Consider the following 65,239-nt stretch of genomic DNA (forward strand, 5'->3'; position numbering starts at 1 on the left):
TTTTATTCGACAAGCTTCCAACATACAACAATATACAATAATAACAGATCAGAAATAAGTCAGCTTGAACAGGATAATTTAACCCACGAAAGCTTGAGAGCTTATTTCCCTTACAGACATGTATAACATAAATAAGTAAATATAGTAATATTTACAGAAAGATAAGAAAATTAAAAGAACTACTTATTAAAGATAATAGTAATAATAACAACATTAAACTGATGATAGAAATGATATTAAGTACAAGAAGAAAAAGAAGAAGGAGAAGAAGAAAAAGAGGAGAAGGAAGAAGAGGAAAATAATGATGAATTTGTAGAATTTCTATAACGTACGAAAACATAAGTATATACAACATGAAAAAGTATGAACCGACAAAAGAATAACAATTTCAATCATATTAAGAGACGATGTGAATTACTTTTTTAAAATTCTGAGTCTTTAGTAAAAAGGGGCGATAGAGGGTACCCCCACCTTTCCCGGGTATATGAACATGTCCGTGCAGAAATGCCATATCCCTTGATTTCGCCCCTTCTTTACTTTATGTCTGACTACACGCATCTGCATTGTCCTGAAAATAAATAAATGGAATAACAGCTAATAGACCCCAATGGCAAAGCATGCATTTTAACTGCATTATTTAAAAACTGTAAAAGTTTGTTGCAATTCTTCCCCCTAACATTCCTAACTTGACTAACAATATTACGAATACGAATGACAGGTGTTAATTTGAATAATAAAAATTACGCTTAGACAAGTGAATATTAATTTGAATGCTAGTTGAGCAGTTTCTAAATTGAATGACAGATCTATGAAACCCTTCGACCAAAATCCTAAATTAAATACAAAAACTGGAAAATTGAATGATGATTGGCATGGCAAAGCCGATCTGCGCTAACTTAAATGCAAAGTAAATGAATTCGAATGACAAACACGCGAATTTGACCGGGAAATCCTATAATAAGAACAGTACAGACTACGTCCAACTTTCTATCTCCCCCCCCCCTCTCTCTCTCTCTTTCTGTCCGTCTGTCTCTCTGTCTATGTCGTTTTCCATCTTCATCTTTCATAATGTTGTCTATTCCGCCATTTGTTTGTATGCCGACACCATCCCTTCCTTGAGATTAATTATTATAACATAAACTTGACGTTATACTTTAGCAAAAAGATATAATCAAACAAAAAAGAGACAAACTAAAGAAAGAATCAGAGCTGGGGGGGGGGGGGGATACTATCTTACATAGATAAAGAGCAGTTATAAGCAAAGAATTGAGAACTAATTAGTGCAACCAACTATCATGAAAATCAAAAAGCTGTACTCAATAGTAAAACTCCGACACTTTATAGCACGATAAGTAAATAAATTTAAAGCCGACAATCTTGAATTGAAACAATGGGGTGGACTATATCGAGACTAGCTAATCTCCTCAATAATAGGCCGACCTGGTACCCTGTATACGTACGCATGAGTGACCTGAGCTGAGAGCGCTAGGTCGAGCGAGACTGTACTATATACTATATAAGCTTTTCAATAATAGGCCCGTTCCATGAATAGGCGTCAATGACCATATAAGGTCATGGCTCATGCATCGTACGGTGTACCCGCGCGTGCCATGTACAAAGGTTTTAAATGAGATAACGATTCGACGTACTCCTAAATAAAAATAAAAATCTCTGTTGCATCAAAATAAAATTATACGTACAATGTATGTTATTGACAGAAGTAATATACATCGGACATGATACCAAAGCACAAAAGGGTTATCTATAGAAGAAGGTGGACAACATTATAAGGGAAAGAATAACGATTTCTCTTTTATTTATACAAAAATTAACAGCATAAATACTCTTACAAAAACAGAAGAAATCTTGAAGAGAGAGAGACAAGAAAAATGTGAAAAGGACCCAACAAATAAAAAATAAATAAATAATAGGATTCTAGAGCGGAAGATGATAGGGAAAACGTAATAGTTTGGTAGTATTGGCAAATTTTGACAATAATAGTTTGTAAGTAAATTGACAAAGTATATACAAACAAAAACGACACAAAATATTTGAAAGCATTTTAGAACTACCGGTATATAGAATGATTATACGAAAAGAGTTATGTCTGAGGCCTATCTACATCTATGTTACGTAAGAGGAACAATGAACGTGGCCAAAGGTAGAGTTCGTTGTCATGGTTATAAACTCGAACAATAGAAGGGCGGATTATGAGGTACTAGGGTGCCTGCCGTCATGAGATTTTTTCAGGGCGAGCGCGGATTACGCTGCTCCCAACGAAGTACCAGCAGTATCAGAATTTCATGTGAAAGAAAAATGGACATGCTTATGAAGAAAAAAAAAACGATTATAATGAATAATATGAAAGTACAACAAACAGGAGCAATTGAGAATGTTAGTTTATATTTTGCACGATTGGAGAAATAAAGTATCATAAGCCGTAATCTTGAATCTTGTGCAAGAGTATTGATTTATCTTGATTTTTTTTGTGATGTGAGCAAAATAAACGCAAATTTCTAAACGAATGTCAATCAATGATTTGTTACCTTCCTTCCATTACCCCCACCTAACAAACAAAAAAAACGCAGGAGACACATTAGTATACTTGGGGGAGGGAGGAAGACAAAAAATGTATAATGAGTGCAGTTTTCACATTTTAATGAGATTTATTGAATGGAAGAGTAAAATCAACCCAAATTTTTAAACGATTATAAACGAATTTTTATAATTATTAATTGCTTTCCTTTCATTATTCATCACCCTCCCCATCTAAATAATGATAATGATAATAATATGATGATGATTATAATGATAATAATAAGCCGGAGAAACACTATAGTACGGGGGGAGGGGGGGGGGGGGCACGGGGCAGAATGCGGATAGGGAGCCAGACTGCACCCATAATGGGTGGCCAGTGAAGAAACAAAAGAGAGAGTGGGGAGAAAAGAGGGAGGAAAAGAGATGAACAGGAACAAGAGAAAATATTTTCTTTGGAGAGGGCTTTATACCAAGTTCAAAGATAAAAATAATATTTAAAAACTTTCGTAAAATGTGTTTTGCCTCTATGAGTTACATGACAATGGAATAGCATAGTCTCCAAAGAAGAATTCATGAATCAACACTTGGCTTTATGGCGAGCACGCAATTGTTTAAACCGGCGAGAGAGAAAAAAACAACACTAGTCTTTATTTCCATTAAATGCTGGAGAATTAATTTTGAATGGGGCTCCCATAATGTGTTTAGATTGACACCTCCAAGTTACCTCCCCGAAAAAAATCTACTTTTTAAAAATTCATTCGGTTATATATACACAGATAAAACGTAATTGTTTAAAATGCTAACAGTTCATTACCATACAACAGCTTGTTGAATTTTTAAACAGGTCTTATTACTTGTAAACAACCCTTTTAAACGGTGTTTACCGTGTTTTTATTGTGCATAATGATCCATTCCAAACATATAGGCCCGAATTCACAAAGCAAGGTTTGAGCTCAGACCAAGGTTTGAGCTAAAACCTCCTTTTGTTTCGCCAAACCTCCCTTTGTTATTTACAAACCTGGTTTGTAAATAACAAAGGGAGGTTTGGCGAAACAAAAGGAGGTTTGAGCTCAAACCTTGGTCTGAGCTCAAACCTTGCTTTGTGAATTCGGGCCACAGAGTACAGTGCTAATTGGACACGAACTCAAGCTAAGCTAAATAACTTAGTTTAGCCGCAGAGGGAGCTAAACAAGTATGACGAATCTTTCAATGGGTTGAAAATTAATCGTGGTTTTTCTGGCTTGAAAAAGACGTCACGGTCTTCGCACACACACAATGCGGCTTTTCGTGGGCAAATCGTGCATCCGGGATGCGTTATTTTTTTATGCGGCACAGATTGGGGCTTTTTTTTAAAAGGGGTCTTGATTTACAGACTAATAGTGGTCGTGTGCGTACTAGTTGTAGAGGTCTGTTTTTAATAGTGTTACATGTAATCCACTACCGTATGGAAAATCATTACATCAACAATTAAAATGCAATTGAAAATCTGAAGAGGAGGCAGCACGTCAACAAGGAGAACATCACAATAATTAGTCAATAAAACTTAATTAACTTAAACGAAGAGGAATGTTATCTAAACACATAGTTCGCGATGGATATTCAAACTTCTTCGCAGCGCTAATGCGCTACCGAACATGCCTAGTCTCACGTACGTGCAGACATTATTCAGAAGGGAAAGAACGTACTTCCCATAGGCTCAACACGTACCATGCCCCAATCTGTGCCGCATAAAAAAATAACGCATCCGGGATTAACTCCGACAGCTTTGATGCATGCGCTCTCAGGTTAATAAGCCGCGTGTTTACTGCCACTCGAATTAATCCAAGGCGCCTAACATGTCATTAACTTCTCTTCTCTGACTGTCAAGTATTAGGTATTCCTTTAATTTCCTCTTAATGATCATTGTTTCCTATTTCTTTTACACCATTGGGAAGGGAATTCCAATGTTTTATGGCATTGTAAAAAAACGAATTTCCAATACTACCTACTCTTTCTGGTAAGTTAAAGTTGAATCGGCTATTTCTTGTATTATAATCATGTACGTCAGTAACAAGATCGAAGTTGGATCGAATATAATGATTCGACCTAGTATGATATATTTTATGCACGTGATGCAATACGTGTTATTTTGATCTTTGGTCGACTTCAAGAAAACCAGCTTTAGAAAGTTCGCTGTAGCCAACATGAGTTCTTGGACCAGAACAGTTGATAAATCTCACCATTTTGTTCTGTATAATCTTCAACTTCTTTTGATCTGACTTGTTTATGTTACTATACCATGCAGGGTTAGCATAGTCAAATAAACATTGAATAAGAGCAAAACAGAGTGTACGTCTTGCTTTTAAATCCATACAACTTTGATATCTGTACACAAGTTTCAGACGAGAATTTGCTTTTTTTACAACTGATTCTACTAAAGATGAAAATGAAATTGCGCTAGCCAACTAAATGCCTAAATACTTCACAGACTCTTTTCTCTTGATTGCTTGATTATTGTGTGTCACTTTGAATTCAAATGACTTTTTAGAACTACTTTTAGAACAAAATAAAATGCTTTCTGTTTTTCCCAAGTGTAAAGAAAGCTTATTATCAATCATCAAATCGACACACGTAGACAGCTGTTCACTGAGCTTTTCCTCAATATATTTAGGATCAGGATTTGAATAGAGTAGTACGCTGTCATCTGCGTACAATAATAGTTTGAAGTCTTTTATACAAATACACATATCATTTATATAACTTGAAAATAGAATTGGGCCTAAAATGCTTCCCTGAGGAACACGGTACACCGCATGTTATAGGCATTAGTTTGGAACGAATATCATGAATGGCCACTACTAATAGGTGTCGATTAGATAAGTAGGATCTGAACCAATCTAAACTTGCCTTATCAAAACCCATTCTTCTTCAATAAGACGCAATGATTAACTGTATTAAAAGCTTTTTGCAGATCAAGGAGCACCATACCAACAAAGCGCCCTTGGAAAGTTTCTCTCCTCAAATAATCAGTCAAATGTATTAGACATGTTTCAGTCGGATAATCATGTCGAAAACCAGATTGAAATTCATAAATTATGATTTGTTTTACCAGTAATGGATGAGACCGCGTTGTCTCCGTAACATATTATGTCATCCTACATTCTAGCTCAGTTTATAATTGTATTATTCAGACTTATACTTAATTTGGAGATGTACTTTCTTATTAGAAAATGCCAATTTCAGGTTCAATTCAAACACATTATCAGATGTGTGAAATGCAAGCCATTTCTACGCAACTTTCATGATTTTTATGTTTGAATATGGAATCAAAAAAAAAAAAGAAAAAAAAAGAACATTTGTATTAAACAAAAATAGAAGTTTGGTTCAATGCAAATTGCAATGAAATTGCTCATGCAGAGGGAGGGGGGGGGGGGGTACTCCTCTGTACAAGAAGATTACATACTTGCCACCATAACTGGAAAACTTTTAGGGTTATTAATTCATAGAGGAATAAACACAATGATAACATGCCACTGCATGGCTTCCTATGATGACAAGTATTAACATGTCATAAAATGGATGATTATGACTTGCATTGCTAGTTATTCTTAAAGGTAATACAAAGTTTTGGGAAATTTTGAAAATTGGGTAGATAGTGAATCTTTACAATTTTGATATATTTGGATGCCCCTGTGGATATATTTTAAGCACTAAAAAAATTAGCCCCTAAACACTTCTGTTTTCGAGAAAAATTGAATATAAAAATTTACCGGTGCTCCCGGTAAATTTTGATAAATTTCAAATAGCGCCTATGGCCGTACAATGGTAGCTGCGACCATGAAAATCTCAGAATATTTAGTTGTAATATAAAATTTCCAAACGGGAATAGCTAATCGGTCGATTTTAGTCAAGAAACATTGTTTCAAAGCTAAATTAACATCTTGACCTTGAGAGGGAGCTATACAACATAAAGAGTTTATTATTTATAATTTCATAACTTCAGACTCGATTTCAACCGCGACAACGATCAATGAATATTATAGGAACGCATATGCTTCCAATATTTTAATTTGAACCGAATTCATGACCCCATACCAAAACTTTGTAATACCTTTAAGGAAATCATAAAGTTGCACAAATCAGTATTATATAAGTACTATATGAAGGGAAACATAAATGTAGGTTAATGATGTGCAACGGTCATGTAAGGTTAATACCTTGACTTATAATCAGCACTTATCCCTTTTTTATTTGCTTTTTTTCCCTTCTCCTTGTCTTCTCCCTCTAGCTATAGTGTTTCTTATTCCGCCTCTCTGTCTTCCCCCTTCTATTCTTGCATGTCTCCTTCCCCTTTTATTCCCCTTTCTCCCACTTCCCCTTCACCTCCTTCCTTTATATCGAGTATGCAGTTCACATTTTTTACATGCGAAATTTCCTGGAAAATTATGAAAAAAGGCACTTCGAATTTTGATATATGGGTAATAACCTTTTTGAATAGAATGCAATTTGGGGAAGAAAAAAAAATCACCCCAAAATCATGTTCTTTTACTTAAAATTGCGTTGTTAATTAATTTCAATTCCGTTGAGATTGGTATAAAAATGTAGATAATTTGATCTACTTTAATATGACACGAAACTCATGGTGGTTCAAGGTTCCCTTAAAATATTATTAACAAAATACGATTTTTCGTCAAAAGGGCAAATAAAAAATTTAAAAATCTGAAATATTGTGTGATATGATAAAATCTTTCTAATAAATAACTTGTGCTTAGTTTGATAGTGGCAGGCATCTCAAAAACTAAGCATGGACCTATATAAGCATCATATTTGACTTTGACCCTCTGTATTTTAAGGTACCAAAACTATATCAGCGTGTTGAAGGCCTAGTCTATCGTCATAAACGCATGCTGATAATTCACAAAAAGAGTGGAAATATTGATTTGATATCTAAACAAAATATTTTTAAAATGACAACAATAATGCACAATTATTATTTAAAGTTATATATTTTCCAATATTTATCAATTTCCAGTGCACGTCTTTAAAAATGACGCTTATAGCTTTGTAATAGGGTCTTGCAAATAGACAACGTTGAATCCTGCCGAACGCTAAATGAAAGCGTTTCGTGCAGCAAAGTATAGTTAGCTAGGAATCTGTGCATAAGGCAGGGGAGTTCGAAATGTCACATAGCACACATAGGCCAGGAAAGATATCACATTTTTTAGGTAAACCTCAAACAAATTGCAATAAAATATTTTTCGCTGCAATGCATTTTAGTAAGGTCCCCCAAATGACATACTAAAAGTCCGAAAAAATCCGTGTAGTGGAAGTGACCCTCATTTGCATAAATCCAATATGGCCGCTATTTCGAGGATTTTCACATAGATTTGTCATATTGTTCAACTTGTATGGGCTGTTGTGGCATTAAACAAATTGCAAAAAAATATTTTTTACTGCAATGCATTCTAGTAAGGTCCCCCAAATGACATACTAAAAGTCTAACAAGATCTGTGTAGTGGAAGTGACCCTAATTTGCATAAATCCAATATTCCCGCTATTTCGAGGATTTTCACATAGATTTGTCATATTGTTCAACTTGTATGGGCTGTTGTGGCAATAAACAAATTGCAAACAAATATTTTTTTACTGCAATGCATTCTAGTAAGGTCCCCCAAATGACATACTAAAAGTCCGACAAAATCCGTGTAGTGGAAGTGTCCCTAATTTGCATAAATCGAATATGGCCGCTATTTCAAGGATTTTCACATAGATTTTGTCGTATTGTTCAACTTGTATAGGCTGTTGTGGCACTAAAGGTGTTGGAGAAGTGATCTGCTGTACATTTTTTTTATCAACTAAAATACCCATATACTACAGGTATATCACACACCTGAAACAATTCCCCCCTTCCGCACACCCACACCCACACCCAAACAATCCAACATGTAATTTATGCTCAATTTATCACCTTTAATTGCAGATGATGTTATTTCATTATGCACTAGACAAATATATTGTAATACGCAACACAAAAATCATGTCATTTTAGTTTGAAAAAACTCAAACAAAAGTCTTCAGAAAAACTGGCCCTTATGAGTATCCGTACAAACACAAGAGCTGCTGGTACGTTATAGGGTTATGTAGGGGTACAGCCTGTACATTACATTATCCTCATGGTCATTGGATTGGTTAAAAGTTGTTCTCATTGCATCAGTTTACTTTAGAGAGGTGACAAACAGAAGCATACATTGCATACTTATGGCTCATCACAATACAAGAATATTACTGCGGTATTGCGCTCCCTAATCACTATTTTTGTCAAATATTCAACTAAGTTAGACCTAAAAGCGTTTATTAATTGTGTGATATCCATTGATAAAGCTTAATGCCTCATTCATAGTCATTCATTGTAGAACTTTAAAGTTGAACACCCAATAACAGTTTAATTATATTATCGATGGAAAGCTTATAATGTGCAGAATACAATATATGTTTTTAATTATTAAAAAAAATGACCCCACATAGGCACAATGACTAATCAAAGTTTGTCACTCCACCCCACTTCATCTAAGGTAATTCAGATGTCAAATTAAGCCTGTAATTCATGACGTCACAGAATGTACACCTTTCTATGCAGTGCTACAAAGACAAGCCTACACATTAGCCTACATCAATAGGAGGGGGTTTTAGTTGCTGGTGTGGTACTGGTACTGGTTGTCCGATTACTGTAGTTGTATAGTAGGAATATGCATGAAAATAAATAATACTTGGTCCTAAAATGTGTCTAGAAGACTTGCATCTGTCAACGATCTTCCCGCAGTTGATGCTGTATACCATAAACAATGCATAGTGAACTTTAAAACTGAAAAACAAATAACAATGTTATACTCTGTGAGCACAAGCACACAGGCTAAAACTGGCCGACCTAAGGATGAGGTGAAATTGACTGCATTCTTAAAGTATTTAAGTTCCTGGAGGAAAATTATGAGGAACAAACATCAGTAGTTGATCACTGAAATGCAAGAGTATTTACTGGATACAGATCATGGGGCCTACAGTGGGGTATACATGAAAAAGAACATACAGTGGCACTTTGGTGAGAGGGTTGTTATAACTGAACTGAACGGAAAGAACAACAAACCAAAGCAGGAGAAAATGAGGATCATAAGGACTGCTGCCTCACCGTATATAGAATGACGTCAAGCTAAAGAATGACGTCAAGCTAAAGAAAATTGCAAGTGACGCGTTTACCCAACCCCTGCTGAAATGTCGTACCACTGCTATACTTTCATTTCTCACATATTCACTGCAAGCGCTATAGAGGAACATGTTTGTTGGCAAAAAGGTAGATGTGATGCTGGCATCTATTGGGCAAGCCATATGAATGCACGCAAAACGTCCAAGAGTTCTCCTTGCTCCTCTTCAGCTTGGTCTTGGATTACAAATACATCATCAATTCTCATCTCGCTTTCTGATCGACACACTGCATGCGGCACTTTCTCAAGAGAGCATTCGGTATATTACAGACAATGCCGACCATAATATCGACACTCCTGAGGTACTTTCCACAGATGGGCACCATAGCCACCAAAACCCCAGTGATAAAGTACTGTAAGCCTATACCTAGATAAACGGTATCCGCTGAGGACATTGCTACTGTTGGACGTATCAACATTGAATACTTCAATGCATCTACACCTGTACAACCTCTGGTTTACCAGCCGATTGGAAATCGGGGAACAGAAGATCCAACATTTAACCTTGATATGTTGTTGAAGACATCTATACTACTGCGGTTCCCAAGGCCCGGAACGATTCAGATGGTAAACAACGGTAAACAACTTCCCTGGACTGTCATCTTGTTTGCTTCTCCCCATGATTGACACGAATCCTAGTGATCAATCCTGTGTTTACTCTACTCAGCGTTTTGTTTGTGCCCGTGCTAAATAGTATAATATAATTATACAATACACCTGTTCTGACTTTTGATCAGCCGCTATGGTGGAAGGCACTCACAATAATCAGGAGCCAGCCAAGTGTGATCGTTCTGCAGGGCATTTGAAGACGGGCTCAGGACTCATGGAACTTCTTGAAGTAGTGTATGCCATAATTATGCTGGGTGGAAAGGCGATCTCTAGAGTTGTGCGGGGACATTTCCTCGTTGATGCTGCTCTAAATACCATGCTGATAGCATACTTGTATAACATACATCTCCCACGATCGAGTACAAACAACCTTCGGAAGTTCCTATAGTGATCACTATAGGAACTTCCAGAGGTTGTTCAGCACCCAGGTGTTCCATGTGGAGCAGATTCCTGGAATTAATTGTGATACAGCAGAATTTTAAAGCCACAGTTCTTGTCGGTGATGACACAAACCTTCTCATCTTGCTAACCTTCTACGTTGATCTGAATGCGAAGGACATTTTGTTTGCACCTGATCAGCCCAAGGCAAACTCCAAGTAGAACCGAAGATGTAATATGAAACAGCTGAAGGAAACTCTAGGAAGGTAGTGTGTGGGACTACTTTCTCTTTGTCCATGTGCTTCTGTGCTGCCAGACAACGTCTCGCATATTTGGACTAGGGAAAGGCCTGCAGCACTGAAGAAAATCATGAAGAATGACGACTTTTGTGAGCTTGCCATGGTACGTCAGCCAGCATCAGACCTGAAGGAGACCATTATTACAGCTGGATAGAAGACACTCGTATGCCTGAATGGAGGTGACTCAACAGAAGTATTGCGTAAAGGTATCATTAATCTTGTCTGCCATATTTTTTTAAGCAAAAACTTTGCCACCAACTTCAGCAGCAGCAAAGTTCCACAGTCTGGGTGTGTACTATCAAATATCAGAATAGACAGGAATGGCAGACAACCTGACATCGGGAAACTGAGTTGGCAGGTCATGGATGGGAAATATCTTCCAATAAAAACTGATAAAACACCAGCACCCGCATCATCACTCCTTAAGGTCATCAGATGTGGATGCAAGAAAGACTGTGCAGCCAAGAAATACATGTGACGGAAGTATGGCCTCCAATGTTCAACAGCCTGCATTGATTGTCGATCGCGGCACTAGCTAGTTGCACTAACTCACCATCATTAGACCTACATGTAGAACTTGATGCTACTACTAATCAGCATGCCACATAAATGTATGTTTGTTGGAGACTACCAATTACTCTAATCAACTTAAAATATGTATACCAAACTGTAGGCCTCATGATCTGCATCCTGTAATAAAAACTGAACTGGGATTGTAAACCAACATACACATATTATTGCTGCTCTGAAATGCACTATAAATTGAGAATCAACACAAAATTTATGCAAATTAACCCATTAAAAAAAAAATGTATGTGCATGCAAATTAAAGAACCAAATTATGATACATTCGAAACATACAAATATTTTACAACATGAATAAGCGTTGTCGCAATTATTCTGAATATATCATAGGACAAGAAATATAAGTATAATCAATTCTCTACAAAAATGCTTAATTTGGCAGCCATTTTGAATTCAAGCAGATTGAAACACTCATGCAACTGGGTATATGAAACCTTGAGCAAACAAAATCATTCCAGGAAATAACATTTTAGACTTTCAAAGTACACCCAAAGTATGCTAAAAGATATGTATGGTGAATAATTTGACCAAATCTAGGAAAATTAAACCCTAGAATTGGTGGCCATTTTGGATTTATGTAAATTTGACACACTTCCACCACACGGATTTTGTCGGACTTTTAGTATGTCACTTTGGGGACTTTACTAGAATGCATTGCAGTAAAAAAAAATGTTTTTGCAATTTGTTAAGTGCCACAACAGCCCATACAAGTTGAACAATATGACAAAATCTATGTGAAAATCCTCGAAATAGCGGCCATATTGGATTTATGCAAATTAGGGACACTTTCACTACACGGATTTTGTCGGACTTTAAGTATGTCATTTTGGGGACATAACTAGAATGTATTGCAGTGAAAAATATTGTATTGCAATTTGTTAAGTGCCACAACAGCCCATACAAGTTGAACAATATGACAAAATCTATGTGAAAATCCTCGAAATAGCGGCCATATTGGATTTATGCAAATTAGGGACACTTTCACTACACGGATTTTGTCGGACTTTAAGTATGTCATTTTGGGGACATAACTAGAATGTATTGCAGTGAAAAATATTGTATTGCAATTTGTTTAGTGCCACAACAGCCCATACAAGTTGAACGATATGACAAAATCGATGTGAAAATCCTCGAAATAGCGGCCATATTGGATTTATGCAAATTAGGGACACTTCGATCCACTACACGGATTTCGTCGGACTTTTAGTATATCATTTGGGGGACCTTACTAAAATGCATTGTGTTAAAAAATATTTTATTGCGATTTGTTTGACCTCAAACTACAATTTTCCTAGCTTAACAGCAATATGTGTATGAATATGCTATTGGGCGCTATCACTCAATTACGTAATAAGGCTTGATCTTTTGACCCTGACGCAAGGTCGCTAGATTTTTGTCTGGACTAGGATCCCACGTGTAAAACGTAAAACATCGCGAGCGAAGTTTGATTGACGGCGACTTCATGAATATTCATGTGTGTGAACTTTTGACCCTTGACGTCACTTGTAGCAATTGATTTAGACCCTATTCTCGCCAGGTTCTCGGGGATATCGCAGTTCTCGGGGATATCGCAGCCAATAAGGATCGCGCCATCAATCGGCTTAACGTTTATAGTCGGCGAATAACAAACATATATATAGGGTCCAGAACTAGACTACGGCAAATACGGTACGCAAACTAGCTACGTTTGTGCTGGCGAAAATGAGACAGCCGGAGCAATATGTACTTACTAGTACCTATAGACATACTACTAATACTACTAATATATAAACTCCTCCTACTACTTCTACTGCAACTGCTAATACTAACTACTATACTACTTTCTACTACCACTTCAACTAAAATGGAAAACTACAGAAACTACCATTAATACTCCTACTACTTATACTACTACTACTACTACTACTACTACTACTACTGCTACCACTACTATTACTACTACTACTACTACAACTACTTATACTACTTATACTACTACTACTACTACAACAACAACTACTACTACTACTACTACTACTTAGCTACTACTACAACTACTTATACTACTACTACTACAACTACTGCTACTACTACTACATCTACTACTCTTAATTATTATACTACTAGTATTACTATGCCTATCATATAGCTCCGTTTAGTCTCATTTGAGAACGCCCCCCTTATCAGCAGCCTAACATGTACCTTAGCCTATGGGCTTTTACCCCCCAAAAAAATCATTACAAATTCAATTTTAGTTTAAAAACGAAAAGCACATCCACCCCGACGTACGTTATCACCAGCTCTTTCATTGGAACCCTCGTGTCCAATTGACTTTTGAAAGTTCACCCACCGTAATTTGATCAAAATAGGTCGCAAGCTCGCCATTGCCTAGATAACACATGTACAACAAGTCGAACTTTGGACTCAATACTGCTACTACTACTACCACTCATACTAGTAATAATAGACCTACTACTACTAGTACCTTTAAAAATACTACTTATACTACTTCTACTATTACATAAACTCCTACTACTTCTACTACACCTTTACTACTACCACTACTATTATTAACACCACTATTACTACTGCCCAATAAACAAAATCACGTGAAAATCACGTCAATATCGATTATCAAGGTATCGACTTGAGGAGATCGAGAGTTACGTTCTTCAAACACTTGACATTTACGTAAATGTGTTAATACGTTTATTGCACTAGGTCACTTAAAACACACGTACACTAAATCACGCAATTGTCACTGCAATATCATCATTATAATAACGTGATTATCCCTACCTTGGAGACCATGGTTTGTAAACCTAATACTCCCGTTTTTGTTTGGTTATGAAATTACATCTTCATAAACGAAATTATCGCGTCACAGAAACACATGAAGCGTTAGTGATAGTTTTAGTCAAAATATCTGCGTGAAATTCACGTAAATATTACGAGGCTGACTTGAGATGAATCATGTTCTTCATTCACGTGAAATTTACGTCGAAGAGGAAATATGTTACTGTAACCCACGTTCAACCCAATAATTACGCAAATGTTACACAATAAATGAACCAAAATAATGACGTTCTCATACCGTTTTTGAACATCGTGTTTTGGATCTTCCGTAATTACGTCCAGGCGCGCCTAAAGCGGTTTGGGATTAGAGGGGGGGGGGGGGGGGTGCAAACATCTCAGAAGAGAAAGCTAGTTGCAACTGGTCCAGTTGATGAACCAGTTGATGAACCAGTTAATGCCAACTGGTAACCCTAGAAATCGAAATGGGCTAAATGATCCAGTTGATCCATGCCAGTTAGAATTCAACCGGTCTATAGCTGAGCCATTAGAACCATTTGGTAAAACTTCCAACCAGTTGAACGGCAACAACACTTCAATACTGGTAGGTCTGTATTTCCAATGTAAAGGCATTGGTAATAAGTAGACTTACATAATTTAATTAATCGAAAAAAAATCATATACTTGTATTTTATTGAAATTATTTTAGTTCATAGTTAATGTTTCCCTTATTCATGTTTAATACAATGTAATTTATACGAAGTAGCAAAATGTCCTATTAACTGGTACCGGTTATTGCAATGACGATCTTCGTCATTGCCTTGTTTTCGTTCACGTTCTTCCAAATTAATATTCTTCTTCTTCTTCCCAGGAAATCGCATTCGTTTTGCACGTAGTGTTTGTTATTCCTAGTTAAGTGCTTTCCTCATGTCCCTCATGTTCCTCATTTCCGTTCAAATTTCATAGGCATAGTCTCTAGCATCTCATCAAGGTCACCTATATTTTCGATCTTCGAAATCACTCATGCATAACCATCCAGGCGCCATTTTGTCCGTTTCTGGTCCATTTTTAGGTCTTTCTTTCTTCCTTCCTATCTCCACTATCCTAGATCCTACAAACTTCTAATAAATTCCTCTAGATAGTCTAAGAGATGTTCTTTCATCTGCGACGCATAACTTGACCTTCAAAATGCCATCTTCGTACTCAAAATTCAAATCCGAAACCGACTCCATCAAAAATCTCTCAAATTCTTGAAAAATTGACCCGTATAAATCTAAAAACTGCCATAACTTTCTTATATAAATTTCGTTTTGTATTTAAGTCTCACAGTATCCTTATCCCATAATTGCACATAGCCATGCCAAATTTCATGCTCCAATAGCTATGCAAAACATAAATAGCGCCCTCTAAAGTTCTGGGAATTGGCTTTCTTTCTGTGGCCGTATCTTTATTATGGCTTGGCAGACCCGTACCCTTTTTTTGGATTTAGATACTTGAACATATGCCCTTTTCAGCCATATACAAAATTATATACCCTAACAATGACAACATTTGAGAAAATTGCCCTCCAAATTCGCCATTTTCAAGAAAATTGCGAAATAACTTCAACTTGTTCTAAAATTGCGATCATTATACCTACAACAATGAAACTTAGCAGACACATGTATCAATATACGTGACAACTGTCCATAAAGTTGTGTAAATTTTAATGACGTCAGCGCAAAGTTATCGCTAAAAATGATGAATTTACTATGCATTACGTAATAGCGTGTTAAATGCGTGCAATACATTGCGCGCCAATGACAATGGTGTCAACCTGACTGCAATGAAGTGCCCTTTCGATTGATATCAAGTATGGTATATGTTCATACAGAAAATTTAGAGTAAATCGCATTTGAACAAGGGTCACTATACGAATTCCGTCGAGTTTCCGCCCAATTATAACATGTATCGGCTGTGACGTCATTTTTCAGACTGATTTTCGCCCCCTAAACGTTCTTTCTTTTCCTTAAAAATTTACAGTGACATTCCGAGTTGCAATACGCAGGGCACCTCAAAGCCGGATTTTTAAAATTGGTCAAGGGGGTCATTTAAGACGCCATTTTGTCCTATAAATCTTTTTTGCATCTTTTTTTTGCATCACGTGTTTCGATAGGATTATCATAGCAAAAAATTAAATGGTTTACAATAACCACCATGAAATTCTCTTTACAATAATTCCAAATACGTTCCATAAAAAGACATAAAGAGAGAGAGAACAAAACAATTTAAATCCGGTCATAATACATATCCTGTACGTTTTCCGCCCATGCATTACACGCATTGTTTATGGGGCAAATCGGGTTCACGCTTTTGGCCCCCAGAACGATCTATGTGAGTTAATCGCATTTTAGACACCATATTATACTGTTTATAATTATGTTAGTATATACGACCGTTAGTGCCAAATCGCCCGTCATTGCACGCATATCGTTGTGCCACGATTGCAGGTCTAGTTTATATTTGTAGTATTTTTGAAATGAATTGCATATAACTAAATCATCAGTAATTAAGAAATATGCTGTAAATTCAGATAAATTGTTTAAAAAAACAGATTTGCACACACCCCATATTCAATATGCAAATTAATTGGTGTCAGCTGGTTCAACTGGAACTATGCCAACAGTCAGTCATCAACTGGTGCAACTGGAAATATGCACACAGACCAGTTATCAACTGGTGCAATGAAAATATGCCAACAGTCACGGGATTATCACCACGGAACTTAAATGGTAACTGTGAAACCATCAAGACACCCAAGAATAACTGATCTCTCACATCTGGAAATCACGGAATGCCCAGCTTATATTAATAATCCGTTTGAGTCATGAGATCATCACCGCGGAACTGCTGGCAACTTTGACTACCATTTAAATAGGTGTTTTAAGACACCTAATAATGACTAAGTTTTCAAACCTAAAAATCACGGATGCTCAGCTTAGATTAATAATCCGTTTGAGTCACGAGATCATCACCGCGGAACTGCTGACAACTTTGACTACCATTTAAATAGGTGTTTTAAGACACCTAATATTGACTAATTCTTCACACCTAAATATCACAGATTCACAGCTTAGATTAGTAATCAGTTTTAGCCACGTGATCATCACCAAGAAAGTTATGGTAACTTTGAAACCATTTAAAAAGGTGTTTTAAGACACCTGTGGCGTAACCGGGCTCTGCCGGGGTAGCGTTCTGCCTTGCAGTCTCTCAAAACCAGGTCCACGCTCTCGACAATCATTCATCAACTTTATATCTCAGTGGGCTCTTACAAAAGTATATGGTGTAAGAATAAACGTGGACTAGCTCTCAATCTCATTCACTTACTCCCGCAATCACTTAATGTCTGACAGTAACTCAAGAAACAACACTTGCACAGTATCTGCAGTTCAAGTAACTTTACTCGTTCCTGGTAACGGACCTGTCGCAACGACAGCCCGACGCTGACTGACTGACACGACAGCTCAACGCCGACTGACTGACATCTCACGATGTACATGTATATATTTGACAAATAACTATAACGCCCTCTACGTCTTACTAAATTACAGGGCTAGTTATGCTACACACCTAATAATTACAAATTTTTCACACCTAAAAATCACGGATGCCCAGCTTAGATTAATAATCCGTTTGAGTCACAAGATCATCACCGCGGATCTCATGGCAACTTTGAACCATTTAAAGAGGTGTGTAAGACACCTCAGAATTACTAATTTAATATAACCAGAAATTCACGGACAGAACAATAAGACGATTAGCCGGTGTAAGTAAAGTGATTATTACCATCAACCTTGGATAACCTGTGAAACCAATCGATAAAGGTGCTTAAAAGTGCTTGGTAAAGTGGTTATATGGTCATAAACACTTGATTTACAGAGGTGAGTGGAATCACGTTACTCCAGTCGCGTGATAAATTGGTGGTTTTTAGGTTAGATGAATTTGTAAACAGGAGTACCTTTTTTGTTTAAATGAAGGCACGTGTCGATAACGTTTAAATCTAGTTCAAAAGGCACCATACTTTAAAATCACTTAAAATACTCTCCCAAAAGAGGTTACTTTTTAGTGTTCTGTATTGGGTAGGCCTACTACTACTACTACTACTACTACTGGTACTAATACTACCGTTACTACTACTACTAGTAACACTAAATCTACTCCTACTTCTACATCAACTCCTCCTGCTCTTTGTATTACTACTACTACTACTACTACTACTACTACTACTACTACTACTACTGCTACCACGACTATTACTAGCACCACTATTACTAAAACCACTATTACTGCTTGGCCTACTACTACAACTGGGTCTACGACTTTAAGTACTCCTACAAATACCTCTACTACTACCACTTCTATTACTACTAGCATCACTAGTATTACTAGGCATTCTACTACTACTACTACTACTACCACCATCACTACTATTACTACTAGCACCACTAGTACTACTAGGTCTAGGCCTTATACTACTACTACTACTACTACTACTACTAATATCCTCATCTGTAACAATTGTTTGAGTTGCTTCTCCCCTTCATTTTATTCTTGGACCCCTATGGAAACCAGTTTTTTTTTTTTTACTGCAAAAGTGTTTCAACCTATTGTACAAGAAATAAAAGAATATATTTTGAATCTCCTACAGGTAAATATCTACCCAACCAGCAGGACTCACACTACCACAAGAAGACTCCAGTGCAGACTAGCCCAGGTATTATTGTAATATAAGGTCATATTTATTTTAATTTATTATTTGCATTTGGTGTGCTCCTTATTACTTTCTTCTGGATAAGCGTAAAGAGTAAAAGTCGAACCTTGATTAACACTTTGGTTGCCTTCTCTGCCTCTCTGAACACCATACAACAAATAGGTAGCCTCCTAGAAAAAAAATCCTTATAATTTATAAAGCAAGCCAATTTCAAGGATCTCGTCTATACTATTCTAGAATTCAGGATGACCAGAATTGTAATGTTGAAATACCGGAATTCTCTACGCCCTGACTTCACTTACCAGGGCAAAGTATCAGTTTGAAAGCCAACAGCTAATAACAAACAAACAAGGCAACCTATCAAAGTTGTGAAGAATTTATTGTAGTAGCGTACGTGGTACATTTTTGCAATGGGGCTTTAATACGCCTCTTTCCAAAAACATGTTTCTAAATTTGTTCGCGCGCACGAACAACCACTTTGATTATTTTAAGTATTGTATTACGTTATAAAAATACACTGGATTATCTTGCTTCTAAGTTAAGAGCGAGCAAAACGAGCATGATAAAACACTTAATTAAGGTAAAAATGTCAATTAAACGTCAATAGTTCCTAAATAGAAAAATTATGACAATTTTATATCCAGGTATCTTGTTGCTTAATGATATTCGGGCACCTTGTTTCCCAAAATTACCATGTTTCAATCGGGAGCAAAATGAGTAGATCAATAGTTTAAGAGGGTTCACGTTTGAGCGTGAAAAGAGCATATATATATTAAGTTACCATGGCTTAATATCCATAGAAGGGGCACTTTATGTACATCATTGAAAACAAGCACGATCGTATTGTTAAATAAGACGCAATTCATTCCTATGAAATTTTGGGCATTGTGGCCCCCTGCCCCCACTATAAACAGGTAGGATACCTGTTACTACACATAGCTGTTCCGATTGCTTGAAGCTAGGCGTGGGTCTTTAAATGAATGCAAACGGGCTAATTTTGAAGCGACAATAGGCATATATACACGAAGGGCACCTATCAGGGGGGCAATATTAGAAGGGAAAAGGGGCTATTATCAAAAGCAGCAGAGGAACCTATCATATTTAAAAGGGAGACTATTAGATTTGGAAAGGGTCATCCATTCAAGGTGAACGGGGACTTTATTAAAAAGGAAGAAAGGGGCACTTGTCAGAAACTGAAAGGGCGCTTACATGTATAAGAAAGATATGGGGGAATATGTCAAGGTAGGAATATGTCAAGGTAAATAGGGCACTTATCAAAAACGAAAAGCGTCAATTATTACTCTTCAAAAGGGGCACTCATCAGAGGTGAAAAAAGTTCACTGAAAGATTCTAATAAGAGGGATAGGGGGTACTTGCTAGAGAGGAAAGGGGGCACTCATCAGAGTTAAAAAGAGACACTTAAAAGAAGGCTATGGGGCACATACTAGAAATGGAAAGGGGCACCAATCAGAATTATTACAAAGAAAATGGGTCACTTTTCAAAGTAAAAGAGGCACTTATCACAAATAAAAGGGGTCCTCCGTAAGAAGTGGTACTTTACAGGTACTGACAATTAAAGTGCATGCAGTATGACAACGCCCCCCCCCCCCTGGGAGCACTGCCCCGGACAATGCATCACGAAAATAAAAACGGCATTGCGTAAAAGACAACAACTGTGTTTATAGGCCATTGCCCGGACCGTATTCTTGAAATGTCTTGTTTTCTGCGGTTTTCTTCTTTTCTTTGTTATTTTACTTTTTTTAAATATATGGTTTCAAATTACCTATACTTCCATCGTTTTCTTTCACCCCGTACCAGTCAGACCGCAGCCGGTGCGAAAACCCTCTATTTTATTCAGCACGTATGCAAGAATTTACGTGTCTCGCATACGTAATGAGTAGTGCAGACGGTCTTCCCGATCGGCAGTTTTTGCCTTTATAATTGTTCATTTCTCATGAAATGGGTCTTATTTTAAAGATAAGAAGTTGCACTCTCTATATACTTATATGACAATCATGTTAGATATATTTTGGAAACAGATATTTCGCCTTGAAAATGGGGTTTTTCGACGATAAATCTATCTAAAGAGTAGGGCTAATTTTCACATAGAAATCATTCTTGCGTCAAGAAGATGTTATAATCAGCATAAAGCATAAATATTTTTCTTTACAATGATATCAAAATTATTATATTTTACGCTGTCCCAAAGTCAGGAACCAAAAAAGATCACGCTCATGTCCATGAATAATTAAAAAAAGTAGTAAATTTTGCCGATGTGATAATAGAGAGTTCTGATTGGTCAACTACGTCAACTACGTCACATATGTTTCGCTTTGGTTTATTAACATTCTGAATACCACATCTCGGTAACCATGCGTTGTGGCGTGCGCCTGTAATGCACGTGCGCGTAAGCCGTCTTGACAACAATCTAAGGACTCGAGATCAAATACCTCACATGCCATGTAGATGTTTCTTTTCTACTGCATTTCTTTTTTAATCATTTTTCTAAAAAATTTTCGGCTAGTCGATGGCGCGGCGGAGCTCCCTGGAGTTTAATAATCAGTTATGCATTGCCATTGCTCAGACGGCGAGCGTGCACGAGTATGAAATCACACAATTTCGCGCTATCATAAAAAGAACAAATTGGTAATTTCCGGGTTTTTAGGGTCTTAATTACTATGATTATAAAAAGAACATGATTTTGCGTCAATTAGGTTTTGACATATTTTTGATCAGTGACTTTTCATCTTTCGAACGAATCTCAAAGTGGACAAATTTATTTTGTCCCAAAGTCAGGAACCAAAAGTGAAATTCCCGGGTCAAAACAGCAGTTGAAATGTTACAAAAATAGCGTCAATAAAAGTTGTGAAAATTATTGTTTACAAATTGCGAAATATGGCAAATTACATATCAAACTGATGCTGAAAATCTCGAGAGTGACTTTCCGTTGCATGCTGCCATGTTGAATGAAGTTAACGACCAAAAACGCAGCTACATGTACACCCCTACAAATCTCACTGAAAAGCGCATGGAAATTCAGCAGACGTAAATGTTATGTGATCGCCAGATATCGCTGAATAAAAATCAGCTTTCAGCCTCATTAACGCGCGCGCTGCGGTCTGACTGGTACCTCTGATCTGCCCCTCAAATTAATGTTTGAAACAAAGTTCTTTGATGAAAACGAGAAAATATACCCGGGATGTGTAATATCGATTTGGAGAGAAAGTTTTCCTGACTGATCTATACAGTCTAATCAAAGATAACAGCAGCGTTAAGTGCGTTTCTAGGCATTTACTTCACAGCAAAGAGGCTAATGGTCGGAATTCATGTATTTCAACGAGAATTAAAATTAGATTACCCAATAACCTTGCGAAGGGGTTGGTAGATCATGGGAATATAATGAGACATTTAGTGTTATATATGCTTATATCATTCCACTGATTCCAGGTATCTACAGTAAGAAGATCTCGGCATCATTGACTGTTCAGCGATGTCGCGAAAAGTTAGAGAATAAGTACCTTAATCAATTGTGCAAAATTCAAATGAAACCATGGGATCAAAGTGATTATGCGGAGTTTGAAGACATGCACACGGTTGTCACAATGTCGAAGAAGGACGCTCGTGGACAAAACACGAAAACGAAGGAAATACTCAAAGGTTCTGTTGCTGAAATATTTTCAACGACAGTTAACGGAAGACTGCCAGCTCGAATCCTCATTTCGGCCCCCGCTGGAAGAGGAAAGACCACGGCTGTCGCTAAGATGGCTTATGACTGGGTTCACAGAGAAAAGGGATCAGCTTTAGAACACCTGCCACTTCTGTTTGTTGTGAAATTCCGAAACACTAGTCAGCTTACATCGATCGGAGAAGCTATCAAATCCCAGCTTTTGAGTGATGTTGCTGATCTCACACCAGAGGTTCTGGAGAGTTTCATTAGAGAGAATCAGGGAATCTGTCACATCATACTAGACGGACTAGATGAGTATGCGGGTATTTCCCCTTCAAAACAAAGCTCAGAGAGCAATATTGTCAGTGTCATCCGCTGGGAGGAATTTCCAGAGTGTCGGGTCCTTGTAACAACACGCCCTCACCTAGACAACTTCTTCAATCAGGCGGAACTTCCAAGGGTATACACAAAGATGTGGATCGAAGGATTCTCGCGAGAGCGCTCACGTGAGTACATCGACAAGTTCTTTGCCTCGACTTCAATTCATTATAGCACACATGGTCATGGTCTGAAGGTCTACCTTGATGACCAAGCACTCATGAATGAAGTTGTTAAGACACCTCTATTTTGTCTCATGGTCTGTCATTTATGGAGCGAAGGGCTTTTGAACAACACTGAAACTGCAACTCAAACAAAATTATTAGACAGCGTGAATGTCTTTTTGATGCACCATGCAAACGCCCGATTAAAGTCAAGAGTGAAAATCACACCCAAAAAGCTAAGGAAAATAATATCTCAATTAGGCGAAGTTGCCCTTACTGGTCTGCTAGATGATGCTAAAAAACTAGTCTTCACGCCTCATGATTTCCGTAAAGTTCCCACAATCCTTGATAGAGCATGTGAGCTTGGGATAGTATCCAAGAAGACTGTACACATCACATGCCTTCCTCAGTCCATCGAGACCACTTCCACTACCATTGAGTTTTATCACAAACTCGCCCAAGAACACTCGGCTGGGAAATTCCTCGCTGATCAAACACACCACTTTCTGTTACGTTTGAAGATTTCTGAATTGGACAGAGTACTGCGCAAGATCAAAGCAAACATCGGTGACTACGAAAATCTTATCCGATTCGCTGCTGGCACGGACAACAGCCTCTGTATACGAATAATGGAGGCGCTCCTTTCAAACAACTTTTTGGATGAGAGCGAGCGATATCGCATTCTCCTTGACTGCTCATCAGAGACCATGGGTGCTGAAGGGAATGTGTCTTCGTTGGTACGAAGATGTGTCACAGCACAGAGTATGATGCTAAAGTCACCAACTGTCTACACCATCGTTGGGATGAAAAATCTTCCAACACAACTGAAACGTGAGGTATGTACATTTTCATTTCACAAAATATGCTTAGAATAATAATTTAGTTTTCAATTTTTATGCCTCCGCTACAAAGTAGTAGTTGTCCGGCCGTCCGTCCGTACGTTGTAACGTACGTACGTCTGTACGTCGTATTCTCGTGATCGCGTTATCTCAAGAACAGTGGAAGGGTTACCGCCAAACTTTGGTCATGTATGTATTTTGCAGAGCTAATGAACTGATTAGATTTGGGGGTCATGAGGTCAAAGTTCAAAGGTGACAGGGCTCATTATGTATGCAAAATTAGCTCATGATCACGTTATTTCTAAAACCGATTTGTGGATTACCGCCAAACTTGGGTCATGTTTGTATCTTGCAGAGCCAATGAACTAATTAGATTTAAAGGCGCATCGTTTAACAATATTAGATCTGAGATGCACGGCCCTACGTGTTATCAGTGTCTGTGATATGTTCTAATATTGAAGCCCTCAGTAAAAAAATCGCGCTTCAAAATGATCAAGAAGGGCCTCAAAAAAGTAAAAATCTTTGAGTGACCGGTTTTACCATACTCGTTTTCCCCAATAGAATGTAGTGTTATGAAAACCGTTAGGAAAACGCAAAATTTGGTTTCGATTTCCAATCATAAATATCTTGATAATCAGACAGGCGATCGGCTTGTAAAAGTCATGGGGTTCCTGTATGACTGACCTAAAGGTTTATAATTATCTTTGCAGCATGAGCAAAATCCAGGATTTTGTTTCAGAATCTGAGACAAAGTTACCGGATCCCTTTCAAAAGTCTCGGGGCTCATTATGTATTAAAAAAAAAGCTTGTTATTGCATTATCATGAGAACCGATAGACAGATTACCATCAAACTCGAGACATGTATAGTATCTTGCAGAGCCAATGAACTGATAAGATTTTAAGGTCGTGAGGTCAAAGGTCATAGGGCTCATTATGTTTGCCTATAAATAGCTTGTGAACGCATTATCATTAGAACCGACAGATGGATTACAATCAAACTTGAATTTTAAAAATTGCTTCCATTTTGGTTTGTCAAATTGCTTTTAACTGTGCGCAGTGGAAGATCTATCTAGTTATTCATTAATATACAAATGATGCATGCGCATGAGTTCATTATACGATCTATCCGCACTCGAGTTGAGGCTGTGTGTATCTATCGCACGAAGCCGTTAGGCTGAGTGCGATAGATACACACAGCATCAACGAGGGCGGATAGATTGTATAATAAACAAATGAAAACATGCATCATTTGTTTTATACAACAAAACTCCTAGATCCTTGTTATTTGATGTAAAAATAATTAATTCAAGATTGTTTCATGACAGTATATTGCTGACAAATAAATCTCAAGTTTTAGTAAGTCTCAATTTAGTGCGCATAGTGCTGCGCAAGACTAGGCCCATGCACACGCAGTATTAAGCGCTCTAACCTTCTGCGCGCTCTGAAAACGAGTTCAATAGTACTGGAAAATATTGCACTCCTTTTCATGAAAACGAGTGCAATAGGCTCAGTAAATGAATCGCACGTGACCGCGCATGACCAATCATTTGATTAGGATCTGGGAGTGAGTACGTATAATTACTTATAATTAACGGCATCTTGATACATCATACTGCATGATATAATAATCAAGATGTATGAATCATTATCATTATTATTCCATGTTCTCCCAAACTGTGGACTCAATCAAGGTACTTCATTTTAAGAATGAAGCAAAATGATACGAACATTATAATAATAATAATAACAATAATAATGGTGGTTTGTTATATATAGCGCATAATAAAAGGACGAGATTCAGTAAATAAAAGCATGTAGCGTATTTAAAACAAATGATCTTTACATTAAACATGAAAGAATATAAATATATTACTTATTATGAATGTAAAGGAGTTGGGGAGGGAGCTTCCATTACTTACCGAATAGTCTCGGAAAAGGTCATGCCAAAGTCTGGATTGATTAAATATTTAACACACAAAACAAGTTTAATATTTAATGTTATATTCTTCGTCTAATTGATCCGTCTGTAATCCTCTCTCTCTCTAAACAACAGGTTAGGACAGTGCATTTCGAAGGATCTACTCTAAATAACGATGTGACGAATGGACTATGGTCTTGTCTTGGATCATTTTCGATGCTACATACCCTCACCATCTCAGACTCCTCTATCAGTTTTCCCCCATCTCCTCCTGAGCTTCCATCCGTCAAAAAGCTATCAGCCGAGAGATTGACATCACAGAGTTACGAACGAGTGCTCTCATCAGTACCTGGTGTGAGAGAGATCGATGTCTCTATTGATGTTGCAGAGCTAGAGATGAGCAACACTTTTGAGATCACCACCGCCTCCAGGCCTATGGGTCAGACCAGGGCTAGGGATGAACAGTTATTTGTTCATATCAGACTACACGCCTGGCCAGCACTCACCACAGACAGGAAGATTGATTCAGGAGAGTCAATTGCAAGGCTTAATCTTCTCTTTGGAGACCAAACCAGGAACCAACAGCGGCTGCATGTGTACGGGGTGAAGGGCAGAGACGAAGAAACCTTGGTCGACCTGTTTGTCAAGACTAAACAACTAACACCCTCGAATTTGGGGTACGTACAGTGTACATGTAGATCTAGATCTTGATCTTAATTCATGTACAGATATTGGTGTTCATGTCGTCTTTTAAGACGACATGAACACAAACTATATATAAAATGCATTGCTATTGATTTTCTTATTTTCATTAATATCATCACTTTTATGAGATAATCATTATCATTATTGTTGTTTTCATAATGATTACCTCTGTGAAGAGGGGATACATGTACAGTTCACTTATATTCTTTATTAATGTAAATTACTTTCCCAAGAATTTATTAATTCATATTTTTCCCTCATTACTTTTGTTAACATTATATGTAGGAGTGGAGGTGGTTCTGTAATCGACGGAGACGCCGTCCAGGTGAGTAGAATTTTGTAATACGGGTGCATTCACTTCGCTTATGAATATTCAAGAAGGGGATATCCTCTGCCTTAAACTAAGGAAATTACAACAAAGTAGCATTGTTTCTTTTTATAAACGAATCCAATCAGTTACCGGATTGTGAATTCAGGTGGTGAATATAATCATTGTGTTTTTAACTCTTTCAATGTGGAATTATATCTTCCCACATTCAGCCTCAATATTTATGTGTGCATTTCATTGCAGAATACTAGGCTTGAGATACAGCAGTGCCAGCTATCTACTGAGATGACCGACAAGTTGTGGTCCTGCCTCAGATCCTTCACCCCACTGAATCAGCTCAGCATCTCAGACTCCTCTCTCAGTTTCCCTCCATCTCCTCCTGAGCTTCCATCCGTTCAAAAGCTATCAGCCGAGAGAGTGACGACACATAGCTATGAAGGGCTGCTCTCATCGCTTCCTGGCTTGAGAGATATCGAGGTAAGAAGATATTTGAAACGTATACCATAAGCAAGGTGGGCCGGGAAATCCAGGCGGTTAAATACTGCCGCCTAGCTAATTTTGACACAAACTGGAAATACAGGGAAATTCTCCCAAAATGTTTATGCCTCCGTTACGAAGTAGCCAGAGGCATTATGTTTTCGGGTTGTCCGTCCGTCCGTCCGTCTGTACGTACGTACGTCTGTACGTACGTACGTCCCGTTCTCGTGATCGCGTTATCTGAAGAACCGATTGATGGATTCCTGCCAAACTTTGGTCATGTATGTATCTTGCAGAGCCGATGAACTGATTAGATTTTGGGGTTACGAGGTCAAAGGTCAAAGGTCACAGGGCTCATTATGTATGCAAAAACAGCTCGTGATCGCGTTATCTGAAGAACCGATTGATGGATTCCTGCCAAACTTTGGTCATGTATGTATCTTGAAGAGTCAAAGAACTGATTAGATTTTGGGGTCACGAGGTCAAAGGTCAAAGGCCACAGCGCACATTATGTATGCAAAAACAGCTCGTGATTGCGTTTTCTCAAGAACCGATAGATCGATTGATGCTAAACTTAGGTCATGTATGTTACTTGCAGAGCAGATGAACTGATTAGATTTTGGGGTCACGAGGTCAAAGGTCAAAGGCTACAACGCACATTATGTATGCAAAAACAGCTCGTGATCGCGTTCTCAAGAACCGATTGATGGATTCCTGCCAAAATTAGGTCATGTATGTTACTTGCAGAGCCAATGAACTGAGTAGATTCTTTGTTCATAAGGTCAAAGGTCATGGGCTCATTATGTATGCAGAAATAGCTTGTGAACACATTCTCATTAGAACTGACAGATGGATTACTATTTAACTCAGGACATCTTGCAGAGCCAATGAACTGAGTAGATTTTAGGGTCATGAGGTCAAAGATCAAAGGGTCATATATGTATATGAGAAATTGCTTGTTATCACGATATTCTGAGAACCTGTTAATGGATTACAATTGAACTTGAATTCGAAAAATGTGTTCTGTTTTGGTTTGTAAAATTGCTCTATGACGGAGGCATCATTTTCGACTGCGCGCAGTCGAATTCCATGTAGTTTTTGCATACTATATAATCTGGAATGTTTAGATTATTGAGCAACAATAAACATTTAACGCATACATACAATAACAAGATTACTGTAGTCATGATAGCGGCCCATACAACTGCTTGAAATTATAATTGGGAACACTGTGGCTTTCAAACTAAGTTAAAGCTACATTGATATCAAGTAAACATACTATACCACCTTTGAAATAGGGAGTGGGAAATAACATTTTAATTTTTTTAAAAGTCAATTCAATTCAATTTCCAACACATCCCTAATGAGAAATGTAGGACTGCATTGAAACTTTTATAATCAATACATCCTGTACACATCCTGGCAATATTATATCCATATGTAGTAGGCCAATATTTCATCTTTAGAACTAATACATTTCAGTGAATTGTTAGTTATGAAAATAATATGCATTATAATCTGTAGGATTGTTAGATTAAAAACAAAATGGAAGTCATTACAAATCACTTTTGTACATCGCAAAGGTTTGTGACAATTTTTTTTGGTGCAACTACAGTGTATGTCCAATTCAGTTTAAAAATCCAACCCCCCCCCCCCCATGACCTCATCAAATTGTTCATGTAGTGATCTGTTCTTTCCTCTGTGTACTAAGTGAAATTGAGATGGAAATTCAACATTCCAAAATCCCTTCTACCCAAAACCACTCAAAAAGGCATGTATACCTGTACTTGGCGTTAATTGGTGTTATGTTTGTAGGTCCTACTCAAGGACAATGAGACATTATGCTTTCTAGCCTTAATGTGTACATGTATGTGGGATAGGGTTATAGAGATAATAATCATTTTTACCCAGGTAGCCTCATCATCATTAATATGGTTCTTCCTGAGGATCAAGCAATCAAATCATTGATAGTTCTCACAGATACAAATGTGTGATTGGTCCACAGCTCATCACGTGATGTCAATTAATTGCGAGGATTGTAATTGGCATATTTCACTTCCAGTTATATGTCAATGGTTATATCTACCTTATGGTCAAATTAGATTATGTTGTGTCATACCCTATCCAAGGAAACCTAAACGTATCCATTCTATGCATATTCATAGCAGCATGCATTTTACACGATGGCAGGACAGCTCAAGAAAAAACACTATGCATGAGATCACAATTATCCTCAATTTCTTGTAACTCGTTATCTCCCTGGTTTCGCCTAACATCATTAGGCGGATGTAACAATCTAGTCTCTCTTTATTTTGCTATATGTCCTTCAGATAAAAAAATGTCAGCTTTCTACTGAGATGACTGCCAGGATGTGGTCTTGTCTCAGATCCTTCACCTCACTGAAACATCTCACCATCTCAGACTCTTCTCTAAGTTTCCCTCCATCTCCTCCTGAGCTTACATCCGTCACAAAGCTATCAGTAAAGAGAGCGACGTTACAAAGCTATGAAGGGCTGCTCTTATCGCTTCCTAGCTTGAGAGATATCTACATCACTATCGATGATGCAGAGAGAGACATATCTCAGATCACGGCTGATCTTCGTCTGACTGGAGGACAGCAGCTCACACAAATGGAAATTAGAGCTCCTTCATCACTCCCACCAGAGTTGAACAGTGTATCGAGAAAGACGATGAAAGAACTCAGTCTTCTGATCAAAGCACAAACCAAGAACATGCAGGAATTATATGTGTCCGGGGTGAAGTGCACAGACGAGGAAGACTTGATTCACCTCATCGGGAGCTGCAGATATGTGAAGACGATGTCAAAAGTGTGGTAAATTCTTGTTCAAATATTCTATAAAAGAGATTAAAATACTATTAGATGATTTTTTACAGTATAACTCACTTTAGAAATCTAGCCATCTGATTGGTCGAAATTGGAGTCGTGAATTTTAGCCATGCCCCACTCACAGGGAATATCCATTAATTTGTGCCCTAGCTCATCCTCCTGCGATCCCCATTGGTTTACGTGTTAAAATTGTCTTTACAGTGATTTTTTTCTGGGATTCCAAAATGATTGAAACTTTAAGTCATTTTGCTAGCAAAGATTAACAGACAGTGTCTCAGATTTTCTGTGATGTTTTAACTAATCTTTACTCAATAAAAGGCTAAGGTAAGAATTCTTGGTAGATTTTTGTTTTACGATCGGCATATAAAAGTCATATCGACTGCGTTAATACTCGAGGACTGGCTGTTTCTATACTGGCTCGCGGGAAAGTTGCTCCGTTGCCATCACGTCAACCCTAGGCGCGCCGTCCACCCAGGCTCGCCTAATTTAGGTGATGGCTTTCGAGCAACTTCCTTGAGCGTATAAAAACAGCCATTCCTCTCGTAGCATTCGATATCTCTATACTATTCAGCTAGTCTACCGTGCTAAAGCATATAATGGTACAAATGCATAAGGTATGAAAAAGCTTACACATGGCTGTAACCTCCTAAGTTTGGACTGAACTTTAGGATTGATTTTGTGTCATTATATCTCCTAATTTTTATGCCTCCCCACAAAGTAGCTGGAGGCATATTGTGTTTTCTGGTTTTCCGTCCGTCCGTCCCGTTCTCGTGATCGCGTTATCTCAAGCACCGATTGATGGATTACCGCCAAACTTGGGTCATGTATGTATCTTGCAAAGCCAATGAACTGATTAGATTTTGGGTCACGAGGTCAAAGATCACAGGTCACAGGCCTATTATGTATTATGCAAAAATAGCTTGTGATCACACTATCATTAGAAATGGTGGACGGATTACCATCAAATTCAAGGTATGTATGTATCTCGCAAAGCCAATGAACTGATTAGATTTTGGGTCACGAGGTCAAAGATCACAGGTCACAGGCCTATTATGTATTATGCAAAAATAGCTGTGATCGCATTAATCTGAGAACCGATAGACAGATTACCATCAAACTCAAGCCATATTTATGTATCTTGCAGAGCCAATAAAGTGATTAGATTTAGGGTCATGAGGTCAAAGGTCAAAGGTCATGAGGCTCAATTTGTATACATATAAATAGCTTGTGAACGCATTATAATTAGAACCGACAGATGGATTACTATCAAACTCAGGACAGAAATTTATCTTGCAGAGCCATGTACATGTATATGAAAAATAGCTTGCAATCACGATATTCTGAGAACCTGTTAATGGAACACAATCAAGCTTGAATATTAAAAATTGCTTCCGTTTTGGTTTGTAAAATCGCTCTATGGCGGAGGCATCATTTTCGCCCATCTAGTTAATTTAGAATTTTCAATCTGCAGGCGCAATAAATAATATTTAAAAAACCTGTATTGAAATTGCTAAATTTCCATACATAATTACATGTTTTACCAGTATTACTATGAACTGTTGCAAGCTTAATAATGTATGTCAAGTTGACTTTTAATAAAAAAAAAAAGATAGTTTCAAACCAGTATTAATTCAATTTAATTCAATTTAATTTAGTTCGACTTTAAAAACAATTTACAAACCAATATCATATACATATGAATAATAGTGGCGGGATCATGAAAAGCACTAATTGGCTTATTAAAAAATGACCCTTTAACAAGTATACACATAAAGGATTATACATTGTAAGAAAATATTAACAATTATAACATGGAGAACTAGATGGAACTTCGACTGCGCGCAGTCGAAAATGATGCCTCCGTCATAGAGCAAGTTTTCAAACCAAAAAAGAAGAAATTTTTCAAATTCAAGTCTCATTGTAATCAATTAACATGTTCTCAGAATATCGTGATTACAAGCAATTTCTCATATACATATGTGACCCTTTGATCTTTGACCTCATGACCCAAGAATCTACTCAGTTTATTGGCTCTGCAAGATACATACATGATCTAAGTTTGGCAGGAATCCATCAATCTGTTCTAATGATAATGCGATCACAAGCTATTTTTGCATACATAATGAGCCGCATGACCTTTGACCTTGACCCCAAAATCTAATCAGTTCATCGGCTCTGCAAGTAACATACATGAGCTAAGTTTGGCAGGAATCCATCCATCGGTTTTTGAGATAACGCGATCACAAGCTGTTTTTGCATACATAATAAGCCCTGTGACCTTTGACCTTTGACCTCATGACCCCAAAATCTAATCAGTTCATCGGCTCTGCAAGATACATACATGACCAAAGTTTGGCAGGAATCCATCAATCGGTTCTTCAGATTTAACGCGATCACGAGAACGGGACGTACGGACGGACGGACAACCCGAAAACATAATGCCTCCGGCAAATTCGTAATGGAGGCATAAATACATAACAGTACAGTAAAAAAAACATTACAGTAAATATTGTGAATACTACTGTAAATAATTATTATTATCATCAATATTATAATAAGTCTAATATTACTACTACTACAACTGTATTATTATCATCATCATTAAATGTATCATTAGGCCTTAAAGGTAAAGACCAGTAATGGTCATGCGATTGCATTGTGAAAGAAACGTTGTGGAATCGATCAGAAAAGGTTGATAATCTAGCATCTAGCATCTGCAAGGTTCTGGAATCATCAAAATGATAAGAAATTTGGCCCATTCTTCGTAAAGTTACAAGCACTATACACAGAAAGATGTATATGGGACTACCCTATCTCTCTCACACGACCATGAGAGAAATAAATTTACCAAATATATGAATTAGTAGGCGGTTTCCCGGCAAATTTTTTATCATCATGTATTAGTCAAAACATATTCTTTCACATGATTGGTAATGAGAGCTTCCATTTCATTTTTTGAAATTGGGGCATTACCAATACTGGTCTTTACCTTTAAAAAAAAGATGTTGTATTGCCCTTTGTGACCGACCCAAAAATCTGAAAATCTACAGTCTGCTTTTTATTTATTTATTTTTTCACCGTTTTTTTCTCATGTTTTTTCGTTTTGATGCATAAAATCATCAAATTATTCCCAAATTCTAACTCGTCTTCTGCCCTAGTTTCAAAATCCTGCTAGCGTAAACATGCAAGTAGACCCCGGCCTCGTGTACGTGTACCAAAAACTACCCAGGTCGAAAATCCCATAGAGACCAATAGAGACCATTAGAAAAATTCTATTGGTCTCTAATGGTTTCTGTTGGAGTCTATTGGTTTCTGTTAGACCCATAGAATTGAATCCAATAGAGACCATTCAAACCATCAGAAACCAATAGAAACCAATAGCACCCATAGAAACCAATAGAAATAGAAACCAATAGGACCAATAGAAACCAATAGGATCAATAGAAACCAATAAGACCAATAGAAACCAATAGGACCAATAGGACCAATAGAAACCAATAGGACCAATATAAACCAATAAGACCAATAGAAACCAATAGAACCGATAGGACCAATAGAAAACCAATGAGACCAATAGAACCCAATGGGACCAATAGAAACCAATAGGTCCAATAGAAACCAATAGAAACCAACAGCTAAATCTATCTCATGCATATTCATGATTACTTTATACGTGTTCACAGAAAATTACATTTATCATAATTTGTTAAGCAACTTATGACAATGTACATCAATTTTGTGATTTTTATTTTCTTTCGGCAACTAATGACCAATCAGAGATAATTTGTTTAATCATGTTACAATTTCATTCACGTTTTAGCAATAGATATATTGATTATAATGATTACTATAAAATACTAACCAAGAAACAACTCATGTATGTTTATTATATAGAATAGTACAAGCCTTCAGTTAAATTAAAGGATATTCTTAAACTCACTTCAAGTGATCTATGTGATGGAGTTAATGCAATTGAGATTAGAATATACTTTTTTTTGGTGGACAGTTGCTAAAATCGATTTTGATTTATCATTATTGATTTACCAAACGAAGCCATTGGACTATTGGTTTCAATAGGGAATTCAGAATATGGGACCATTAGAAACCCATAGAAAGATCTCTAGTGGACCAACAGGAACCCATAGAAAATATCTAATGGACCAACAGAACCCCATATAAGACATGGGTGGATGCTGGTCCAATAGAAGCTTTCTGTTGGTCCATCAGCATTTTTTCTGTGGGTTTGTGTTGGTCCAATAGATATTTTCTAATGGTTTCTGTGGGTCCATCATTTCACTTTCCCTATTGAAACCATTAGACACCAATAGCTCTAATGGTTTCTGATGGTCCAATAGGATCGGATCCTAATGGAATTTCGACCTGGGTAGGGAGATTTGGACGGCGTTCCCAGTTTTAAATTTTTGGGGCGACAGTCGCTGTTTAGAGTTTTCTACGGAAAGGACTTAACACTTTATTCATGACACATTTTAAAGGCAATCAAACAAAATATTTCAGACCGACTGACCCCTGTTTTGGCACCTAAAGGGCAATACAACATCTTTTTTTAAGGCCTTATGTTTGTCTCTCTCCATCTCTCCGTTAACACCATAAGACCCTTTGAAGTAAAAAAAAAAAAGGCAGACCACCTTATTCGTCTTCATGTGACAAATTCATATCTCGTTATTATTGATTTTACTACTATTATTGTTTTCCTTTGTTATATATTGTGTTATATTAATCATCATCAGCATCATTAGTATGGGTGGCATGATCTTTACTATTATTATTATTATTATTATTATTATTATTATTATTATTATCCTCTCGCCGACGAAGTCGGAGGGGATATACATGTAGTAACGCTGCCGTCCGTCCGTCCGTCCTTTTCCGTTCAATAACTTCAGAAATGTTTGACGGTTTTTAATGAAATTAGAAATGCAATCGTGTCACAACGATGTGCGTGCAATGACGCCATGTTTCTACGTGTCAAACGAAAGAGCTTCTCTCGGACTATCCAGAGTAATTTGTACGAAGTCTGTAGCTTCTGTGATATTGGAGATAGGTAGGGCGAAGGAAAGGCCTCAACAGTGACCTTGGTGGGATGGTAGGGACTATGCCTACGAAGTTTGAAATAATTGGGGATAGGGGAAAGCACCTATAGAAAGGGCTCGCAAGCACTGCGTTAAAAAACCAATGGGATTTGGTGCATGTTCGTCATTGCAATTTTGTATATGACTGGAAAGGGCATATTTTCAAGTATATAAATCCAAAAAAGGGTACGGGTCTGCCAAGGCGTAATGGAGATACGGCCACAGAAAAAAAAAGCCAATTCCAAGAACTGTAGAGGGCGCTATTTATGTTTTGCAAAGCCATTGGAGCCTGAATTATCAGATAAAGATACTGTGAGGTTTAAATACAAAACGGAATTTATATGAGAAAGTTATGGCAGTTTTAGATTATTTAGGGGTCAATTTTTCAAGAATTTGAGAGATTTTTGACGGAGTCGGTTTCAGATTTGAATTTTGAGTACGAAGATGGCATTTTGAAGGTCGGGTTATGTGTCGCAGATAAAAGAACATCTCTTAGACTATCTAGGGGAATTTGTTAGAAATGTGTAGGATCTAGAATAGTGGAGATAGGAAGGAAGAAAGAGAGGCCTTAAAATGGACCAGAAATGGACAAAGTGGCGTCTGGACGCATGAGTGATTTCGAAAATCGAAAAATGTAGTGACCTTGATGAGATTTTAGAGACTATGCCTATGAAATTTGAAAGGAAAAGGACATGAGGAAAGCACCTAACTAGGAATAACAAGCATTATGTGTAAAACGAATGCGATTTCCTGACGATAAGGAAAACAAGGAAAAGGAGGAGGAGAATATTAATGGGGCAGAATGTGAACGAAAACAAGGCAATGACGAAGGTCGTCATTGCAAATATTAATAAGAAGAATGTGAACGAAAACAAGGCAATGACGAAAGTCGTCATTGCAATTAGATATGAGATACATGATATCAAAACACAACCTAAGTTCGATTTCGGAGTATGTAGGTCAAAGGTCATAGCTCATTAAATATGGAAAAATACCTAATTATATATGTGAAAATGTGGTTGTCATGCAATAACGTAAGTAATGTTGAGTATGTACGATTGTACGCCAAATGTCAAAGGTCACAGCTCATTAAATATGCAAAGATTGCTGAATATAGGCCATTTGTACTAACCCGGCGAAGGGATGCTACGCTTTGCCTTGACTTGTTATTATTATTATCATTTTTATCACTGTCCCTATCATTTTAATCATCGGTATCATTATTTATAGTGCCATATGATGTTGAACATTTTAGTCTACCATTAAAAATTGCAACTTTAAGGTATTTGCATGAAGTATCATCAAATACAGAGCATTTGAAAATTGTGTGCTCTGCAATAAATCGTTAAAGTCAAACCGCCCTTTCTATTCTCAATTGTTGTTCGGGTGCATCGTCTAAAGAACATGTCAACAGTGGCAGTTTCAGGAGGTGGCAGGCATGCCCCCTATCCCCCCCCACCCCCTCAGCTTATAAATCTATGACTCATCATTTGTTCATTAACAATGTTTAAACAATACAATACTGGTGGAAATGATTACTTTTCACGAGTTTCACTAGTTTATCTCTCCCCTCTTTCTGTCTCTCTCTCAACTTATTTACTTTTACTCCCATCACTTTCTTTTCTAAACATAGGCTCGAAGGGTGTGGGAGTACAGCGGGCGGTAGACTGGAAAGTCATCTGACGAGACTTCATACCGGCACACTCAATGTGTTTCTTGTGCATGTAAGTTATTGTTGTTCCAAGTTGGGTCAGTGTTTGTAATTCCATGTGTATTAAATGATGCTAACGTTCTTCTGATTATCGTTTATTTTTTCATTTATCTTTCCATTTGTTCTAGACGAAAACAAATTCTAAATTTTCGTTGGTCCATAGTCCATACATTTTTGAGTTACCTTTTCTTCAATAGTATCTTCTTCTGCTCCATTCAAATCTTTCTCTTTCCCTCACATTCTCATTTTGTGTCCTTAATTCCTTTATTTTCTATTTGATACCATTGTCTGCAACCAAATTTTCGTCGGAAAAGAGAAACATGGCTTAATAACATATTTTTTATATGCATGTTTCTTCTCTAAAATATATTCTTCTTCAGGTGTCATATTTAGTTCATTTTGTTTCTTCGATCTGTCTGGATTTGCTTTTCATTATTGTCGTTATCATATAAGATACTTCTGACTTTTCAGGTGGGCTGTATAACGTACAGACCACCTTATAATTTCGTTAGAATTGCCTTTATTTATTTATTTATTTATTATATATTTTTCTTATTTCTAACCACTTTTTTGTTGGCAAGATAACTTGGAAATGGCTCAATCAAATGCCTTGAAATTTGGCACACATATGTATAGGCATATGTACAAAGCACAATAACGTTTTCAACATTGACCTTCACTGATGACGTCATCTAGGCGCCATTTTGTAAAATTTTACGAAAATCAACTCATGATCATATCTTCATAATCAAAAGGTATTTCTCATTCATATTTATCATGATCAGGGCCAATATCCGTCCGGTCAATTTTAAGTCAAATAACGCGCGCGTGCGCGTAAGTCCGCGCGTCAATGCGCGCGCAAAATTTTGAAATGCTCAAAATCGTCTCAAAATCATTTTGCATACGTTTTAGGCCATTCTAAGCATTTTATAAAAAATCGCGCACACGCGCACGCGCGCGCGTTTTCGCGCGTAAAACTATTAGACACCATAGAATCGCCATTTTTTTCTTTCATAATATTCCACATATTTTTACAAACAAATTGATACCATATTTGTCTCTTTATGACTATTAATAATTGAATAATGGACCGTTTAACATAAATTTCAGTGCGCGCGAGCTCTTGTAATACATAGCATATATGGGCAAAAACATGCCTGTGCAAAATCCATTGTAGCTCTTTAGGATGCAAGGTGACCCCAATTTTTTTTCATATTTTGATTGAGTATGAATCAGAGATATAATTTCATGTCTCATTTGACCCTCAATTAACTCATGACGTCATCATAATGGCCTCTGAACTCAAAATTTCAATTTGCCTATTATGACGTCAGCATTTTTTTGGAAAATTGATTGTATCTTTCTAAAAATTGATTAATTTTCTTCAAAATTTTGATATGTTCTAGCTGAGACAATTCTCTACAAATCTATTCGTCACAATTTTTCATTTTGACAAAGGCATCATGGCGTATTTTTGCGATTAAAGGAGGCATGTCAATTTTTCACATTTTGCGTGTATTCTCTATGGGACATGACTTTTTCTCAAAACTTGATTCTACATTCCCGTCTTTCGCGAGCAATATCTACGTTGTTTTAGCTTCATTTACGCTGAACTTCGAGTATGTTGTAGCTGAGACAAAAAGCTATCTCAAATGTACCCTTTATTTTGTCTCAATTTTTTGTTGGATCAGCCCACCTATACTTGTTCCAAACAAGTATTACAAATCTAGTTTATTTTTCTTATTTCGACCCACTTTTTGTTAGCAAGATATCTTTGAAATTATTTAATCAAATGCTTTGAAATTTGGCACACATATGTATAGGCATATGGACAAAACACAGTAAGGTTTTCAACCTTGACCTTGACTGATGACGTCATCTAGGCGCCATTTTGTGAAATTTTCTGAAAATAAACTCTTGATCATATCTTCATAACCAAAAGTGATTTTTCAATCATATTTATCATGATTAAGGTCAATATCAATCCGGTCAATTTCAGGTCAAAAAACGCGCACGTGCGCGTACGTCCGCGCGTCAATGCGCGCGCAAAATTTCAAACTGCTCAAAATCGTCTCAAATTTATTTTGCATACGTTTCAAGTCATTTTAAGCATTTTATAAAAAAACGCGCACACGCACATGCGCGCGCGTTTTCGCGCGTAACACCATTACAAAACATAGAATCGCCATTTTTTTTTCTTTCATGATATATCTCATATTTTTTCAAGGAATTTGATACCATGTTTATCTCTTTATGACCATTATTAACAAGATGAGCGTCAATTCAAGATAAATGTCAGTGCGCGCGAGCTCTTTTAATACATAGCATATATGGGCAAAAATATGCCTATATAAAATCCGTTATAGCTCTTTGGAATGCACCGGGATCCTCAATTTTTTTTCATATTTAGATAGAGTATGAGTCGGAGATATGATTCCATGTCTCATTTGGCCATTAAGTGTATCGTGACATCATCACAATGGCCTTGGAACTCAAAATACGAATTTGCATATTATGACGTCAGCATATTTATGTAAAATTTATTGTATCTCTGTAAATATTGATCAATTTTCTTCAAAATTTCGATATGTTGTAGCTAAGACAATTCTCTACAAGCGTAGTAATAATTTTTTTTTCATTTTGATGACGTCATCATAGTAAAAATTTTGATTAAAGGCCTCATGTCAAAAACTGCGTGTTATGCCTATAAGAAGGTGAATTTAGTTCACGTTATGAATCTACATGATATTGTTTTTTAAGAATTTGTAAGCAGTATGTCGCTTATTTTTGCTCTATTTTGTCTCAAATTTTAGTTGACCAGCCCACCTATACTTGTTCCAAACAAGTATTATATGTCTAGTTTATTATTATTGTTAAATATTTTTCTTATTTCTAACCGCTTTTTTGTTAGCAAGATAACTTAAAAATGGCTCAATCAAATGCCTTGAAATTTGGCACACATATGTATAGGCATATGTACAAAGCATAATAACGTTTTCAACATTGACCTTTGCTGATGACGTCATCTAGGCGCCATTTTGTAAAATTTTACGAAAATCAACTTATGATCATATCTTCATAACCAAAAGGTATTTCTCATTCATATTCATCATGACCAAGGTCAATATCCGTCCGGTCAATTGCAGGTCAAATAACGCGCGCATACGCGCACGTCCGTGCGTCAATGCGCGCGCAAATTTTTTGAATGCTCAAAATCATCTCAAAATCATTTTACATACGTTTTAGGCCATTCTAAGCATTTTATAAAAAATCGCGCACACACACGCGCATGCGCGCGGCGCGCGCGTTTTCGCGCGTAAAAATATTACACAACATAGAATCGCCTTTTTTTTTCTTTCATAATATTCCACATATTTTTACAAACAAATTGATACCATGTTTGTCTCTTTATGACTATTAATAACGGAATGATCGACCGTTTAACATAAATTTCCGTGCGCGCGAGCTCTTGTAATACATAGCATATATGGACAAAAACATGCCTATATAAGATCCACTGTAGCTCCTTAGGATGCACGGTGACCCCAATTTGGGGGTCATATTTTGATAAAGTATGAATTGGAGATATGATTTCATGTCTCATTTGACCCTCAATTAACTCATGACGTCATCATAATGGCCTCCAAACTCAAAATTTCAATTTGCATATTATGACGTCAGCATATTTTTAGAAAATTGATTATTTCTCTGTAAATATTGATCGATTGTCTTCCAAATTTTGATGTGTTGTAGCTGAGACAATTTTTTACAAATGAAGGTATCACAAATTTTCATTTTGACAAAAGCATCATGGCGTATTTTTGTGATTAAAGGAGGCATGTCAATTTTCACATTTTGCGTGTATTCTCTATGGGACATGATTTTTTCTCAAAACTGGATTCTTTCGCGAGCAATATCTCTGTCGTTTAGCTTCGTTTACGCTGAACTTCAAGTATGTTGTAGCTGAGACAATAAGCTATCTCATATGTACCCTTTATTTTGTCTCAAATTTTAGTTCGACCAGCCCACCTATACTTGTTCCAAACAAGTATTACAAATCTAGTTTATTAGGTGGTCTGTCAACGACAGATCACCTATTGTTTTCGTCAGAATTTTCTTTCTTTATTTATTTATTTATTATTATTAGGTGGTCTGTCGTTTTCGACAGATCACCTATTGTTTTCGTCAGAATTTTCTTTCTTTATTTATTAGGTGGTCTGTCGTTTTCGACAGATCACCTATTGTTTTCGTCAGAATTTTCTTTCTTTATTTATTAGGTGGTCTGTTGAAAACAGATCACCTATTGTTTTCGTCAGAATTTTCTTTATTATTATTATTATTTATTTATTTATTCTTTATTTTTATTTATTTCCTACACTTTTTTGTTCATAGGATAACTCAAGATTGGTTGTGTTAATTTCTTTCAATTTTGACACAGTGATAGGTCATTGTCATGAGACGTGACAGGAACATTTTCAAGGTCATCAAGTCATCGTGACGTCATCCAGGCGCCATTTTGTGGAATCACATTATCCATCATATCTTCATTATGCATTATCAAAGGTCATTCATATTAATATCATATATACTTCAAGTCAAGGGTCAACAAGTCATGTCATCAAAGGTCACATAAAGGTCATGACGCGCACGTACGCGCGCGTTAAAATTTTAAAATGCTCAAAATTACTTAACTATTAAACGAGAGTATGAATCAGGTCATTTTAAGCATTTCAAAATTTTCCGTCCGTACGTGTCCCCGCGCGCGTTGCGCACGCTCACGGCGCGCGGAAAAGATCAAATTCATTTTTTTTTACATGATTTAGATTCCTGTTACCGTAAATGACAATTTACATTAATTTCAGTCACTCTTGACCTTTCATAAGGCCGTGAGCGCGCGTCAAAGTTCAAAATCCGCGCGTGCTGCTATGGGCAATATAATGCAAATTTGATCAAAAACATCCCATTTTAAAAATCAAAATAACTCTTCAGATAGTCAATTGACCCCAACTTTTATATCATGGTTGTAAAAAGCATGAGTTGGAGATATGATTTCATGTCTCATTTGACCTTCAATTAACTCATGACGTCATCATAATGGCCTCCAAACTCAAAATCTCAATTTGCATATTATGACGTCAGCAGATTTTTGGAAAATTAATTGTATCTCTGTAAATATTAATCAATTTTCTTTCAAATTTTGATATGTTCTACCTGAGAATATTCTCTACAAATGCAGTTGTCACAATAATTCATTTTGACAATGGTATCATGACGTATTTTTGCGATTAAAGGAGGCATGTCAATTTTTCACATTTTGCGTGTATTCTCTATGGGACATGACTTTTTCTCAAAACTGGATTCTACATTCTCTACTTTCGCGAGCAATATCTCCGTCGTTTTATCTTTGTTTACGCTGAGCTTTGAGTATGTTGTAGCTGAGACAATAAGCTATCATAAGTGTGTACTTTATTTTTCGATCAGATGCCGCGATCATGCTCATATTTCACTTACAAAGTGGGATTTGAGAATTTCATTTTCCGTTTACGTGTAATCGCTATGGAAAACGTTTTGGTATATCGGTAACGCACTTGACTTCCGACCTCGAGGTCCCTGGTTCGAGTCCGGGCGTCTCCAACAATTTTTTTTCTTCATTTTTTTTTTTACTTTTTTTACTTTTCAATGATCATAAAATTGAAAACAGACCACCTAATTCGTCACCATGACGAATTAAATTTCTAGTTAGGTGGTCTGTTATCAACAGACCACCTATTGATTTCGTCAGAATTTTCTTTATTATTAGGTGGTCTGTTATCAACAGACCACCTATTGATTTCGTCAGAATTTTCTTTATTTATTTATTATTATTATTATTATTTATTTTTATTTCTTCCCGTTTTTTGTGCCCAGGATAACTCACAGTTTGGTTTAGTCAATTTGATTCAATTTTAGCACAGTCATAGGTCATTGTCATGACACGTGACTAGAACATTTTCAAGGTCATCAAGTCATCGTGACGTCATCAAGGCGCCATTTTGTGAAATCACATTATCCATTATAATCTTCATGATGCATCAGCAAAGGTCATTCATATTCATATCATATATACTTTAGGTCAAGGGTCAACAGGTCATGTCATTAAAGGTCACATAAAGGTCATGACGCGCGCGTACGTGTGCGTCAAAATTTTAAAAAGCTCAAAATCACTTAACTACTACAGGAGAGTACGAATCAGGTCATTTTAAGCATTTTAAATTTTTCCGTCCGTACATGTCCCCGCGCGCGTTGCACGCGCTCATGACGCGCGGAAAAAGTCAAATTCGAAATATTTACATGATTTGGATTCCTCTTAACGTAATTGACAATTTACATTAATTTCAGTCACTCTTCATATTTCATAAGGCCGTGAGCGTGCGTCAAAGTTCAAAATCCGCGCGTACTGCTATGGGCGATATAATGCAAATTTGATCAAAAACATGCCATTTTAAAAATCGAAATAGCTCTTCAGATAGTCCATTGACCCCCAATTTTTATATCATGGTTGGAGAAAGCATGAGTTGGAGATATGATTTCATACCACCCTAACTCATACAAAGTGAAACAAAGTCATCATATTGGCATCTAAACTCAAACAAATGTATTTTGTTGATGACGTCATTTTTGTCATTGTTTATTTGGGATTATCTCACTTATCGGTGATCGATCTTCTCCCAGATTTTGATATGTTGTAGCTGAGATAATTCTCTATCAGAAATATGCTATTTATTTTTCATTTAGATGACGTCATCATAGTTAAATATTAGATTAAATGCGACAATGCATAATTTGTCATATTTGCGTGTTATGTCTATGGGAGGTCACTTTTTTCAAAACATGAATCTGCATGACAATGTGTTTTGACCAGTATCTCGGTTGTTATTCAACAGTTTTCTCCCAAATTTTAGTATGTTGTAGCTGAGACTATTTGCTATCTAAATATTTTCTCATTTTTTCAATCAGATGTCAGGATCATGCTTATGCTCATCATCATCATTAACATTATCGTTTTTATCATCATATAACATTATCATTATCATCATCACCTTTACTATCATGATCATCATCATGGTCATCATGATCATCATTGTTTACATGTCTATATAACTTCTCCCATTCTCAATTCTATCATAAGACTTAGACAGACCACCTTATTCGTCTTCGTGACGAATTAAATTTCTAGTTATTATTATTATTTATTAGGTGGTCTGTTATCAACAGACCACCTATTGATTTCGTCAGAATTTTCTTTATTTATTATTATTATTATTTATTTTTATTTCTTCCCGTTTTTTGTGCCCAGGATAACTCACAGTTTGGTTTAGTCAATTTGATTCAATTTTAGCACAGTCATAGGTCATTGTCATGACACGTGACTAGAACATTTTCAAGGTCATCAAGTCATCGTGACGTCATCAAGGCGCCATTTTGTGAAATCACATTATCCATTATATCTTCATGATGCATCAGCAAAGGTCATTCATATTCATATCATATATACTTTAGGTCAAGGGTCAACAGGTCATGTCATTAAAGGTCACATAAAGGTCATGACGCGCGCGTACGTGTGCGCAAAAATTTTAAAAAGCTCAAAATCACTTAACTACTAAAGGAGAGTACGAATCAGGTCATTTTAAGCATTTCAAAATTTTCCGTCCGTACATGTCCCCGCGCGCGTTGCGCGCGCTCATGACGCGCGGAAAAAGTCAAATTCAAAATATTTACATGATTTGGATTCCTCTTTACGTAATTGACAATTTACATTAATTTCAGTCACTCTTCATATTTCATAAGGCCGTGAGCGTGCGTCAAAGTTCAAAATCCGCGCGTACTGCTATGGGAATATAATGCAAATTTGATCAAAAACATGCCATTTTAAAAATCGAAATAGCTCTTCAGATAGTCCATTGACCCCCAATTTTTATATCATGGTTGGAGAAAGCATGAGTTGGAGATATGATTTCATACCACCCTGACTCGTACAAAGTGAAACAAAATCATCATATTGGCATCTAAACTCAAACAAATGTATTTTGTTGATGACGTCATTTTTGTCATTGTTTATTTGAGATTATCTCACTTTTCTGTGATCAATTTTCTCTCAGATTTTGATATGTTGTAGCTGAGATAATTCTCTATCAAAAATATGCCATTCATTTTTCATTTTGATGACGTCATCATAGTTAAATATTCCATTAAAGGCGACAATGCATAATTTGTCATATTTGCGTGTTATGTCTATGGGAGGTCACTTTTTTCTAAACATAAATCTGCATGACAATGTGTTTTGACCAGCGTCTCGGTTGTTATTCAAAATAGTTTTCAACCAAATCTTAATATGTTGTAGCTGAGACTTTGTGCTATCTAAATATTTCCTCATTTTTTCAATCAGATGTCAGGATCATGCTCATACTCATCATCGTCATCATCATCATCAATATGATCATGATCATCATCATCATCAATGTCACCACCACCATCATCATCATCATGGTCTAAAGATGATCATCATCAACATCATCATGATCATGATCATTATCATCATCATTAACATTATCGTTTTTATCATCATATACCATTATCATTATCATCATCATCACCTTTACTATCATGATCATCATCATGTTCATCATGATCATCATTGTTTACATGTCATATATAATTTCTCCCATTCTCAAATCTATCATGAGACTTACACAGACCACCTTATTCGTCTTCGTGACGAATTAAATTTTTATTATTTATTTTTATTTCTCCCCGTTTTTTGTTCATCGGTTAACTCAAGATCGGTTGTGTTAATTTCTTTCAATTTTGACACAGTCATAGGTCATTGTCATGAGACGTGACAGTAACCTTTTCAAGGTCATCAGGTCATCGTGACGTCATCCAGGCGCCATTTTGTGAAATCACGTTATCCATCATATCTTCATGATGCCTAAGCAAAGGTCATTCATATTCATATCACATATACTTCAGGTCAAGGGTCAACAAGTCATGTCATCAAAGGTCACATAAAGGTCATGACGCTCACGTACGCGCGCGTCAAAATTTTAAAATGCTCAAAATCACTTAACTATTAAACGAGAGTACGAATCAGGTCATTTTAAGCATTTCAAAATGTTCCGTCCGTACGTGTCACCGGGCGCGTTGCGCGCGCTCATAACGCGCGGAAAAGGTCAAATTCAAATTGTTTACATGATTTAGATTCCTCTTACCGTAAATGACAATTTACATTAATTTCAGTCACTCTTGACCTTTCATAAGGCCGTGAGCGCGCGTCAAAGTTCAAATTCCGCGCGTGCTGCTATGGGCAATATAATGTAAATTTGATCAAAAACATGCTACTTTTATAAATCGAAATAGCTCTTCAGATAGTCCGTCGACCCCCAATTTTTATATCATGGTTGGAAAAAACATGAGTTGGAGATATGATTTCATACCACCCTGACTCGTACAAAGTGAAACAAAGTCATCATATTGGCATCTAAACTCAAACAAATGTATTTTGTTGATGACGTCATTTTTGTCTTTGTTCAATTGAGATTATCTCACTTATCTGTGATCAATTTTCTCTCAGATTTTGATATGTTGTAGCTGAGATAATTCTCTATCAAAAATATGCCATTTATTGTTCATTTCGATGACGTCATCATAGTTAAATATTCCATTAAAGGCGACAATGCATAATTTGTCATATTTGCGTGTTATGTCTATGGGAGGTCACTTTTTTCAAAACATGAATCTGCATGACAATGTGTTTTGACCAGTATCTCGGTTGTTATTCAACAGTTTTCTCCCAAATTTTAGTATGTTGTAGCTGAGACTATTTGCTATCTAAATATTTCCTCATTTTTTCAATCAGATTTCAGGATCATGTTCATACTCATCATCGTCATCATCATCATCAATATTATCATCATCATCATCATCATCTTCAATGTCACCATCATCATCATCATCATCATGGTCTGAAGATGATGATCATCAACATCACCATGATCATGATCATTATCATCATCATCAGTAACATTATCGTTTTTATGATCATATAACATTATCATTATCATGATCATCATCACCTTTACTATCATGATCATCATCATGTTCATCATGATCATCATTGTTTACATGTCTATATAACTTCTCCCATTCTCAAATCTATCATAAGACATAGACAGACCACCTTATTCGTCTTCGTGACGAATTAAATTTCTAGTTTTTATTTCTTCCCGTTCTTTGTGCCCAGGATAACTCACAGTTTGGATTAGTCAATTTGATTCAATTTTAGCACAGTCATAGGTCATTGTCATGACACGTGACTAGAACATTTTCAAGGTCATCAAGTCATCGTGACGTCATCAAGGCGCCATTTTGTGAAATCACATTATCCATTATATCTTCATGATGCATCAGCAAAGGTCATTCATATTCATATCATATATACTTTAGATCAAGGGTCAACAGGTCATGTCATTAAAGGTCACATAAAGGTCATGACGCGCGCGTACGTGTGCGTCAAAATTTTAAAAAGCTCAAAATCACTTAACTACTAAAGTAGAGTACGAATCAGGTCATTTTAAGCATTTCAAAATTTTCCGTCCGTACATGTCCCAGCGCGCGGTGTGCGCGCTCACAGCGCGCGAAAAAGGTCAAATTCAAAATGTTTACATGATTTAGATTCCTCTTAATGTAATTAACGATTTACATTAATTTCAGTCACTCTTCATATTTCATAAGGCCGTGAGCGTGCGTCAAAGTTCAAAATCCGCGCGTGCTGCTAAGGGCAATATAATGCAAATTTCATCAAAAACATGCCATTTTAAAAATCGATATAGCTTTTCAGATAGTCCATTGACCCCCAATTTTTATATCATGGTTGGAGAAAGCATGAGTTGGAGATATGATTTCATACCACCCTGACTCGTACAAAGTGTAACAAAGTCTTCATATTGACATCTAAACTCAACAAAATGTATTTTTTTGATGACGTCATTTTTGTCTTTGTTTTATTGAGATTATCTCACTTATCGGTCATCGATTTTCTCCCAGAATTTAATATGTTGTAGCTGAGATAATTCTCTATCAAAATATATCATTCATTTTTCATTTCGATGACGTCATCATAGTTAAATATTCCATTAAAGGCGACAATGCATAATTTGTCATATTTGCGTGTTATGTCTATGGGAGGTCACTTTTTTCAAAACATGAATCTGCATGACAAGGTGTTTTGACCAGTATCTCGGTTGTTATTCAACAGTTTTCTCCCAAATTTTAGTATGTTGTAGCTGAGACTATTCGCTATTTAAATATTTCCTTATTTTTTCAATCAGATGTCAGGATCATGCTTGTGCTCATCATCATCATTAACATTATCGTTTTTATCATCATATAACATTATCATTATCATCATCATCACCTTTACTATCATGATCATCATCATGGTCATCATGATCATCATTGTTTACATGTCTATATAACTTCTCCCATTCTCAATTCTATCATAAGACATAGACAGACCACCTTATTCGTCTTCGTGACGAATTAAATTTCTAGTTATTATTATTATTCTTTATTTTTATTTCTCCCCGTTTTTTGTGGCCCGGATAACTCAAGTTTGGTTTAGTTAATTTCATTAAATTTCGGCACAATTATAGGTCATTGTAATGAGACGTGACAGGAACATTTTCAAGGTCATTAGGTTATCTTGACGTCATCCAGGCGCCATTTTGTGAAATCACGTTATCCATCATATCTTCATGATGCGTACTCAAAGTTCATTCATATTCATATCACATATACTTCAGGTCAAGGGTCAACAGGTCATGTCATCAAAGGTCACATAAAGGTCATGACGCGCGCGTATGTGCGCGTCAAAATTTAAAATTGCTCAAAATCACTTAACTATTAAACGAGAGTACGAATCAGGTCATTTTAAGCATTTCAAAATTTTCCGTCCGTTTGTGTCCCCGCGCGCGGTGTGCGCGCTCACAGCGCGCGGAGAACGTCAAATTCAAAATGTTTACATGAGTTGGATTCCTCTTAACGTAATTGACAATTTACATTAATTTCAGTCACTCTTCATTTTTCATAAGGTCGTGAGCGTGCGTCAAAGTTCAAAATCCGCGCGTGCTGCTACGGGCAATATAATGCAAATTTGATCAAAAACATGCCATTTTAAAAATCGAAATAGCTCTTCAGATAGTCCATCGACCCCCAATTTTTATATCATGGTTAGAGAAAGCATGAGTTGGAGATATGATTTCATACCATCCTGATTCGTACAAAGTGTAACAAAGTCAACATATTGACATCTAAACTCAACAAAATGTATTTTGTTGATGACGTCATTTTTGTCTTTGTTTAATTGAGATTATCTCGCTTGTCAGTGATCCATTTTCTTTCAGATTTCGATATGTTGTAGCTGAACTAATTCTCTACCAGAAATATGACATTTATTTTTCATTTAGATGACGTCATCATAGTGAAATATTCGATTAAAGGCGACAATACATAATTTGTCATATTTGCGTGTTATGTCTATAGGAGGTCACTTTTTTCAAAACATGAATCTGCATGACAATGTGTTTTGACCAGTATCTCGGTTGTTATTCAACAGTTTTCTCCCAAATTTAAGTATGTTGTAGCTGAGACTATATGTTATCTAAATCATTCCTCATTTTTTCGATAAGATGTCAGGATCATGCTCATGATCATCAATATCATTAACATTATCATTATCATCGTCATCATCGTCATCACCATTACTATCAAGATCATCATCATAATCATCATTGTGTACATGTCTATATAACTTATCCCTTTTTCAATATAGTAAATATTACAATCTATTATAAGACTTGTAGACAGACCACCTTATTCGTCTTCGTGACGAATTACATTTCTAGTATTTTAATTGAATTTGTACAAAAACACAATTCAATTAAAATAAATTTGTGACCACTTTTTTGTGTGCACGATTACTCAAAATTGAACCGTCCAATTTCTTTTAAATTTGACACAGTCATAGGTCATCGTCTCAAGACGTGACAGGAACATTTTCAAGTTGATCAAAATATCGTGACGTCATCCAGGCGCCATTTTGTGAAGTACTCTAAAATACAACTCATGATCAAATCTTCATAACCGTAACTCATTTCTCATTCATATTTATAACGATTGAGGTCAATATCCCTCCGGTCAACTTAAGGTCAATAAACGCGCGCGTAAGCGTACGCCCGCGCGTCGGTGCGCGCAAAAATTAAAAATGCTCAAAATCACTTTTTAATCAAATTAGAGTACGTTTTAGGCTATTTCAAGCATTTCAAAAATTTTGCGTGGGCACACTTTTGCAAATTTGCGCGCACGTTTGTGTTCGTAATGGTCGTACGCAACGTAGAATCGCTTTTTTGGTCTATCATTGTATTGCCCATTTTATTCCGAACAATTTGATACCATGTTTATCTCTTTATGACCATTAATAACGAAATAAGCGTCCGTTTAAGATAAATGTCCGTTCGAACCCTCAATTAACTCATGACGTCATCATGATGGCCTCAGTTCAAGGTAAATGTCCGTGCGTGCGAGCTCTTGTAATACATAGCATATATGGGCAAAAACATGCCTATTCAAAATTCATTGTAGCTCTTCAGAATGGATAGATACCCCCAATTATTTTTCATATTTAGATAGATTAAGAGTCGGAGATATGATTTCATGTCTCATTTGACCCTCAATTAACTCATGACGTCATCATAATGGCCTCCGAACTCAAAATTTCAATTTGCATATTATGAATTAAGCAGATTTTTGGAAAATTGATTGTATCTCTGTAAATATTGATCAATTTTCTTTCAAATTTTGATATGTTTTAGCTGAGACTATTCTCTAAAAATGCGTTTGCCACGAGAATTCATTTTGACGAAGGCATCATGGCGTATTTTTGCGATTAAAGGAGGCATGTCAATTTTTCACATTTTGCGTGTATTCTCTATGGGACATGACTTTTTCTCAAAACTGGATTCTACATTCTTGTCTTTCGCGAGCGATATCTCTATCGTTTTATCTTTGTTTACGCTGAGCTTTGAGTATGTTGTAGCTGAGACAATGAGCTATCACAAGTGTACCCTTTATTTTTCGACCAGATGCCGGTATTATGCTCATATTTTATTTGCAAAGTGGGATTTGATAATCCAATTTTCCGTTTACGTGTAATCTCTAAGGGAAATGTTTTGGTATATCGGTAACGCACTTGACTTCCGACCTCAAGACCCCTGGTTCGATTCCAAGCGTCTCCAACAATTTTTTTCTTCACTTTTTTTTCTTTTTGACCTTTCACTATACCATCTCCTTTGAATATTAAAACACGTAGTATCGCGAATAATGTACTAAACAACTATATTTACTTTATTATTACCCTATTATCACTTGATGCATTACTTTTTGCGTGTAGTCCCTATGGGAGATGACTTTTTTCTCAAATCTTGATTCTATTTTCCGGTCTTTTGCAAGCAATTTCGCCGTTATTTCGGCTTGGTTTTTGTTAATTTTGGAGTATGTTGTAGCTGAGACTATATGCTATTTAAATGTCCCCTCATTTTTTTCAATCAGATGTCATCATGGTCTGTTGATGATGATCATCAACATCATGATGATGATCATCATCGTAATCACCATTACTATCAAGATCATCATCATCATAATCATCATCATGATCATCATTGTCTACATGTCTATATAACTTCTCCCATTCTCAAATCTATCATAAGTCTTAGACAGACCACCTTATTCGTCTTCGTGACGAATTAAATTCTAGTTAGGTGGTCTGTTGAAAACAGATCACCTATTGTTTTCGTCAGAATTTTCTTTCTTTATTTATTTATTATTATTCTTTATTTTTATTTATTGTTCCCACTTTTTTGTTCACAGGATAACTCAAGATCAGTTTGATCAATTTCGTTCAATTTTGGCACAGTCATAGGTCATTGTCATGAGACGTGACAGTAACCTTTTCAATATCATCAAGTCTTCATGACGTCATCCAGGCGCCATTTTGTGTTTTTTTTTGTACTTTCAACTCATGATCATATCTTTATAACGGAAAGGCATTTCTCATTCATATTTATCATGATTTAGGTCAATATCCGTCCGGTCAATTTCAGGTCAAAAAACGCGCGCGCATGCGTACGTCCGCGCGTCAGCGCGCGCGCAAAAAATAAAAATGCTCTAAATCGTTTAAAATTAATTTTGCATACGTTTCAGGCCATTTTAAGCGTTTCGCAAAAAAAAGCTCGCACGCGCGTGCGCGGGCGTTTTCGCGCGTACTTGTATTTGCCTACATAAAATCGCAAAATTTTCTCTGTCATCATATTTGGCACATTTTTCCAAGCATTTTGATACCTTGTTCACCTTTTTCTGCCCATTAATAACGGAATGAGCGTCCGTTTAAGATAATGTCCGTACGTGCGAGCTCTTGTAATACATAGCATACATGGGCAAAAACATGCCTATACAAAATCCATTGTAGCGCTTTAGGATGCAAGATGAACCCATTTTTGTTTTCATATTTTGATAGAGTATGAATTGGAGATATGATTTCATGTCTCATTTGACCCTCAATTGATTCATGACATCATCATAATGGCCTCCGAACTCAAAATTTCAATTTGCATATTATGACGTCAGCATATTTACGGAAAATTGATTGTATCTCTGTAAATATTTATCGTTTTTCTTCCAAATTTTGATATGTTTTAGCTGAGACAATTCTCTACAAATGCATTGCCCACGATTTTTCATTTTGACAAATGGATCATGGCGTATTTTTGCGATTAATGGAGGCATGTCAATTTTTCACATTTTGCGTGTATTCTCTATGGGACATGACTTTTTCTCAAAACTGGATTCTACTTTCTCGTCTTTCGCGAGCAATATCTCCGTCGTGTTATCTTTGTTTACGCTGAGCTTTGAGTATGTTGTAGCTGAGAGAATAAGCTATCACAAGTGTGTCCTTTATTTTTCAATCAGATACCGGGATCATGCTCATGTTTCACTTACAAAGTGGGATTTGACAATTCCATTTGCCGTTTACGTGTAATCGCTATGGGAAATGTTTTGGTATATCGGTAACGCACTTGACTTCCGACCTCGAGACCCCTGGTTCGAGTCCGGGCGTCTCCAACAATTTTTTTTTTTTCACTTTTTTTTCTTTTTGACCTTTCACTGTACCATCTCCTTTAAATATTAAAACACGTACAATCGCAAATAATGTAATAGACAACCATATTTACTTTATTATTACCCTATTATCACTTGATCCATTACTTTTTGCGTGTAATCCTTATGGGAGATGACTTTTTCTCAAATCTGGATTCTACATTCTTGTCTTTTGCGAGCAATATCGCCATTATTTCGGCTTGATTTTTGTTGATTTTTGAGTATGTTGTAGCTGAGACTGTATACTATCTAAATATTCCCTCATTTGTTCGGTCTGATGTCATTATGGTCTGTTGATGATAATCATCAACATCATCATGATCATGATCATCATCATCGTCGTCATCACCATTACTATCAAGATCATCATCATGTTCATCATCATCATCATTATGATCATCATTGTTTACATGTCTATATTACCTCTTCCTTTCTCTATATAGTAAATATTCAAATTAATAAGTTTGAAGACAGACCACCTTATTCGTCAAAGTGACGAATTAAAATCTAGTTTATTATTATTATTATTTATTTTTATTTCTCCCCGTTTTTTGTTCATCGGTTAACTCAAGATCGGTTGTGTTAATTTCTTTCAATTTTGACACAGTCATAGATCATTGTCATGAGACGTGACAGTAACCTTTTCAAGGTCATCAGGTCATCATGACGTCATCCAGGCGCCATTTTGTGAAATCACGTTATCCATCATATCTTCATGATGCATAAGCAAAGGTCATTCATATTAATATCACATATACTTCAGGTCAAGGGTCAACAAGTCATGTCATCAAAGGTCACAAAAAGGTCATGACGCGCACGTACGCGCGCGTCAAAATTTAAAAATGCTCAAAATCACTTAACTATTAAAGGAGAGTACGAATCAGGTCATTTTAAGCATTTCAAAATTTTCCGTCCGTAAGTGTCCCCGCGCGCGTTGCGCGCGCTCACGACGCGCGGAAAAGGTCAAATTCATTTTTTTTTACATGATTTAGATTTCTCTTACCGTAAATGACAATTGACATTAATTTCAGTCACCCTTGACCTTTCATAAGGCCGTGAGCGCGCGTCAAAGTTCAAAATCCGCGCGTGCTGCTATGGGAAATATAATGCAAATTTGATCAAAAACATGACATTTTAAGAATAAAAATAGCTCTTCAGATAATCAATTGATCCTAACTTTTATATCATGGTTGGATAAAACATGAGTTGGAGATATGATTTCATGTGTAATTTGACCCTCAATTAACTCATGACGTCATCATAATGGCCTCCGAACTCAAAATTTTAATTTGCATATTATGACGTCAGCAGATTTTTGGAAAATTGATTGTATCTCTGTAAATATTGATCAATTTTCTTTCAAATTTTGATATGTTCTACCTGAGAATATTCTCTACAAAAGTAGTCACCACTATATTTCATTTTGACAATGGTATCATGGCGTATTTTTGCGATTAAAGGAGGCATGTCAATTTTTCACATTTTGCGTGTATTCTCTATGGGACATGACTTTTTCTCAAAACTGGATTCTACATTCTCGTCTTTCGCGAGCCATATCTCCGTCGTTTTATCTTTGTTTACGCTGAGCTTTGAGTGTGTTGTAGCTGAGACAATAAGCTATCACAAGTGTGCCCTTTATTTCTCGATCAGATGCCGGGATCATGCTCATATCTCACATACAAAGTGGGATTTGATAATTCCATTTTCCGTTTACGTGTAATCTCTATGGGAAATGTTTTGGTATATCGGTAACGCACTTGACTTCCGACCTCGAGGTCCCTGGTTCGAGTCCGGGCGTCTCCAACAATTTTTTTTCTTCACTTTTTTTTCTTTTTGACCTTTCACTCTACCATCTCCTTTGAATATTAAAACACGTACAATTGCAAATAATGTAATAAACAACCATATTTACTTTATTATTACCCTATTATCACTAGATCCATTACTTTTGGCGTGTAATCCTTATGGGAGATGACTTTTTCTCAAATCTGGATTCTACATTCTTGTCTTTTGCGAGCAATATCGCTGTTATTTCTGCTTGGTTTTTGTTGATTTTTGAGTATGTTGTAGCTGAGACTATACGCTATCTAAATGTTCTCTAATTTTGTTCAGTCTGATGTCATCGTGGTCTGTTGATGATAATCATCAACATCATCATGATCATCATGATCATCATCATCGTCATCCCCATTACTATCAAGATCATCATCATCATGATCATCATGATGATCATCATTGTTTACATGTCTATATAACTTCTCCCTTTCTCAATATAGTAAATATTATAATCTCTCATAAGACTTGAAGACAGACCACCTAATTCGTCCCCATGACGAATTAAATTTCTAGTTTCTGAGTGTAATTGTAATAACACTCAGAAAAGCCAGAAGTATCTTATATGATAACGACAATAATGAAAAGCAAATCCAGAGAGAAGATAAAAACCCAATTTAAATCGGTTTCCCGAATTTTTTTCTTCTTCCCGATTTAAAAAAAAAAAAAAAAAAAAAAAAATCCAGATTTTTTTTTTTTTTTTTTTTACCAGATTTTTTTTCTTCCCTATTTATCCTGATTTTCCCGATTCCCCCCTTATTTTTCTCTATTCTTCCATATTTTGCCATATTTTTCCCCCAATTTTCTTACTCGAAAGGGGGGAATGTTGTTAGATGCCACTTTTTCCTACGAATCCTCTTCTTTTTTTATTCAAAGGGGGCGTGGTGAAGGGGAAAACAAAAAACCTATTTTTTTTTAGTGCTCACTATCACCCCTGAAACATAAAATGAGCTGTAAAGGGTACATGAGCATTTGTCTACATCAATAACCCTTTTCTTGTAATGGCCATAATTAAACTGATTGAATCTTTGCGCAGCATAAAACGTACGACCATTCGGAACAATGGTCTGAAAATCAGACCATTACTTACAGGCTCTAAAGCTCCTAAGTCGATTCAACAACAGTCGTTATTTTCCCACTTAAAGACATTTTCAAGCCCCCTTTCTTTAGGGAAGTTCTAAATTAGTATTATCTTTCAAATGCCGTTGGAAATTAACCTTTTCATTTTTTTTTGGCCTGCAAATGGGAATTAGTACCTTTAATATACCAAGGTACTAGGGGGATATCCACCAAAAACATCTTCAGCTCAAAATCTATAGTTTACACACTCTTTGACAAAACTCAATGAAACTGAAATCACCTTGAAGGTTTTTTAATTATCTATCATATGACACTAAACCAATGGTGAATTGAGGTTATACTAAAAAAGTAATCAATACAACTTGATTTAAACACACCACACACGTCCTCAAATCACCAATACAGATATATGCATACAGTTGATACACATATGGGCGAAAATGTCGTTTTTGTAGAAAACAAGTCAATAACTTTGGGATTTTACAACTTTTCACTGAAGAGAGATATAAGCCTCTCCTTTCGCACGATATTTTTCCTTGTACATGGGCAGATTCATAGAAATTCACGAATAAAGATACATCTGCAATTTTGATATATTATGGAAAATATGTTTCTTACTTAAAATCACAATGTTAATTAACCCTAATTCTGTTAACATCAGTATCCAAATACAGATTCTGTAATTTTCTTTTATTTCATAACACACCAAACTCATGGTTGTTTAAGGTTTCCTTTAAACATTATTTACAAAATACTGTTTTACGTCAAAAAGGCCGCTTTTTGGGATTTCCGATTTTGGGGAGACCACCAATAAAAACATCTACCACAACTCTGAAATACTGTGTATTATGATAAAATATTTAGAATAAACAAGGTGTGCCTAGTTCGTGCGTTAGTAGCAGGCAAAACCCTCTCTTCTGTCGTTGGTCCTCCGCTTATGTCCTGGACTTGCATTTAAACCATTACATTTAGTAAACTGATGTCTTAAAATGAATATCAAGTTCTTATATTAGTAAACTTAGATTATATAGTCGTTGATTGTCTGATGAAACAAACCTTTATCACCCTGAGCATTCTTTTATGAGACACTCTTAATTCAGCAAAATGAATAACAGGGGCAGGGGCGTAGTGTTTCCCGATTTATCTATAATTAATCAAGAGTCTCCAGCTATATGATAATTGAATGCTGTGTTGCATTTAGGGGAAGAAGTTCTTATCTTTTACGATAATAACGTAATTACCTAGACAGAAATAGGAAAAAGAACATGATTTCTTTAATTAAACTAACATTTGTCAAGCCGGTCAGTGGAGCCAGACGTATTCCTAGTATAACCTTTTCAATATTAAAGAGACTGAAGCTCTCGGTATTATAACCCTGAGCTATGAAAACATGTATATTTCATCATTTATATCGAAAATCCAGTGAATGTGTAAACAAGACATTTCTATGTTTGTTTAATATAATTCATCTTATCGTTGTCTTTTTCAGGGTATTGGTGATACGCATTCGGGGTATTACCCAATTAACCACAATGATTGAGCCACAGTATAGCTGCAGCTGACACAGTGCATTGCGTTGTACCTGACATCATTTTTTTTCCTCACATTAGTTGAGTATCAGTGATGACTACGGTACACACTACCTGGTCAAAATGACATGTTGCATACCTGTTATACCTCGCGGTATGTATCAACCCATCGTCTGCTGAAACCTGGTTATTTCTGTATTAAACCTATGAGTAAAATGATAATTCAGCTGTCAACATGTTAACTTCCAGAAGAAATCAAATGAATTATTGTATCTTCATGTTTAGATAATGTTGGTTCCTGCTAACCAGCTTTATACATTGTCATTGTTAATTATGTTTAACGAACGTAACTCATGCCTCACTTTCATCATCATAATTGGAATGATTCCACTCCTTATTAAAGGTTTTCAAAGCAGCGGAATGTTTTACATTCAGATATATAAACACTTATGAAGAGTCATGTCGTTTGTACTTTCATAAATCAAGTCTTCTGATGAGCGATGATGTCAGTTCGGTAAAAGAAACCAGGGGCCCGTTTCATAAAGCTTTTTATCTATAACAAATGCTACATTTCTATGACAAATTTGCTCTCAGCCAATCAGATGCCAGGATTCAGTAGCTTATAACAGTAGCTTATAACTTGTTATTGGTATCGAGTTTTATGAAACAGGGCCAACTGTTTTGGGATTTTTTTTTGTGGAGGATTTTCGGAATTACATATTACATGTGCACATTGTTTCCAACGTTTCCTATTGGTCTTTGTAAACTTTTCAGCCGTTTCAAAATCGCTATTTGAGGCTTCTTGAAGGTATTTTGATTAAAAAAAATAAAATAACTGAACTTCCCAATGTTTGTATACAGACATGATATTACATGGGATTATTTTGATAATGATGTAATGTAGAAAATACATGTTAGTAGCTGTTGTGGATCTACTACGCTTATGGAAATTTTTGATGTAGTCTTTGACCTTGATCGAAATGTGCATGAGTGGCAAATTCTTGATATATTGTTTAATCCATTATAAACTTTATTTGAGAAATGTATCGATAAATTGAGTGGTATAGCAAAAAGTAACACAGATATAATTGTTACAAGTGAGAATTAATATGCAACCCTACCTACATAATGGTCTCTGTCAGTCGATGCTAGCATTGTGCTTTACATGAGAACTGGTTCCTTCCATCAAGCTTTTTCAATAAATCTGTCTTATAATGCAAAAAGTGATAGTCTGTATAAAACAATGAACCAATGTGCACAAAATACAAAGCGCAGATAACTAATTATGATACTCATCGTAGAGGGCGTATAAAATAGGATATGTTTGAATCCCTATAATTATTAGTTGTAAATGCAAATTTCTCTTCTTTTGTTCACTTAAAACATCTACAGTACAATGTCCATACAAAGATTACAAATTTATATACGTTTTCTAGCTTCAAATATCTTGGAAGCAAGTGATATTAATTTAAAAAAAAACAACACATAATCGGATTAAATGGGAGTTGACCTTTTAAAGCAGCATCTTCTTCCTTTTCGAAATTCCTTTCATATTTAGCAAGCTATATTTTCTCCATGCTTGTAAAGTTGTGAAATGCAACTTTTTTTCAACATGAGTATATTGTCTGAAGAGAATACCAAAGTGTACCAAGATTCCGTAATCATTTGCTATGCGATTTCTCATCATACACTTCAGTTCCTATTATAAAACCCTCCCCACTTTATTGAAGCGACCCCTTTCCGTTTTAAATCATTCTTACATTTTTCAGTTTCAAACAGAGGCGGCCCTCGGGGGGGGGGGGGGGGGGGGGGGGGGGCAGGGGGGCACAGTGCCCCCCCCCCCACTTTTTCAGATGCCCCCAAAATGCCCCTTTTTACATAGGAAAAGTGCCCCTTTTATTTTGTAAGAAGTGCCCCTTTTACATAGGAAAGGTGCCCCTTTTACTTTGACAAGTGCCCCTATTACTTAGTAAAAGTGCCCCTTTCCCCTTTTCACCTCTGACGAGTGCCCTTTTTATTTTTGACACGTGCCCCTTTTCCTTCGACATGTTCCCATTTTCCTTTGCAATAAATGTTCATTTTCCATTCTCATGAATCTTGAAATTATCTTGAATATGTGCCCTTTTTAATCTCTAGTAAGTGCCTCTTTTCAGGTACGAGAAGTGCCCCTTTTCACTTTTAATAAGTGCCCCCTTCACCTCTGATGATTGCCCTATTCAAAACTGAGAGGTGCTCTTTTTACTTTGACAACTTCCCCTTTTTTCCTTTGTAAGAAGTGCCCCTTCTCCTTTTAATAACTACCCCTTTTTTAAACTCGGATGAGCGCACCTTCCATTTTAACATGTGCCCCACTTATTTTCTAATAAGTGCCCCTTTTCCTTATGATAAGTGCCCCCATTAAAAAGAGAGAGCTCCTTCCCCTTCTCATAACTTCCCCTTTCCCTTTCTAATAAGTGCCCCTTTTCCTTATGATAAGTGCCCCCATTAAAAAGAGAGAGCTCCTTCCCCTTCTCATAACTGCCCCTTTTAAACATCTGAACGGTGCCCCCTTTTCATTCAACAAATGCACATTTTCCTTTATTATAAGTGCCCCTTTTACATTTTCATAAGTGCCCCTTTTCATATCTGGTCAGTGCCCCTTTGCAACTCTGATAATTCCCTTTTTAATAATGATACGTGCCCCTTTTCCTTTCTAATAAGGGACCTATCCCCTTTTCACCTCTTATAAATGACCCTATTAAAATATGATGGGTGTCCCTTTTCCGTCAACAAATGCCTATTTCCCATTTTCGTAAACGCCTCCTTTTCATCACTGGTGAGTGCCTCTTTTCAAGTGAAAAAATGCCTCATTTTCACCTCTTATAATTATCCTTTGTACTTATACACGTGCTCCTTTTCTTTTCTAATAGGTGTCTTATCTCTTTCGATAATTGTCCCCTTTTCATGTAATCATTAAACGTGCCCCTTATTTAAAGCGACTAAGAGCAGTTTCCCCCAAAGTTCGCTCGCTGTGCTCGCTCGCATTTAAAGATTATATAATTATGTTACTTATCAAAGGTCTTTTCAGTCTTCCATTATGAGAATGTGCTTATAACCCCATCACGATTGGCTTTTTTCCTCTTTATAAGATGTAATTTTTCGCACTGCGACCTCACAGATCTTTAAAAATTTTCTCGCTCGCTTCGCTCGCTCGTAAATGCATATTCAGACATCACACCCAACTGTAAAGTTTGATACTTAAGCGATATCTTGTATGATGTATGAAGAGAAACAAATATTGAAATCATCCCTGATAATGTAATCACAATGTAGGGGTATATACCAATGTCTAAAAATTGTATATTTTCGCTTCGAGATTTCCCACTGTAGGTGCCCTTTTTTCCAGAAAGTGCCCTTTTTTGTTGATGCCCCCCACTTTGAAAGTCGCTCGGCCGCCCCTGGTTTAAAATTATATTTTTATCATACCGGAGTAAGCTTCTGTTATTGCAGAACAGAATATGTTTGTTTTAGTTCAGTATTTTGGGGTATTTTAGTGCAATATTTATGATTGTACATTTGTGTTATTTTATTTGGTTTTAGTCAAGTAAGGTAACATGGTTATAGAACGATCTATGTGTTAATGGCCTTGTATTAAGTTTGAGATTATTCATTATATTCTCGGAGCATTAATATAAAAGTAATGCAATTGCGTCAGTATTTCACATCACCGTTAAGTTTGAGAGATTATACTCGCTGAGACCCATGTAATGTATATAGCTAATTAATGTACTTATTATTAATTTGTAAATAATTTGTTTATGAACCCCCACTGTATTATATGTACTATACAGTGCGTCCCAGAAAAAACGAAACCCAGAATTATCAATGTTTTATCATAACTTAATCGCAATTATAACTAATAAATGACACATATTTGTAAAGCTTAGATCCTCCTCTTTCATTTCATGCAACTCATATGATGCATCTTTCAGGCATGAGTGGTTAAAAACAATTTGAAGAGAGGAAACCAAAAAGTCATTTGGCGGGCGGTATCTGAATTTCAAAGAGAAAATCACATTTCTAGAAAGTTCAATTTCTGCCATTTCATATGACACCTCAATCAATTATAATTGCGATTAAGTTATGATAAAACATCGATAATTCTCGGTTTCGTTTATTCTGGGACGCACTGCATATCATTTTATAAGTATATATCATATGTATATATACATTATACTATTCAACTATTCCTTGGATTGCTATTAGAATAACACTTTTTATTGTATTGGAAATAGGCTTGTGTGACGAAAAAATTCAGGAAGTTCATACAAAAGAATGAAATATGTGTTTGAAGATTAGGTTATTGTGTCTAATAGTAATTGCTTTTGTAAGTGATAATTCAATTATGTTAATCTTAACAGCTGCATACGAAACTCAGGTAACATTATTATTTGTCATTATTTTATTCTTTATTGATATGCATGGTATTAAGAATATGTGGTCGATAATTTTAGGAGTGTATACGAGTTGTTTCTATCATATATTTATGAACGACTATATATGCCCACGCATGAACAACTTTAAACGTCAAAGTTCTTCTTGCATAAACAAAGATATAGAAACAATTATCTAAAAACAGATATATGTTCTCGTAAAATTAGGTGTAATGATAGTCAATGTAGTGAACACAAATAATAATAATAATAATAATAATAATGATAATAATAATAATAATAATAATAATAATAATCATATTAATATTCAGCTTTTATATAGCGCTTAAAGGTAAAGACCAGTTTTGGGAACGACCCTCTCTCAAAAAAAATGAAATGGAAGCTCTCATTACCAATCATGTGAATGAATATGTTTTGACTAATACGTGATGATACAAATTTTGCCGGGAACCTTAAGGGTATCGTCTATTGAGGTAATGAATATGTGTGTGTGAGACAAACAGTAGGAATGTTTGAGCACAATTCTCATTTCGTCGGCTGTGTAATACTATAAAAAAGAAGGAAAAATAATAAAAACGAACGATTATCCTAAATGTTACATTTAAAATAATGTTCACTGTGGCCAAATATGATTTTAGAAATAAGCAGATCTGTTAAAACCCGTGTTATGAGAACTTACCACATACATTTCAACAACAAATCGCATTGGAAACTATAATAATGTTAAACTAATTGAGACGTGAGATCCACAGGAATACCAAACAAAGCAATTTCCTTTTTCCTCCTTTTGTAAAAGTGATAGAACATATATCCTAGCTTCGCAGTAAAAGGAAAGTAGAACTCAAGCGGGATTGACTTCCAAACCCAGACCTAATATGACATCATAATATATTATGATTATTATAGTGCCATCACAGAAACATTGGTAATAGTAGTAGTAGCAATTGTAGGAGTAGCAGTAGAAGCAGAAAAAAAAAATACCAATAATAATGATTATGATAATGATAAAAAGAAGCAAGAGAAGAAGAACAAGAAGAAAAAGAAAGAAAAGTGAAAACAAATTACAATGGTGGTACTTATTAAATGTATAATGTACATAGAGACATTAATTAGTCTATCAGTGCAATATTTCAGTTGTTTTGTCTACTTTTGTTTATCCTTTGTCAAGGAGAATGCCCTCAGAACGGAAATAATGTATTTTGTATTATTATTGTATCATTATTCATGTATTACGTTTCGGATCATTCATATTATTATCATACTATTTGTATAAATCATGTACCTTAACCTATTGCTTACTGGAACCTGGTGGTCACTGTGTTAAGCCTATTGGAATAAGATAATCCAGTACTCAACGGGTTAATGCCAGTACTACAAAAATTGAAATGTAAATAATTCACCAATATGTGTTGCCTTAATAATGTTCATATTATACATGTGGTTGTTAGCTATATAGATAGTATATGTATATATTAACGCACTTATATTTATATTTGATATCAATCATATTAAATGGACATAAGAATTATGGCAAGTTTCTTGCTAATATTATCAAACTGTTTATTATTTAAATACAAATATTTCCGAAAGGCATCTTCCTTCTTCAGGTTAAACATAGACAGTATAATGGACAGTTTAATGAACAGTACAAACAGTATGATGAACAGTTTATATGTAATTGATATAATTATTGTGATGAATTTATGGTGGATTGCCACGACAATTTGGCACTATAAATATGAAATACACCCTTGATGAGTATATGAATACATTCGAGTTTTATCTTTTTCTATTGGTTTGGAATGAATGCATGGTAAATACGTTTATGTTTATATAAATCAACTCAAAGACAACTTCAATACCGTATTGAATGCCCCGCTAAATCATGCATGCTCGAATTAGAACATTTCGGTGGTCATTGGCGAGTTCGACCATTTAATAAGAGTGACGCACAAGGCCACTAAATTACCGTAGATTGGTTTTTACTAAAGTAGTTGCGGTCGTGTCCGTTTGTATTAACTCTGCCAAGAAGTTTTACAATTTGTCCTGTTTTTGTTATCATAAAACAACAACTATAAAAACAGGCACAGTTCTTTTCCAAAATTTATCTCCCCCCCCCAAAAAAAAAAAAAATCAACAACAAACAAACAAAACAAAACGTATTGAGCTTGGCAATTCAAGGATTTAGGTCTGCCAGCATGATTCTCAAAATATAACCCATAATTGTTATGTTTTCGTTCTTGTGAAGCGTTTGGTGTTTCGTTTGTTTTGGCAAAGAACTTAATGTCACCGGGTGGTCAAGTTTAATAACTGCTTATTAAAAATGAGAACAAATATATCGATATACATGTATTTTTATATTCAAGAGGGTAATTATGCAGCATCTTGTGCATGCAAAACTGGAGCATAATTAATAGGCCTATAACGACAATATGAGAAACACAGGAAAATACGTGATTGCGATATGAACGTAGAGAGAAAGAGAGAGAGAGAGGGAAACAGAGGTTAAAGGATATAGGTAGCGAGAAATAGAGGAGATGAGGAGATGAGAAGAGAGAGAGAGATGGGAACCTGGAGGGAGAGGTGGTGAAGAGAGAGAGAGAGAGAGAGAGAGAGAGCGGCTAAATACAGAAAGATAAAAGGTAGAGAGATAAAAGAGAGAGAGGGGGCGGGGTGAGATTGGATAGGAGAAAGAGAGAAGGAATTAGAGTTACTAGGTAGAGAGATGGGGAGAGAAAGACATGGGAGAGTGAGAGAGGGGGATTGAGAAAGTGAAGCGAGAGAGAGAGAGAGGGAAAGAAAAACGGATTGACACGTACGACGA

At 36.2% G+C, this 65,239-nt stretch overlaps 1 protein-coding gene across 1 annotated transcript; it reads left to right on the top strand.

Moving 5' to 3' along the window:
* The first annotated feature begins 19,107 nt into the window (after positions 1 to 19,107).
* LOC105444386 lies at positions 19,108 to 58,162 on the top strand. Its single transcript, XM_030993675.1, has 8 exons — positions 19,108 to 19,169; positions 22,614 to 24,211; positions 26,269 to 26,810; positions 27,124 to 27,163; positions 27,410 to 27,643; positions 29,974 to 30,476; positions 37,215 to 37,305; positions 58,064 to 58,162. Exons 2-8 carry the CDS (start codon positions 22,709 to 22,711, stop codon positions 58,160 to 58,162), a joined length of 3,012 nt encoding a protein of 1,003 aa, XP_030849535.1. The 5' UTR covers positions 19,108 to 19,169; positions 22,614 to 22,708.
* The last annotated feature ends 7,077 nt before the right edge of the window (positions 58,163 to 65,239 follow it).

The sequence above is a fragment of the Strongylocentrotus purpuratus genome, unplaced genomic scaffold (genome assembly GCF_000002235.5).
Source record: "Strongylocentrotus purpuratus isolate Spur 01 unplaced genomic scaffold, Spur_5.0 spur5_scaffold_20, whole genome shotgun sequence".
Taxonomy (NCBI): Eukaryota; Metazoa; Echinodermata; class Echinoidea; order Camarodonta; family Strongylocentrotidae; genus Strongylocentrotus; species Strongylocentrotus purpuratus.

Excerpts from the sequence above, each read along its gene's own strand:
- LOC105444386 (XM_030993675.1), top strand. The coding sequence starts at position 22,709 with ATGAAACCATGGGATCAAAGTGATTATGCGGAGTTTGAAGACATGCAC. Across the intron at positions 26,811-27,123 it reads CTAACACCCTCGAATTTGGG|GAGTGGAGGTGGTTCTGTAA; the intron begins GTACGTACAGTG and ends CATTATATGTAG. Across the intron at positions 27,164-27,409 it reads TCGACGGAGACGCCGTCCAG|AATACTAGGCTTGAGATACA; the intron begins GTGAGTAGAATT and ends ATTTCATTGCAG.